Source organism: Gambusia affinis, linkage group LG17 (genome assembly GCF_019740435.1).
Source record: "Gambusia affinis linkage group LG17, SWU_Gaff_1.0, whole genome shotgun sequence".
NCBI classification, from domain to species: domain Eukaryota; kingdom Metazoa; phylum Chordata; class Actinopteri; order Cyprinodontiformes; family Poeciliidae; genus Gambusia; species Gambusia affinis.
Genome location: NC_057884.1, coordinates 4459172 through 4530525, shown reverse-complemented (window position 1 = coordinate 4530525; position 71354 = coordinate 4459172). Strand labels below are relative to the sequence as shown.

Genomic DNA, 71354 nt, shown 5'->3' with positions numbered 1-71354 from the left:
TCTGTCGATATATGGTTTTCGATTAAAATGATATTAATTGTGGTGAAGTAATCATAGATCATGCAATTAGTTCGATTAGGGATATATATGTATATATTATTGTTTACAGTAGAGTTATTTTTCTTACCTCAAATGCTATAATCGACCGTTTCTCATATGAAAAGATCGAGATATAAAGCGGATACTCCTGGGTACAGGGTATGAATCGGCGATTTGACCCCGAGTACTGTTTTCCATTCGGCTGATTTATCGCTGCTTGTTGGCATTACCGTGATGATCACACAATGATGTCATGGCAACCCTAGCTGTCAATGCGCCACCTCCCGCCCGACTCACTATCGCCTGTCTGTACGCAGGTCTGGTTCCAGAACAGACGCGCCAAGTGGAAGAAGCGCAAGAAGACCACCAACGTGTTCCGAGCGCCGGGGACGCTGCTGCCCACGCACCACGGCTTGCCCCAGTTCCCGTCGGCGGCTGCCGCGGCGGCAGCCATGGGCGACAGCCTCTGCTCCTTCCACGCCAACGACACCCGCTGGGCCACGGCGGGGATGCCCGGCGTGTCTCAGCTGCAGCTGCCGCCCGCCCTGGGCCGCCAGCAGGCCATGGCGCAGTCCCTGTCCCAGTGCAGCCTCGGCGCGGGGCCGCCGCCCAACTCCATGGGTCTGTCCAACATGTCGTCCAACGGGTCCGGGCTGCAGTCGCACCTGTACCAGCCCACGTTCCCCGGGATGGTCCCGGCGTCTCTCTCCGGCCCCACCAACGTGACCGGCTCGCCTCAGCTGTGTAGCTCCCCGGACAGTGACGTCTGGAGAGGGACGAGCATCGCGTCGCTGCGCCGCAAAGCGCTGGAGCACACAGTCTCCATGAGTTTCACTTAGTGCCGAAGAGATTTTTCGTTCTGCATTTAGGTCTCTGGCATTCAAAACAACAAAGAAAACAACAAAAAAAGCAAAACCAGGATACGTGTGAATCTGCAGGCACCTGGCTCTTTTTTCCCCCTCCACAAACATGAGGAGAAGAGACTCTCTCCATCAGGCCTGCTGGCCTCTTATCAACCACAGGGCTGGTTCCGGTCAAAGCTATAAGTTATTATTTCGCATGTGGCCTCTCTGTCTATTTATTTGTCTATTTAAATTAACTTATTGGTTCGTTCGGTATTTACTTGGCTCGCTCGCTCCGTGACTGTTTCCGAGGACGCGCATTCTGGAGACACTTCAGGGGACAACAAGGTTGCAGATTTCACTTTTCCTCCTGCCGCCAAAAGGGCCAAAGGGTTTCACACTGGAAGTGCCAAAGCAGAATAAATAAATAAATAAAATCATAATAATAATTAAAAATAATAATAATAATGATAAAATACATAAAGATTTGCTTGGAGGTTTCAAAGACTGACAACTGAAATTCATCGCCTACCAGGAGAGAGAGAGAAAGAGATGATCTAAATCTAACAGGAATCAGGACAACCTGGATGATGACTTGACTGCATGTGCTGTCAAAAGCAAAATATACTGACGATAACAATAATGATAAGAACAGAAAAAACAACAAAAAAGAAGGGGGATACTCTAAAGTAAGACATGGAAGCTGACTTAACTATAACCTGTTCTATAGGATGTTTTTGTGTAGCGGAAAGCACTCTTGTTCCCATTTGGTCGGTTTGTGATAACCTTCTGTTCCCAGAACTCTGTCTGTGCTTATGATCAAATATGCCTTTCTTAAATGTTGGAACCATTTTTGTTTCATGGACATGTTTATATCAAATCAGTGTAAAATGAGCCAATAAAAACCATTTTCAGTAATGTCACATCATGGCTCGACCCTCGTTTCTTGAAGCTCAAAAATGGGCTTGAAATTGTTTTTTTTGTTTTTTTAAATTAAAAAAAGGGAGCATAAATTATAAAGATCATCCATATTATTTCTTCATCTTCATTGTGTTTTCTGGTGAAAAGTTCTATGTCACCAGCTCAGTGGTGGTTCTATCATGAATGTGGCCCCAGGTCAGATCCTCTTTCTGGACCCCCTGACATCCATCACTCTCCATAGATTTACAGAATGTATGCAGGAATGCTTTCTTTTTTTAATGCTCAATAGCAAATAGACACTTAAATAAATATGTCAAATTCAAACTGCTTTTTAAAATGCATTTGCTCAACTAGTTGTGGGGTTTTGTTTTGTTTTTTTCTTAATATTGCTGAAAAGCGATGAACCCAAAGGTTGGCATGTAAACATTTTTACCCGGCAACCACACAGTCAAGTTTATTGCTGATGTCTGACTCAGAATTAAAGGTTCAGCTTTCTAACAGGTTTGGCTGTTAAAAAACAAACAAACAAACGTATAAATCTGGATCAAACTTAAATTCTCATTGCAACCATAAAACTTTCTCAAGTCCAAATTCTATGTCGGTTCTATGAGTTGATGCCGTTCGTAAGATAACCCACTCGTCAGTCTACGAGTCTGTGCTGGACGTGGAACACGTCGGATGGGAATTTGTGTCTTTTAGTTAAATTTGAGTCAGAACGTTACAATTTGATCCCTATGCAGCAGATAATTTACAAACTTCAATACGTCACTAGAATTCAATGATTTCCTGTTTTACAGTGTAATGAGTCGCTGTGTTATTTTCTTAAGCTTGGACTACCGTTTGTTTGTTGACTAGATGAGAAAGTGAGCAGCAAAAATGTTGTTGTTTTTTTGTCAAGCAATTATGTGACCCGTAGGGGTGATGCCACCCAGGGTGGAGAGCCATATTGTCCATACCACACTGTCACACTGACGACCTTTTGATATTTTTGTTAGTATTTGGCAGACAGATGTTACAATCATGGAGAATTTGAAGTGCTCATTTCTTTCTGTGTTCAGTCTGAACATGTACATATACATCTTAGTAACTCTGGCAGGTTGATGATGATTATGAGTGACATCTTTTGTTGCTGGACAAAACTCTATGTCAACATGATCCCAAATGAGCAACTGTGGCAAAATCAGAGGTTTCTTTGTTAGCATTAATGCTACAAACAAAACACAGTGGGGTAAAAGGTGTCGCTTTTTATTTCATAGAACTTATTAAATGACAGCCTTTCTGATATGAGGTAATATCCACAACAGGCTCTAAATCCAAAATCAACAATTAAATCTCTGGCTCGACTTTCAAACGCAGCACAGAAAAGTCTAAGAATCGCTTTATTATGACAGTATAACCTCTGAGGTCGCGTTTATTTTGCTATTCTTCTATGATGCCTTTTTCTCCTGCTGAGTTTTTGATAATTAAAAAATTATTTAATTGTCAAGACTAAGCCAGGCTAATTAATTTACCTTGACTGCCTCTATATGCGCTGATAGTTTCTCTGTAGTTCGTTATAGACAATAGAAATATTTACTTCAAAAGTAATTTGCTGTGACACACACATATAAATAAATAAAATAAAACAAGGCTACACAACGCCACTGTTGCTTTCCTGCTAGTGTGTGTTGCACTCTAATCCTATGGAGTTTTCATGTTCACCCCATGCATGTAAGAGGTCTTTTCTGGGTAATCCCAATGACCAAAGAAATTGAACACACAAACACACAATCGTGCGTGTGCATCGTTGTTTGTCTTGCGTGTCTCTTTGTTACAAATCTGACAACAAATATGTAAAAACTGATCATATGTAAGAAATAAGAATAACCAATGGTACCATTTCTACATGGTGCCTCATTAGTAGCTGATCATTTATGGTAAACAGTAATGGACAGAAATAATTAGCAATTTGTCTGAAGAAGGAGTTGTTTGCGCATACCATGAAACACTTTTCTTTTTTAATCACAAATTTGATTTAAATTCTCTGAATTTCTGAAAAGTTGCACCTCAGTCTGAAAGTACTATGGGGAAATAACCACAGAGAGCGAAAAGTGAATGAAATAAACAATAAATGTTTCAATAAATCACATTAATGTCTATGTAAAAGTTATTAAATGAAGTAAAATAAAAGAATGTGATGATAAAACAAAGAGGCAGACACAAATCCTACAGATTAGAATATTATTCCAGGGTGTCTCTGTCGAGATTCATTGTTCTAAAACATTTTTCTTTTTTTTTTTTTTTTCGGTATTTCCCGGGTTAGGGTTACATCCGTAAAAACATGCACGTGTAAAAGACACGGCGTACGCTGTGCAAAAAAAAAAAAAAAAAAAAAATCCTACGGGACTTGAACACGTCACGGTGTGCGATCCGGACGATTCAACCGTACGATGGAAAATGTCGCAATGCAAAAGCATCAGAGTCTGACTGAGTTCACCTCGACAACGGAAAGGGGAAATAAGGTAAAAATACGAACATTCTGGCAAGATTTGATATTTGTTGCGCAGCCATTTTTGATAAATAAATCCGATTGCTCAACTAAATTTGATATCTCCCTTTATTTTTGGAAAAATCTATCATATGTTTTGATGAGTTTGGTTAAAATCACACATGAATCCATTTTCTTCACGTGATAAGCCATTAAAAAAAAAAAAAAACAAAAAAAAAAAACATGGGTCTCACCTTCCTCCGACAACTTCCTGTCGTCGTCTTCTTCGTGGTGATGATCAACATCCGGTTGTTGATCATGTGACTCCCGTGATGCAAAATAAATAAATAAATAAATAAATAAATAAATAAATAAATAAATAAATAACGTGTTTCCGTCGCAGTTTTGGGAAATAAACCAATTTCATTACATCCAAAGAAATCAGCCCAGCTTAAGAAAAATGAGAGTTTTATTTATTTATTTGTTTTATTTTTTTCAAAATTGCCACAGGCAATTGTTATGGTCAATGGAGCCAGAAAAACTCAGATTACAGTTCCTGGGATGAAAAGTGTAACTTTGTCCTGGTGTTTTGCTGCACTTCACAAAACTGATGGCATCATGAAGGAAGATCATTCTGTGGAAATACTGAAGCAGCAATTTAAAAAAGCAGCCAGAAGGTTAAGGCTTGGGGACAAATGGGTCACATGACTCTCAGCATATCATCAGAAAAGTTACAAAACAAATGGCCTAAGGTCAACAAGGTCGATGTCTTGAGGCGTCCATCAGAAAGCTTTGATCAAAACTGATAAAGGTTTTGTGTGATTATGGCACCAAATTTGGTTTGGCAGCAGAGAGAAAACTTGACGGAGCGGATGTTTCGGTACGGGATAGAGACTTCTGCAGTCGTGGCGACAGATGTGAAATAATATTTTATAAAATGTAACAATTAGCTTCACTATCAGCCAGGTTAATTGGTTTGTGGAAACGGGTAACCTGTTTTTCATTGGGTAATTTGTCACACGACGACAAGGCAGCCAATCAGTGACCCCGCCGTCGGCGGGATCATTTCTCCCACAATGCTGTGCAGCGGGTGTGTCGCAGGAAACGCGGACGTGAGCCAATGTTTACCTCCTATTTATTCCACACAAATAAACGAAATCAGTCAATAAACCATCCGAGGGTGAACGAGTCTCTCTCTCTCTTTCTCTCTATCAGGGATTATGAATGGGAATCCATTAATTTTTCCCCCGCATGTTTCCCATTATGCGTCCGTGTCAGACAAAGACGCGGGTGTGTTTGCTGTGAATACGTTCGCACCAGTAAAGGAGAACGTCGCGATAAAATCCTGTGCATTTTGCGGAAACCCATGAATACAAATCAGGACTCACGAATTTGTAACGAGAGTTGCAAATGAGCAATAATAGTTTTGACATCTTTTTTTGGTAATAAGTTGCTTTGCTTCCCTGCAGACTATTACGATTAGTAGATCTATGCAAATTTGTCCATGAGGAGCAAAGGTGAAGGAGAGATGTTGTGAGCCCACGCCTACGTCCATGTTGCGTATTTATACACATGAAAACAACCACAAACATTTCTTTTCTAAAAAAAAAACACACAACAAAAACAAAAGCACGTTGTGGATTTCCATAACGTATTGAAATAACGACGCGAAAGTGTGAGTTTTAAAAAGTTCACCCTGCAAATCAGGGCGTGTAGCTAGAAAAACAGCAACAGCAACATCAACACCTGCCTCTTTAAAGCTGCAGTATATACTTTTATGAAAATATCTATAGATTCTTTTGTACATATTTGTTAAAATGTCACAGAACAGCATGAGACAGATAATCAGTGAGGAAAATCAAGCGGTGCTGCTTTCTCCCAGCGCCAACTAAAAACAGCCAATCAGAGCCGGGAGGCGGGTCTCAGCTGCTCCTCCCCTTCTCTTTTTCTGAAAGCAGGATCTTGTCATGAATGCTAATGCTAGTTGGAATAGTCAACAATGACAAGTTTCATGTGATGGTAAGTTTTTTCTTCCCCTTTAAAACATCTAGCAGGGCATACACCAGTGCCTGATTGACAGCGCTAAGACCCGCCTCCTGGCTCTGATTGGTTGCTTTTGACCGTGTCTTCACGGGGCAATAGTAGCTCAGAGGAGGAGCTCGATTTTTTCGCAGATTATCTGTCCTGTACTGTCACAGCATACTGACAGTATCAAGAAATACAAAAAAACATGTATTTTTAAAAATAAAATTACATACTGCATCTTTAAAGCCAGTTTAGGCACCAAATAATAATAAAAATAAAAGCATAAATAAATAAATAAAAAAGCTCTTGGGAGTTTCCTCAGGCACTTGGAGGGACCGTTTGTGAATTCAAATTCATGGGAACTTAAATCTTATCTGACAGTCGGAGTCTCGGAGTGCCTCTGTGATTGTTATTCCAGATGGTGCCGAGAAGATTCCATTTGAAGCTTTTATTAATTTTTCGTTTAAAAACGCGGGGGGCCTCGCCGCCGATCCCGCCTCTGCCTCCCCCGCCGATGATGAGGCTGACTGACACCTCGCTGCTCCCTCCATTTGTCATTGTTTGAAAAGGTCTTAATTGTATTACATGCAAATGAAGAGATTTGATTTCTGCCTATTATCTATTCATAAGAGAAAATGAACAGAACATTAGTGGGTCACTAAATGACGGAGGGAGGACGTGAGGGAGACGAGACGGTGGTGATCATTTGTGGGCTCTGCTGAGGAGTGAGAGGAGAGATTTGGCAGCTTTGCGCTGTCACGGTGTGTGTGTGTGTGTGTGTGTGCGTGTGTGTGTGCCTCACCAACTTTTTGCTGTTTCGAAATAATCCCGGCAGCCTTCTGCAGGGACTGTGTCGGCACGGGCGTTTGTAATGCTGCGGGTCAGGGCTGATAATTAACCCGTGATGACTGAAACACAGCAATTACAGTCAGGCCCATGTGACAAATCAAAGTGACAGAAGCTGGGACAGGCCGCCTCTCCCCCGGTCAGTGTACGGACGCCGTTAAATGCCACATATATGCTAATCAGGTGCACTTCCTGCTTTTGTTCAACCTCGCGCCGTAAGAGGACTTTAAGCACGGAGCTAAGTCGGGGTCATAAAGTTTGTTTGTTTGTTGTTGTTTTTTTTTTCTTTAGCTTTAAATCATTTTTCAGTTTCAACTGTTTATTTATTTTTTTTCTTTTGAACAAACTTTATGGCCCCAATTTAGGTCCATATGTAAAACACAAAATCTTGCTTATTATTTTCAGTGTAGTTTCTAGACCAAAACTAAACTAAACTAAACTAAACTAAACTAAACTAAACTAAACTAAACTAAACTAAACTAAACTAAACTAAACTAAACTAAACTAAACTAACTTAAAAATATCCCATCAGTATATTTTTTGAGCTTGTTGTTAATGAATAATTGCTCAATATTAATGAAAACAAGCTCATCCATCTTGCTGTCAGGTTACCTGTAAGTGAGTTTTGTCTTATTTCAAGTTGCACTGGAAGCAAGAGTAAGGTTCCTTGGTAAGCTTGGGCGATGTAGCAGTGAATAGACTTACATTTCCTCATGTTCATCAAGTGTTAGTTGATGTCGCCGTTAGATTTAGATCAGGAATTTAACTAGACTGTTTGAAAACCAACGTAGTTGATCTAAACCGTTTCATTTAACCTCCGGCCGATTTCATCTAAGTGCCCTGCAGGCTCCACAATGAACCGTGGACCAAAACTCGAAAGACAAAATCATTTACTTACTGAAACAAAACACGTGGATCTGTTTAGAGTCTGAAAACAATGCAGTAGAGTAGTTTGTTACAGTGTCCGAGGCGAGACCACAGGCTAATTTTTAGCATGTTTAGTTTAGCCTAGCTTAATTGTTTACAACTCTTTTTTTATGCTCACGCTATTAAACTTATCAACTTAAAGTGGAAATTGTTGAACCTTTATGGACTACAATTTGAAAACAATTGTCTTTACCCACTATTCTCCTTCATGAATAGTTTTTCTTTGCATTATTCTGAGGCTGCTTTTTCTTATTATTATTATTAAACATCATCAACCAGCCAATGCGCTGTAGGAAGGCAAATTAGCCACTTCGCTATAATCTCATGTAGCTAGGGCTGGACAATATGACTGACAAACATATCACTTTATAAGAGTTTCATATGGACCGATATCGATAATTGTCGATATTGATAATTATTGATTAGGTTTTTGTCTTACATAGGCTATCTGATGTATTGTCAAACCGGTGGTGTTATCTTTCCTGTTTCATCCACAGTTTTCACTCCATGATGTTTTATGTTTTATTGTCAAACCGTGCCTCATGAGGCATTCATGAGGCACGGTGGGGGAAACACGAAACTGCTGCTGCGGAAGTCACTCAACAGGTTGTTACTAGGTAACCAAGTCTTTGCTGTGCCTGCATCTCCCAGAATGCTGAGCAGTTCGGTGAATATTCTACATATTGAATAATATGTCGCCTGTATTATCTATTGAAATTATTCTTGTGTTTGCGGAAAGTATTTCTGTTGCAGTTTTGCGAAATTCCATTTGACAAAAAACCAACAAAACAAAACAAAACACCTCATCCCAGCAGAAATCAAGAGGGTTTTTTTGTTGTTTTTTTCGTCAAGCTAATTTATTTTCGAAATGTCAAATTTCGCATCTATATGGTGGAAACGCAGTGACTGCAGGGTTAGAGTTAATATAGGCAGTGGCACAGGCGTCATCCATTAGCAAACACAGTCATCATTGTGGAAGGACGAAACTTGGCAGGAATGGAGGAAATCACGACAAGTTTGGTGACTTCAAATAGTTTGCGCTGGTTTTTAGCCAAAATGACCACCGTATTGATTGGAATTTTACCTGTTAAAAGAAGAATGTTGAACGCGAAGAATGCCCTTTCCACTCCGCAATCGTGCACTATTTGTTGGCCAACCACATAAAAACGCCATTAAGACACTGAAGTTTTGCTGGGACTGTAGATATTGTTCCGCTCCTGTTTCTGCGTGCTGAGGTCTGAGCAGCGCCGGGAGGCCGCAGCGGGTAAAGCAGGACACAGTGAAATCCTGATGAAGACGGACAGTGAGAGGTGTTGGCCTGGAGCGAGAGCCCGTCCTGCTGCAGGACTCGGCAGAGCGGCGCGCTCGGGAGGATCCGCGTTACTGAAACGCTCCTGTTGGTTCATTGTTAAATTACAGCCTAATTCCTCTTCCATCATCACAACCATTTGTTTTCCTTCCCGGCCCCGAGGAGGATCAGATCAGGCAGTTAGAGGAAAAAGTGAGAGTTTTTTTTTCTTCTCTCTCTCTTCTTGTGGCTCCTGGTTGGTCTGTTGTGGCGCTGTGATCAAGACTTTCACTGCACAGTGGATTCTTACCAGTAGCCATATCTGACAAAACATCAACTCTGCTCATCAACCGTTTCCCTCTGCTGTTTATAAATCACCTTTTCTTCTACTTTCCGAGTCATTAATCCGCACAGCTACTAATGAAATTAAAACCACAGTTGTCTATCTTTAAAATCCAATCCTGATTGTGTAGGATTCCTGAAAGATTTCTACAAATATGAAGTAGTGATTTTATTTCCATTTTTTATTCAGAAATAGTTTTTTGTGAATTTTTAAAATTTTTAATTATTATTTTTTGCTGATTTTAGTTACATTTTGGCAAAAATTGACTAAACCAAAGATCAAATATAAAACGGAATCCAAAGCGGCTCTCAAAACAAAACATGAATGTATTTAATTGCAATTTAAAGTGAAAGACCAACAAAAGGTCATACAGTTGTGCAGTGGAGAGAAAAATATTACATGATTAATATATATATATATATATATATATATATATATATATATATATATATATATATATATATATATATATATATATATATATATATATATATATATATAAAATTCCCTTCTCACCCACCGCGGGTGGTGATTCTTCTTCCTCTTAGCTCGGGTCCTCTACCAGAGGCCTGGGAGCTTGAGGGTTCTGCGCAGTATCTTGGCTGTGCCTAGGACTGCACATTTCTGGACTGAGATGTCTGATGTTGCTCCTGGGATCTGTTGTAGCCACTGTTCCAGTTTGGGGGTGACTGCCCCGAGGGTCCCGATGACCACAGGCACCACTGTGGTCTTCACCTTCCAGGCCCTCTCCAGTTCCTCCCTTAGGCCCTGGTATTTCTCTAGTTTTTCATGCTCCTTTTTCCTGATGTTGCAGTCACTTGGTATTGCCACATCCACCACAACGGCTTTCCTCTGTTGTTTATCCACCACGACTATGTCTGGTTGGTTCGCCCTCACCATATATATATATATATATATTCGCAAATAAAAACTGAAAAGTGCGGCGTGCCAAATTATTGGTCCCTCCCAAGCCCTTTTTCCTCTGAGTGCAACCAGTTGTCTTTGGAAGATGATAAAGGGGGGGGGGGGGGGGGAAGCAGTGGAAAAGTTTAAAGCACAACAGACCTTTTTAAATAATAATAATAATAAGAATAATAATAATAATAATAATTAATAATGATAAATCTTGTAGCTCTTAAAAGATTAAGAGAAAAGCAGGCCACACTTTGCTCCTCTTGTCCACAGTTACAGTTGCTGAGATTTGTCTGTACTAGTTGCCTCACATTTAAAAGCCCATTCACTCCACGTCGACCATATCCCTCTCCCCCGAACCCTTCTCCTCTTCTCCGGCTGCCCTTGAGCTTTTTTTTTTTTTTCTATTACCGCATGGAAAACACCTCGCAGCCACCCTGACAAGCGCGGCGGATCGACACTAAATCAGAAATCAGTGCCAGCCGCGGATCTGAGCCACCATGAAGGTCACAGGGCCCCGCACTGCATGTCGTCTCAATCGGGGGAGCAGCGGCAGACACGACCGGGGGGGTGACGCCGTATGGTGTGAGTGTTGCCAGGAGACACACTGACAGGACGGGGGCTGGGAACGGAGTGGAGGAACAAGGGTCTTTGGATGCTGTTGGAGTTGCTGAGTGAGCTGAAATTTGCTGAACAAAAACACTTTTTTGTTGTGATTTGTGAGGTGACTGAGGAAACACCTGAGAGGAACTATTGGATCTTTCTTCACTCCATTGGTGCCTTCACCTGAGACGGTGGAGTTAGGACATACTGCCATCTAGTTGCAGAGAAATGAACAGAACCAGTCATACTGAATGCCTCTCCATGTTTTTGAAAACTTTGCTTATTTTTTTGCCGTTTCTTTCTGCCCCACTGATGTTTCCTCTGCGACATATTTGCCTTTCCCCAAAAAAAGAAAAAAAGAAACTCCCTCATACTCATGTCCCAATTGGTCTTAGTAGAACTTTAAGTCCTACTTAAAGCTACCAGTCAGTCATTTTTGCTGAATTAGTCAAATTATGCTTAAAAATAGTTAGGCACCGAAACAAAAAGTTCTTTGTCTGTTTTGCTATTTTGTTGTAAATCTTAAAATCTACGCTCTCAAAACTGGTCCTTTTTGGAGACGAATCGCCTGATGACATCACAAAAGGCAGCTGATGAGATTTCATTTGAGAATCTCTGTCGGTGTGTTTCATCTATCCAGGCGTTTTAAATCACCTTCCACCTTCAAAGTGGCTCCAGTTAAGGTGATGGTGAGAAAATGACATGGCTTTCAGGAAAATATGGCAAAAATTAAAAAGTTCACAAACACAGGTAGGTTGCGATCATGAATACCTTAGAATATTGAAATCTAAGGCACAGTGTTTACTAATGCCGGCTGATCAGGAAAATAAATACAAAGCAAGCAATTTTTTCCTGTTTATTTTTATTTCTTCCATTGAATGTCAAATAGCACAGTGCTTAACACAGCAAAACACAATCTTTCTTCCAATAAGATAAATGTGGAAAAGTCTTTTTAAGTACTGGATGTACAATGTATTACACATTCCTTCCCTACAAAAAGTACTATTTGTTTAATTTAAGTACTGTTTAGTTTATTGGTAAGCTGGGAGAAAAAAAAAAACAGTATATTTTCTGATTATTTTTTTTTAGCAAGTTATTTTGACATGATGATTTTGTCCCAAATGACAAAATGTTTGGACACCTGTACTACTTTTCAGACCTTAGCATTAAGGCCTGTAAAGTAAGTATGTCTGAATGCTTTTCTAATCAGCTGGGCCACATGTTGATTCAGTACCTCTGTTATAACAGCAGTTGTATATTCAACTAAATCAAAAAATAAACAAACAAACAAACAAGAAAGTCGTAGTAAATGTTGACATTTCTAACACAAGACGTGACGCCATTTAGATTCACTTCCCAAATACTAATCGTCTTCAGTCTAGTTTGTCCCTGAAAAGCTTCCGTAGTCACATGAATGGTTTGTTGTGGTTGTGCCTTTTTTTCCCATGTTACACTATGTCGTTTCAATTCTGACAGTGTAATCGTCTCTATTTTGCTGTAATATTACGATTCTTCGGATTCTGTCACTTATAAATCTCCCCATAAACAAGTGACGCGAGAACGTTTCGGATTTTTCGGTTAGTCTGGTGACTGGTGAGGCATGTATCACCCCGCAGCCTGAGCTAGACACACAGGGAGGCTGTTGTTAGTTAGATTTTCTTGTTTTTACTTTGAGGGAGTCAGTTTACGGTTGCTGTTTCTGGAGCCGCGGGTTCGTCATGCTGCGGTGGATTCTCGGAGGTCGGGAGGGGCAGAGCTCAGTGGAGGTAAGCTAGCTGCAGCAGGTGTTGTGTCGAGTGTGGTCCCCCCCACAATGTGATTCCACCTGGGTTTTGCTATGTTGTCAGACCTTTGAGCTACTAAATTCAAACAGCGGTAATGGTTGCGAGTTTACAGTCATTACAGTGTCTACTTTTAAATACAATAAAAATGAATCCAGCTTTTCTTGTCGAATTTCGCCATTGTTTTTTTTTTTCAATGCTTTATAAACAACACCTTTGACCTTTTCAAGTGTCAATGTTTGTATATTGGCTATGTGACCAAAACACCTGCCTGTTATTATTCAGAAACATTCAGAACTATTTTCACAAGCAGCCAATAAAGCGCTATTCCACTGCAGCTTCTTTGAATAATTATATTTTTTAAAATTAATAACGATGTCAAACTGACTGAATTAAATCACATCTATTGTGCTCCAGCTCAACGTAACCCAGGAACAGTAGCTAGATGCTCACATTTATCTGAATAACCTAAACTATTACGAGTGAAAGTACCGGACCGTACTTTTACTTTTAGGCGAGTAAAAATATGTTGAAGTATTGCTACTCTTACTTGAATAAAATGTTTGGCTCCTCTACCCACCTCTGCTAAAAAGTCCTGGACTACTTGCTGATACTGTTCTGCAACAAAGCTGCTATTTATAAACTCTCCTCCAAGAATATGTAAGATGTTGAGATAAAAAAAACCTGTTATATATATATATATATTTTTTTTATTTATTTATTTATTTATTTTTCTCCCCTCAACAAATAGTAGTTTTGAGAGTTCACCACATCATTCCCTCTCTCCCTCCCTGCCTCTGCCTCTCCTGTGTGTGCAGAAAAGCTCCGTGTTGTGCATCGGAGAGGAACAGCCCAAAAACTGCTTCACTGAGCTGCAGGTGCTGAAAGGACATTTTGACATCGTTCGATTTCTGGTGCAGATTGATGACTTCAGGTAAGCCGACCACAACCCCCCCACCTCCTTCACCCTCCTTCCACTACCACCTTTTTCTCTAACCTCTCCACCCTTGGCTGGCCTCCATCCCTCTGTGATTGACAGGAGATCCTCACCGACTGCAAACTTCCAGAGCATGACAAGAGGCCCATCATCACCAGATAGCGATTGTGCGCGCGGTAGACTTCTAGTGCCGTCCGCGCACGCAGATAGAACCTCTGCTGCCGCCGCTGGTCTCTCTTTGTGAAAATAAAAATACAACAAAAGAAAAAAGAGGCCAAGCAGCAGGCCGGCATGCTACACTGGGTCAGCATAAGTGGTCAGATGGGGAATTTATAACGGAGCTAAGCAAGTGTGTATGTGTCAGGAGGTGGGAGTTGCTTTACGCCTGGACTCCTGCGGTAATAATCTCCTCCTCGGGGTCCTGAAGGCTGGCGGTCAGAGTTGTGGGGTGGTGGGCAAAGGCCAGAAAATTCCCTCCAGATTGCTTTTGAAAGTCCCAGAAATATATCCTCGACAGTTCCTCTCTTTTCATTTAATCTCTTGTTTCATCAGCTCATCCTGTGTTGATGTTTTTTTTCTTCTCCTTCTTTGAAAGAAAGACGGTTCGGGGTCAGAGGGCGGGTTGAGTCGATAAGTCCGACGTTCTGTGGGGTTTCCCGACTGAAGGTGGTGTGGAAATGATCCCCTTGCGCGTTGCGGGGAGCCGAGGTGCACCAAGCCGTGCTGATGATCTCTTTTTTCTTTTTTTTTTATCTTCCAGGTTTGCTTCGGCAGGGGACGACGGCCTGGTGCTGGTGTGGAACGTCGAGGTAACGACACGCAGTCCGAATGAAGTATCGCCCACAGTAAATCACAGAGTCCTGCCAAACTATTCGCACCTCTAGAACCTTCAGCGCTTGGTTTGTGTAGCAGCCACATCCTGAAAAGTGTTGGAGAAACTCCTCTGCTTGTAGTCATGCTTATATGTAAGGCACATTTCAGGAAAAAGACGGTTTAAAATCCTTCACATCGTAAAACCGTAATACATCGACCAATTTTGAAACTAGCAATAAACATTTTACTTTGCTAAATGCCTTCATCAAAACCATAAAAACACATCAATTATGTTGATCAGTTTTCCGGTGAGGATCAAAGGCAGCTCTAAACAGGTGATGGTTTTAGCCTTGACTTATAGGAACTCAGTGTTTTGGCTGTGTTACAGTTTTCTGAAAGCTTGTTCTACATTTGTGATGCATAGAAGCTAAAAGCTGCTTCTCGACGTCTTAAAGTCTCTGACCTCCAGGGAGCCAGTGTGAGGACTTTAGAACTGCTGTGATGTGCTCCGTCTCCCCGGTTTTAGTCAGAAAGTGAGCAGCAGCATTTTGGATCAGCTGCATGTGTCTGATTTTTTTAATTTATTTATTTTTTCAGGCAGACTTGTGAAGACACCGTTGCAGTAAAGATAAACGCGTGGATGGGTTTCTTTAGATCTTGCGCCGGGAAATTATTTCTTTAATGTACTTCAGAAGGCCGAGTTCGGGTCAGAGTCCATCACTGCTCCCAGGTTTTGGGCCTGATCGCTGCTTTCTAGCTAGAATGACTGAAGCTGTGTGATACAGTTGATTGACATTTTCACACTACATAACACTCTTGAGATCTTCCGTCTGGATTTAAGTGCCGTCACAGTACGCAACCTGCATGTTGCGTATGATGTTTCATTTTGAGGGATTGCTCTTTCCTGGCTAATATCCTGCCAGTCAGAACATTCTCTATATTCTATGTGTGCAAAACTTTAATATTCCGCTAAAGTCTGAAAAAACACAATTTCACAATTGCAGTGTTTCCATAAAAAAAAAAAATGCAATTACAAATCACATAATAAGTTTGTTCACGTCATAAGTCATGAAAAAAACATGCCGACCCGTCGTCATCCTCCCACCACTTCCTGTCGTCTTTGTTTTTTTCGTCTGGCTGTTGATCACGTGACTCGTGTGATGTGAAAAGGTGTTTTTTTTGTCGCAGTTTTGGAGAAAATCCATTAACTTTGACGTGGCTGAAAAACCACATCATCCCAGCTACCAAGTCTAAAAACAAATAAGATTAAGATCAAGCAGATCTTTTTCCGAAATGTCAAATCGCACAATTTCAAGCTTAAGGGAAACGCAGCTTTATGTCATTCAGGTAAATTTCAACTCTTCCTCTGTTTCCCTTTATCGTGGAGTCCCACAGGGCCCAGTTCTCACCCCTCACCTTTTGTTTATTATACCTGCTTCCATGGCGCTTTAAGAAAGCACAAATATTCTTGTCATCTTTATGCTGATGACTGTTAGTTATATGTTCCTTTGAAAAAGAAAATCTAAAATATTCCACCACTACTATTCGGCCGTAGAGTTCATTTGCAGAAATGGAATAAAAACAAAGAAAAAAATACCTTCAGATACAAAATTCATCTTTTTTTTTGTTTTTTTTTTCAGCTGATGTTTTGTTAACATCCATTAAGGTTCTACCATAACCAAATGTAGAAACGGCTGAAATGGTAAGGATACTTCTCTAAGTGTGTCCTCATTGTTGTTTTGGTCTGATTTAGACGGGAGAGCGGCTGCAGGAGCTGAGAGGACACTCCCAGCAGATCACAGCCGTCAGCGCCTTCTCCTGCGGCGGCTTCACGTCGCTCATCACCGCCTCCTCAGACCGGAGCCTCAGTGTATCCTCCAGGCCCGCACAGTCACACAAAGCCTCCCTCACGTCGCCGTTGTTCGTACTCCTTGACTCCGCTGTCAGTTGTGGGATCCTGACACGGGAAACAGAGTGCAGACCATTTCAGACCTGCAGTCGCCTGTGAAGGTACCTGGAAGAGAGTCGACACAAGTGTCGAATCTCTCTGTGTTGTCAAAAATCACAACACGGAGAGCAACATATCAACTAAATGAAAACGGACGGAAAACACAATAAATGGAGGGGAAAATAGTTTCAACGAAACAAATGTCCAGTCTAATGGATTGTAAGCTTTTATAAGTTTTACTGTGGCTTCCTTGTACTAACACTGGAAGTCAAATAAAAACGCTTTTAAGGAATGAGATGAACATCTGATCAACTTCAACTTATCTGTAATCGTTAAGATTTTAGTCACCCAAGCAGCTGTAAAAATGTAACATTTGACACTAGGGGGCAGTGTTCCAAACAGCCCACCACTGGTTTAGACCGCCTGGAAATCCTAGAGCCGCTCACTTTTGATAACTTCTCAGGCTTTAAGCAAACCTCGGTTGTCGCGTTTCAAGAAGAGTTGAGAACCAAACTGAACTCGAAACTAACGGACCCTGGAACTGCTCGCTGAAATTGACTCTCTAATGAATTTTTCCCCGGCTATTATTTAAGGTTAAAACCTGTAATTGCCTTTTTTTTCCTTGATTGCAGATGAAGGTCAATTGCATCATGCGCAGGTTAATTATATTTCTCATCCCTGCAGATGTTCTCTGTGCGTCTTTGGGGTATGTTTCCTGCTCTGATCTCTCTCCCTCTGTGTGTGTGTGTGGGTGTGTGTGTCAGTGTTTGCTGGTGCTGGAGCGGCTGTCTGTGTGGCTCTCCGGCGGGGAAGAGTTGTGCGTTTGGGACAAAGACTTCCAGCTGCTGTGTCACAGGCAAAAGCACAGCGACACCGGTGAGAGCAAACGAAAGACGATGAAAAAAACATGGCTGAGGAAACGTTGTGCGAGGAAACCGGTTGCCTGTGATGTTGCTGGTTGAGAGTACGCCGGTGAATGTTTTGGTGCTATTGCAGGAGTTGCTGCTCTGGTAGAACTGCCAAAGAACTGCGTGGCAGCCGCTGTGGATAAAGAGATAGGTGACTGAAGGAGTTGGGTTACATGTTGTGACGACGCGTCAAAGCTGCCGTGAATGATCGAGTTTCTCTTCTGCGCAGTGATCTACAGATTGACTGCGTCATCGGATTCGTCTGTGTTGCTGGATGAGATCTCGCGTTGTTCTGATCACCACGACCAGATCCGAGCGCTCATCAACGTCAACGGTCAGCTTGGTCCAAAACCAAACTGTGAATATGCATGGAAGACGAGAGCGGTCGTATTCGGCTTTCTCAAGTTATGAAGTTGATTTTCTGTTTCCTGGAGGTAACGAGTTCACTTCTTGTTAACACGAGAGAATGAGTTAGCCTCCGGTTTTCTCAAGATGAGTTAATTTTCTGATGGTTTTCTCAAAATAAATTAAGTTCCTGTTATCTTGAGATAAAAAGTAAATTTTCCGTTTTCTTGAGATAAGTTAATTGGACAATTTCTTGATACAAGTTAATTTCGCAATGGTTTTCTCAAGATAACTAGACAATTTCCGGTTTTCTTGACCTGACGAGTTAACTTCTTGTTACCTCGAGATACCGAGTTAACGTCCCGTTTTCTTGAGACAATGACTTAATTTCCTGATGGTCTTCTCCAGAAGAAAGAGAGAACGTTCACCCGCTCCCGGCTTCCGTAAAAGCTGAAACGCCTCCTGTTTTCCCTTTGTCTTTTGGATTATTTTTATTTGGAGAATTTCCGGTTTCTCGTCCCCCAGACGGGATGTTTGCCAGCGGCTCCCACGCGGGCGAGTTGATCCTGTGGGACTCGGCGAACTTTTGGAACGTGGCCTACGAGCACATCCTGTGGGAGGAGTCTCACCCCAGCAGCCAGACGGAAATCAGACTGGCCGCTCCCAAGCCCAGTGAGATGTCCATCCAGCACCTGACCTCCAACGGGAGGGTGAGAGCAGCAGTTACGGCAGTGCGCCGCATTTCATGGAGGTGACGGTTTTCTTGAGAGAGAGAGAGAGAGAGAAAAAAAACCCCAAAACAAAGTGCTTTTATTTTGTAGCTGATCCTGGCGGCTGTGGGCAGTGGGCTGTACGTGTACGACGTCGTGACCAAAGCTGTGGTGGCCTACAGGAAGGCCGCACACGACTCCAACGTGCTGCACACCATGCTGCTGTCTGACGGGTACGAAGCTCCACCTCGTCTTTGTTCATTAGTTTATTCATTTATTCATGATTATTATTGATACTTGATTCAGTTACTGCTCTTCAGCCAAATGAGTAAGATGAATAAATATGAAGGCGTTCCTGAAATCTAGGCGAAGACTGAAAACCCATCAACCATTATGCTGCTGAAACCAGGAGGATTTTTGTTTGGTTTAAAGTGCAAGTATATTATTTCTAATATACTTCAAAACTAATTAACAAGTATCATTTCAGCAATATGTAAGAACTTGTTTTAGGTCAGTAGTTCTTTTATATACATTTAAATAGTTAAAATACACAGTTGTAACTCCACTCCTGAACCCCTCTAACTGGAATTCAATTGTTTTTAGTATTTGCCCTGACCTTTTATGTATATTTTTAACAAACTCTTCCCTCTTAATTCATAGTTTGTAACTTCTTTATCTTTGAACCACGTCTGTTTACACCTGGAAAAGAGTTTATTATAGGCTTTGTACATAATGTTTATTATAGGCTCCACTAAACCATAAAACGATAAAGTATTTTGTAAACATTTAAAAGAACACAATGTAATGCACTTTTTGGCCACACGAGGGAGCTGCTGCTCTAAACCTGTTCATAGATTTGTAGCATCTGTGAAAATCAAGTTCAGGTTATTGGGACATTTCTTTCATTCGTGATTAATACAGTGACAGTAAAAAAAAACAAAAAAAAAACAACAAACAGAAATGTATGTACAGAAGATCTAAAAGGTGTACACCAGTTCATTTTCTCGTGGGGTTTTCTTCACATTTGCTCATATACATCCTTTTGCTAAAACCGCAGTTTGCAGAGATTCTACAAAGGATCCAAAGGGTCTCTGTTTACAATCAGCCAGGAGAAAGAAGAAAATAAAATGTAGACAGTCATCAATGATGGGGGGGCATACGAGAACAAACTGAACTGTTCTCGATGTCTGTGTGTGTTTGATGGTGTGTGACGCTTCCTGTTTCAGTGAGGTGATGTCGTGCTCTGAAGACGGCAGCGTGAGGATGTGGGAGATTCAAGATTTACCTTTGGCTGCTGAACCAGCATCTGCAGGTTAACACACACGCGCAAACACAAAGTCGTGTTTTCATGACTTGTGGGGACTTCACATTGGTTTCCATTCAATTTCTACAGCCTAACCCTAACCCTACCCCTAACCATCACATACCTAACCCCTAACCCAAAAACAGCATTTCCCCTCGTGGGGACCAAGAAAATGTCCCCATAAGGAGCAGTGGTCCCCACAACCTCACATTGTGGTCAGAAATAGGTCTCCACAAGGATATAAAAACCTGGTTCACACACATGCACAATTAATTTTAGCTCTGGTTTAAGCGTTACACAGTCCTTAGCATTTTAGGGGGGACTAAAACACTTTTCAGATTTCACTGCTTAAAAAATGTGAAATTATGTCTTAATTTTTCTGCAACTTCCATGCAGATGCTAAACTGTCACACATTCCCAAAAAGTTGAAATGTTTGGCAGTACTATTGCAAATAATCCTTTTTGTTTTTTAAAAGGGTTCTTTGGTATGTGGACTTTTGGACGGTCGAGCAAACAGCCCGGTCCACAGTCAAAGAAGGTCCTGGAAATACCCAACCTGAGGACGCTGGAGCTGACCGGAGATCTGATTGGACACTCGGGAGCGGTCCAGGTACGAACCCGTGACATTTTAGACATGACTGACGCTGAATTGGCCGCTGGAGAACTCCGCAGCCGTCTAGATTGTGCTACTACACAATCTAGACGGCTGCGGAGTTCTTCAGCGGCCAATTGCCAGACTTCTTCTTTCAGATGTTTCTGAGCTTCAGGGAGAAGGGCTTGGTGACGTGCTCGACGGACCACCTGCTGATCCTGTGGAAGGACGGGGAGAGGCAGTCCCGGCTGCGCAGCCAGGCGCTGTTCCAGAAGCTGGAGGAGAACGGAGGACTCTGAAACCGAAGCCTTTCAGTCAGGAGAGAAGGATGACTATCATTGCCTCGCACATCATTTGACTGTAGACTGACGATTGCTGTGTACATTCATTGGTTGGCTAGTTATTTTTTATTTTTTATTGAGGAAAGTTCATTAATTAAAAAAAACCTATTGCCTTTCTTTCCACCATTGTTTGAGATCCAGAGAGCTGAATCCTGTTTGAGGTAAGAAAAAAAAAATCCCTGCTGTGATTTTGTAAGAGAAAACAAATACAAATTTTAGCATTTTTCTTTTTCAGGGTGTCCACGCATCCTTAAAACATTTTAAATTCAACTCATGCCTCAAATGTAAGGCATTAAAATGCCTTTAATTCATAAAAATATAAGTTGGTCTTAAAGATAAGAGTCACAGATCTTAAATTGTGTTGCAGCAGAGCTATTTAAACTCATGTAGGCCGAAAGTTTTGAGTCGGCTGCAAACATCTCAACTGTGTTTTTAGTCCAGGCAAAAAACATTGAAGCTAAAGCTTTTGCGTGGAGTTGAGGTTAAGAGAATTTGCAGTGAGAAGCCACAGTCGAGACCCATAAACAGAGCCCAGAAATATCACAATTTAGGCTGAACTTGATTATAATACAGGAGGATCTCCCATCCTCCTTTTAGGACTTAAATTTAATTCAAGGTGTCATTAAAAGTCTCCAGTTCAACTGCAGATAGCCTGTCCTTGAGCCCAGTGTTAAGAACAGGCTTAACAACCTTTAATTGAAGATGAAGTGAATCTTCATTTAAAAGATTCACTATTAAATGAATCTTTTTTTTCTTTACAGCTTACATTGGCGAGTTATGGAGGCAGCTGCCAAAATCCTCCTAAGTTGTTCTGTTTTTATTAATTGCACCAATCAGTGCCAAGCAAAGCTCGGATATTAAATGTCACACTCTGTAAATGTGATATTGCATGCTTATTTATTCATGAAATAAATCATATTTCTCAAACTGATGGGATATTGTTTGTTTTGTTTTTTTTTTCCATTTAGTTATGCAAAACAAAGTTTATTTTCTGTTTACATTTGATGATGCCCAGTAGATATCTTTCCCATTTTTACCTGGATCCGCTCCGGTGCTGCTTCTTTTCTTCAAAACCAGTGGTGTCAAAGCTATGGCTGGAGGGCCATTTGCAGCTCTTGGGATTATTTTGTACAGACACCAAGTAAAGAGCTTGATATCATCTGTGAAACATGGATGAAAGTGCTGTGGTTTTGGTGATACCTCCTGGCTAGCTCGCCAGAATGAGCTCTACCATGAAAAATGTGAAACCATCTGTAACAAACCGACACCTGAAGTAGGACTGGACTGACCAGAACTTTCATGTCTTTCGCTTAAAAAAATGAAGCAATTTTGAACATGGAGGTTAACTGGTTGAAACTTTACCAGAAGTAAACTGAAAGAGTAGGTTCCACATCTGCATTGGTGCCAGTGACGTAGCGACCTCATAGTTAAATAACGCTTTATTCATCTCTCACAATACTTTTTTTTGTTTGACAGAAAACATCGAAAATAAGACATAATGTGGCAAGAGAAAAATACACAAAGCTTTCAAAACAATCAGCCATGGCAGAGTTTAGGAAGGTGGAGCGTAAAACGTACAACTATTATGCAAGAGGCAGTAAAATCTTTAAAAACACACAGTACAGTTGTCACGGGCAATAATAATTTTTTCAAAAATAGATTATATATATATATACGTATCCAAAAAGGATTATTTGCTATATATATATATATATATATATATATATATATATATATATATATATATACCACTCTCTGATGACGGTTTTCATCTATAAATGGTGCAAAGCTCAGGGTTGGCACGGCCGTCACTGAAGGCGAAGCTGTCTGTGGTTCTGCCAGGCTAAAAGACACAGAATGCAGGCCGCATTCAAGTAGTGACTGCTCAGTGGAAAAGGCATGGCTGTCTGAAGTCTAAAGTCTCTCTCTCGCTCTCTCTCTAAAATTTCTAGTTACAGGATAGCAAAAATATCCCCTCATGAAACAATCCGAGCTGGAACCATGTTTCAGGTCGCTGTATTTTTGGACACGATGGGTCGAAATGTGAGTAACAGGGAAGCGCCGACTGCAGCTTTCTGGCTGATCAACGATCTTTCATAGCCTGACCTGCCGATTCCAATTTTCACCAATTCATTTTGTCTGAAAAGTCACTTCATATAGCAACAAAGTCGCCAAGTTGGCAAACCCTGACCTGATGGGCGGGTCGGGTCGTCAGCCAGGCTGCGCAAATGGGGGCGATTTTTTTAGATTTTTTCAGTTTCGCATTTAAGTGTCGCTGGCCAATTGCCGATCTCCCAAAATGGAGGAAATCGGTGCCGATTCATCGGTGCACCATTTAGTAAATAGGAAGAAACATTAAAAGCGAGGCAAGGCAAATGAAAACCAGCGTTAGCTGAGTATTTACACGAACAGCAGGCGCATCATGTAGTTTTACAGTGTGGCACAAGCAAAGCACACCCGAACAGCGACGCACGACAGGATTAAGGCGTTTTCGTAAGAAAGTGGTCATCCGTAAAGTGACAACAAATACAGTGATGTTGGACGAAGTTGTGTGTGTGTGTGTTTTTTTAAGGTGTTTGAAACCATGAGCAAAACGAACCAAAAAAAAAGCAACCTTGTAGTAGAAAACCCAGGACGTCTGTGACGGGATGACTGAAGACCGTGAAACGACGTCGCAGATGTGTTTTCTTTTATCCTAAAAATCACCAACGACACTTATGGCTTTTCTTGTGATTCGCTTTGTACAGAAAGCAGGAGCCATTACTATGAATATGTCGTAGTGGAGTGCGGAGAAAAGTGAGCTATAAGGGGATATATGAGGGAATCTCTGTGCCTTTGGTTGATTCCGCCACAATCTACTCTTGCTGGCTGCTTTCGTGGTTGCCAATACTTTTTCAACTCAAAGTGACCAGAAAATTTGCGTATCTGTTAAAAAAATAAATCTTGTACAAATAAATTTCCAATTATAGAAGTAGTGATTTCTTGCTCACATTTAACTGCTGGTTTGATGTGCAAATCTTTATGTCCACCAGGGGGCACACGTGCCATATCCGTGATTTGATCAGGTTTTCTTCTTTTTTTTTTTTAATCTTTTTATACAAAATAAAAAAAAACTCAACTGATTTTTTTATTGGTCGTGTTTACGGCTTCAGAGATCTTACTGGATAACAACTCATGGGTCAGACTGAGCCACATTTGTTAGTAAAGATGTGTGACAAATCAGAAAATAAATGCCTGAATGTTCTCAATGTGACAATTGAATTTGTTTGGGGGACCAGGGGAATCTGTGAGGTCAGTTTCTTCCCCAAACTAGTAAAATAAAAGTTTTGTCCACATGAAACCTGCCCAGATGCTCACAGTTCATTTCTACAGTTTGTGTCGCAAAGCTAAAAGTTCAACATTTACCCTGGTACGGTGCATTCTGCTCGTTAAAAGCATCTCCATCGAAAGGCTGCTTTCACACACATTAAAGACGGAAAACAAGATAAAGCTCCAGATTCCATCTTTTTCTTTCTTTTTTTTTTTTTTTTTAGGCTACATGACGTCCCCGCTGTTTCCAGAGATCTGTTCCTGGAATCTTTCCTACAACACTCTCCCTGCTCAGGGCTACTGGGGATGCTTACAGTTTGGTCCCGTAAATATGTTTTTGTTGTTTTCTTAGATATTAAGGATGAATAATTCCAGCTGAGCACCTTCACAAGTCTGTATCGGACGATTTAGAGATGCGAACTCACATCTACGAAGAAGAACCATCGCTAGAGATGCTCACCTTTTAGCCAAGCGCCTCTTGGTCTCGTCGCTCTTTTGGAACCACACCCAGATATAAAATGACAGGGTTTAAAGAAAATAATAATAATAATAATAATAATAATAATAATAAAGTAAAGAGCAAAACGGAGCTCGAAATCCAAATGTCTTGATTTGCTAAAGTGCAGTTGTCACGCTGTATGGTACAGATTGTCAGGTGAGCCGCGAGGTCCGGGCTGTTTCAAAGAGGCGCCAGAACAAAATGGCGGATGACAGTCATTCGGGCTGTCAGATGAAAACTTGTTTTTTTTTTTCTTTTCCCATGGCGGTGGAACACCATGTTCAGCTGGGACGAGAAAAGCGTCCGAGATTGAAGACGGGATCAGCGCCACAGTGCTCATCAGTCAGCGATCTCGTTCCTCTCAGGCAGGTTTTTGGCCCCGTTTTCTCGCCGTACGTGCTACTTTAGCGCTGCGGCTGAAATGACTAACTGTTTTAGCGTCCGGCCTGGGTCACGGTGCCAGAGAGGAGAGCAGGAGATCAGGAGGGCGGCGGAGGACGCGGGCTCTTGCACTTCATGTCGTCCAGGTTCTTCCAGTACTTGTAGTTCTCGGACAAATGCTCCATCAGGTTGGGGAGGCTGGCAAAGGCTGCAGCACACAAAGCAGGAGTTGATCAAATATTCACCAAAACGTATTTACACAGGTGTACCATTTGGTGCATTTAAAAGGTAGTTTAAATTTACTAAACACCAGCTAAACCAGGCTGCTAAAGATCTTTTAGTCAACACACTCTTCTGTTCTCTCAAGCTACACAATGCAGATGCTCTGTCTGCACTGACGAAGATTTTCTCTGTCCAACTGCTCGAAATATCGCCATCTGACAACCATATAATTTACTTTTTAAAGAATTTGGCTAATAACTCAACTTAACACCGACCACAGTAAGTCCACCTTACTCCAACTGCAGTCCGCTTGCCTAGAAAGTCCAGTTCGGTTGGGGAGGTTAATGCACAGTCCAACTCGACTGATGTGGGTTTGGCTGAAGTGAAATCTGGTGCAGTACCAGTGAATGCCAAGTGAACTGGAGACTGCTTTTGAGGCAGGTAGCAGACCTCGGTCCTGACCAAAAGCAACCAATCAGAGCCAGGAGGAGGGTTTAAGCGCTGTTCATCATCCTCATGTTCTCACTGCTAACTGTGCTAATGGTGGAGAAACAACTCACAGTTACAGAAGACAGTTTATCTGCTGTCATTGGTGGCTAACTTAACTAGCCTTAGCATTCACAATAGGTTACACTGATGGAGAAAAGCTGTAGCAGTAGCAGAGAGCAAAGAAAGTGGGAAAGGGGAGGTAAAAAGTGCCACAGTAGATTGTGATTGACAGCCTTAAGACCCGCCTCTTGCCTCTGATTGGCTGTTTCTGGTTAGCACTGGGAGAAGGCAAGGAGAGGAGCTGGATGTTTTCAGTTTGTCTGTCTCACACCATCTGCCATGCCGTCGTTTCAACAAACAAGAAAAAAACATAAACAAACATTGTTTATAAAAGCTACATATTGCAGTTTTGAGGGATGAGTCAGCATTTCTAGGCTTCTGGTGTCACCAGTGGGTATGTGGTTAACTAAAATGTGCTCCAGGGCTGTGACAGATTCAATGTACTATACATGCAACAGAATCTAAAAGGATTAGGTGATGACACTTAACTACAAATGCCCTTGCTGGTCTGAAAGGTCGAGCTCATGCATGGCGGCTAACATGCTGTGCGTCCCACAGTTCGGGTTCAGAGGTGTCCGTGTCTCTCCTTCCTTTCGCTCCGCTATGTGTACGTTCCCAGTGTTCTCTCGCTCGCTTGTTTACATCCTGGCTTCCGGCTCGCTGATGATCCCGCGCTGCATCTGCGACCCCTGACATGAACCGACAGCGACCCCGGTGGGTCGTATGCGCCTTGTGTTTATGTATGAGCCGGAGTCCCCTCACCCCAGATAGAACTTTCCCAACTACCTCCCCTCTCCGTCCCCCTGCTGTGACACTCTCCCAGTTTCTCCCACTAGCATTAGAAGTCTTTCCGTGACATCAGAGCCGCGCTGACGGTGAACAGCTTTCCTCTCGGGGTTCGTAGGAACAGGGAATTTTAGTAGGAATAAGGAGCTAATATAATTCCTTTTAGCGCTGATGGGTTGGTTTCATTCATTCTGTCTGAACTCTACTTGGCTCAGACGAGTTCTGTTTCCTTTAAAATATGCCACCAAAAAGCCACCCAAATTTAAATAGCACAAAATTATTTATCCCTCTGTCAGATTTACGTTTAGCATTGTTTTCACAGAGTTTGATAGGTTGTCTTGGTTACGTCACTGTTGGAAAAGAGGTTTTAATCCAGTTTAGTTAATATGTTAAACTAAATTCAACTATTGGAAAGTTGCATCAATTTAGGGAACAAAAAAAATACCATTTTCATTTTATTAAAAAATAACATGTTGGAAATGATTTCTACCTTTCTCAATAATCACTGGAAAGTCTTTTTTGCCAATAAGACAAATGCTTCTTGTTAATATGTTTGTCCAGCTTTTCCATGTTTCCGCTGGTGTTCTGTTAATTTACCCTTGGAGATTCAAAATGGCGTCATCCTAAAGGAACGTTAAAGAGCAGCTGCTGCAGAAGCCCCAGTCATCTCAGTTTTTCTTTTGCTTTTTTTTTTTTTTTTACATTTTAAACATTTCCAAACAGCAAACGTTTTAATAACAGGGAGATTTGTTTGGTGAGAACTCGCCTCGTTTAGCTAAAATGCACTGACAGCCCATAGCAACAGGTGGGGGAGGATAAGTGTTTCTCTACTAAAAAAATAATTTTTTATTGTTTTAAACCTTAAACCAGTCCATGAGCAGAATCAGTTCTTATTTCAGAGTAAACCTGCTAAACATTTAGCAGCGTGGCCATTAGAGGAGCATCAAGAAGCAAACAAGAACAAAGAACTATTTTTTATTTTTTTTTTAAATGAGAATGGAACTGATGGTCTTCGGGGGAAACAGCTGGAAGATGTGAGGAAAAGCCACAAAGCTGATTTTCTCCAGAACGGGGAGAACTTTATTTCTTGGAAAGCTGTTGCTGGCTTTCAGTTTTTAGGAAGACAGAGGCCTGTTTTAATAAATAAACTCCCTACGTATGTAAGAAAAAATCAAACATTCTAATTAAAACAATACCCACGGCGGTGTCGCTCTTACCGTCCCAGGCGTCAAACATATCTGTGATGAAATAGTCTATGAAGGAGATCTGAGATTTGGGCACGCTGCAGGTGTTCCTGTCGAACACGGGCATCACCACGGGCAGCCCTTGGCGCTTCTCCTCGTCCGTCTGCGAGCAAAGACCAAAACGAATTCAGTCGCTTCAAAGTCAAACAACGAAAGTGGTGACGAGGAACAAACTTGGCTGTCTCGCTCCCCCCCCACCTGGGCGAAGTACTCCTCTGAGATCCGGCCCGCCCACTCGATGCAGAGCTCCAGAGGCCTGCAGGGGTTCGCCACATCTGCACACTTGATTAGCATCCGCTTTATCAGCAGGCGGTTCTCTGGAGAGTTTCTGAGGTTGCTCTGGCCCTCGCAGTCGCTGTTCGTGCTCTGTTGGAAGTACCACACAGAAATGTGCGACGTCATCAACAGACGTTTTCTGTTGATGACGTCCCATCTCCCACCAGCTCCTCTTTGTGCTTTCACAATAAACTAAAGATCCCAATAATGACACTAAAGTGTAACTTGATGTAGATATTTGCCTGTGTGCATGAAGACGTTTTCTTTTTTGTTGCAAAATTTAGTACATTTTTTTCCAAATTTCATGGTTTCCATTAAAGTCTTTTAATGCGATACTTCAAAATGCGCATAAAAGAAACCTTGATGGAAACAGAGCCATATATATATATATATATATACATATATATATATATATATATATATATATATATATATATATATATATGTATATATATATATATATATGTATTTTTGTACAGCACAACTGGCGCTTATTCAATATTAACTAGACATGGAATAATTAATAGAAAACCAGTCTGTGGTGCCTCTCTGACGGATAAGTTTGTTGACTTATGGCGTCCCCAAGACCACGCTGCCCTGGGGGGTGAGCCACATAGTGACGCTAACAAAGCTTCAGCATTTCAGATTTTAAAAGCAAGAGAACAAAACCGCTTTGAAATAAATACCAGTATTATTGTCTGCAGTGCATCCAAGGTGCTTGTTATGAACTACAGCTGTTTCCCAGCCTGCTCTGGAATACTGCTTTGAGTTCTGCTACAGTACATTTAAAAAAAAAAAAAAATCACTAAATTGTTCAGTAAACATCTGGGTACCATGGAAACGTGTCTCCCAGGATCAACATGACAAATCTTCCAAATTGGACTTGACTCAGGAAAAAAAATACATGTGGTACCAGCAGCAACTCCACAACTTTTTGTTTTACATCCTGCAGGTTGCAACACATTCGCCTGTGAACCAGCACTCTCAATTTTCATGTGATGGAGACTCAGAACAACAAGCCGGGTTGCAGAGCCAACACGGCAGGGATTATTCTGTGATTCATTCTCAGTCTTTTTCTCTTCTGACTCACGTAGAAGGGATCTCTTCGGGTTTCACTTATTGCTTTTCACACTTCGCTTGTAATGAATCGGATCGGAAAATCAAACTCGTTATCGCAACACGTTTCTGATAATTAGGAGAGCTAGAATGCAGAATAAATCCTGAAAGTGCAGATTAATGAAAAAAACAAATGTTTTCACACTATAGTATTGTGATTAAGTTAGACAATAAGCCTGGCCAGATGTATATTAAATTAAGACCAAACTGGTTTAAGGCAAAGCTGCTTTACAGGACAATCTTTTTTTGTCTTTTGTGGGTTCTAGTGTCCCTTATATGAAAGTAGGCTATTTTCTAGTTCTTGGTTGCCATGCCCTTTTGTGATGCTGCCCTGGGCAAGCGCCCGACTATAGCGCTAATATGCGCTATAGTCGGGCGCTTGCCACCACTGTTTGTTAACACATCTTGTTTACATTAAAAAGCCACCATTTCTGGCCCAGAAGGTCAAAACGGCGCCTGCTGGAGCTTACATTGGTGCTGGTTTCTTCGATGGCAGCCATTGGCTTGTTGATGCTGTTGACGAACTTGCTGACATGCTCAAAGTGGCGGGTCATCTCGGTGGCGAGCACCATGTCGATGATGGCCTGGCGCAGCGTTCGGAACTGATTCCTGATGGCAGCGAGAGCGTGACGAGACAACATGAGAGGCGAGACAGTGGACAGCTAAAAACAGCAAACGGACAACGGGTCGCTAAGTCCCTTAGAGGGAGATGCTACAAAACGTTGTGTCTTTTTCTGTGTTGTCTTTAATCAATGGACTTAGAATCAAACATCTGCCTTTCTACTCACTGGAAGGTGAAAAGGCAGAGCTCTCGTTAGAATAAGTTTTTTCTTTGCTAGGCTATAGCATTGGCTTGCTAGCGTAACTACTAGCTAAAAATCTCTGACTGTCACACGTTCCTATTGTTAAACAAATGGCAGCTATTTATACAATGAAAAAAATATCTATAGCTGAAAAGAAAAAAGTGAGTAAATAGAACAATATAGATTTATTTAGACCATATTCTGTTCGACATGATTCTGTTTTTTTATAACCAACTCATTTTTTGACAAGTTGGGACATGTTTTGTGAGTTCATGACAAAAGAGATATTGCTGCTTCTATAGTGTTTTTTTTTTCATCTAAGGTATTAAAATAAAGTATTGTATATTGAAAGTTATTTTTTCAGAACTAACAATTATTTTTTCAGTAAACGTGGCGAGTAAAATAGGGTCACACTAGTCAGACAGAACACTGTTGTTCTCTTACACATTGGAATGGGATCGACTAAGCATTACAACTTTTTGAATTTGGAAGAAAGCAAACAGTGTGACAACCAACTCGTTCTTCCCCACCACGCCGCTGATGGCAAACTTGAACTTTTACACATTTTATTGTCTTTTTCTTTCTGCATGTAGGCCAGGAAGTTTCTGGCTGCTCTCGCTGAGCTGGAGGCTCTTCCAATGGTTTTCTTTCAACGACGGTTTTCTTCTTCCAGAGTTACACGCCGTTAGTCCACCGACGTCTGATGACGTCTGCGCATTTACGTCACTTAGCAAGAACCATAAAACATTACGATTCAAGTGTTTAATCATGTTAGCATGAAATGTGTTGTGAGATATATTTACAGCCACAGTTGGCAGTAGAAGAGCTGTAGCAGGTGGTACTTATGCTTTAAATAACATATTAAAGAAAATACATCTGAAGTTTAAAGGCCACAATTATCTTTTTTAAATTAAAACCCAATCAAATTTAGCTTTTGTTTGTTTTACCTGCTCAACAAAAAACAACCAATGCAATATTTTAGTGAGACAAATAGATGAGCAAAAGGGATTAGTAATTTTATTTAGATCCAAAACATAATAATTGTGACATTAAAGGAATACCGTTTACATTTGTCTTTACTATTATTGTTATTATTTGACTGATGTTTGTTTCTTTTTCTATTGCACCAGACTAGAATGAGATTGAAATAAATTCTTTCCTCACAAATCTTGCTGAATTTAGTTGATCAATTAGTTAAATACAGACTTGAGTGCCCCCAGGTCTGCTTTTGAGTAAAAATGTTGCCATATTCAATTCAATTCAGTAAAACTTTATTCATCCCCAATTTAAAACGTACAGAGAGCAGCTGTAAACACAAAAACAGCCACATTATGAACATTCCTTTCTTTTAACACATTTTATGGCTTTCCAGCCACCTTTGTCCAACCATCCTCTCACCGACCTGTCGATGTTCTTAAAGATGTTGCTCTTGCCGTCGCGCATGGTGAGCTGGAAGGCGAGCGCGGCGTGGTGGCTCTCCAGCACGGCCGTGTCGTTGTAGAGGACGGCCAGCTCGCTGCCCGCGTTGCACAGGAAGGAGTTGGTCCGGCCCGGGTGGTCCACGTCGTGGACCGTGGCGGCTATCAGCGCCGCCACCTCGTCCAGCTGGTCCAGGCTGCTCTGAAGGGGCAACAGAAACCGAACGGAGTCCTCAGCATAATTGTACGAAACTTTATAAATATGGAAATCAAATTCTGAGGTAACCCACTATCTCTTAAAATGAACAGTTGTTGAAGTTTGGTGGGTTTTGGTGTTTGGAAAGTCTGTTAGCTGTAGAGCTAATGTTAGCAAAATGCATCTTTGCCGTCTTTCTTGCAAATTTGAAAGAAAAGAAGCATGCAATAATCATACTACTTCTAATTTCTAACATGTGTCACTGACATGTATATTTTCTTATCTGGAATGTGGTTCTGTCTGATAAAACTTGGTACAAAAATATTCCTTATTATGCTATAAAGGCTAAAAATGCAGTGTTATTTTCCATGCTGTTTTTCAGCATGCACAAATGTCTTCAAACCCCTTAAATATTTTCACATTTTGTTGCATTACAAGTACAAGCTTCTGTTCTCAAAGTATGTGAATTTATATTAGGGGACAACGCATCATATGCAGTAATTGTTCAGCTTAGTCCCAGTTCTCAGAAAATGTTCCCGCCACAACAACGCAAAAGGCCAGACACGGCGCTGATCTCTGTATTTTCCAAGAAGCTCAGATTTTTCTAAGAGTCTTTTTTGTTTCCTGAGAGAATTAATTCATGAGTCCAGCCTGAGGCCAGAGGACGGTGGTGAATTATGCTGAGCTAGCGGGCGAGCACGAGAGCACAAACCTGGCAAGCAAGACGAGTCTTGAGACTGAATATGGACCCACAGAATTTTTAAGGAGAAAAATGTTCGTGTTTGTCCATAACGGAAAAAAAATATGTAAACTTTTTTTTTTTTTTAGCTTTACATCATGTTATAATGTTATTCCCTCACAAAAAACACAACTGGGGTGTTGCTTTGACTCTTGAATGCAAGTTTGAGAAATCCTTTAATCGTCATGGCGACCATTCAGCTGTGTAAAACGTCTGGGTGGACTTAGCTCCGCCTTTGAGATGCAGCTGCTCCTCAGAGCTGCAGTTTCCAAGCTTCCGCCTCACAAAGAAGCTCTTCGCTTTAACTCCGCCACTCGGCTCCTTCAGACTAGCCAGCAGCAATTAGCAAACACCTGGCGGAAGTGCTGCGCTCATTATAGGAGCTACTTGACAGGGCAATGATGGTAAAAATGTTGTTAATGGGTTAATAGAGGAGCCAAGTTGCATTTGAAGGCGGAGCCTCAAAAAGAACAGGAGTTTCTTAAAGAAACAAAGGCCCAATTTCAAGGCATTAAATCACTCAGTCAAATTTTTTTTAAGTATTATTTGATGTAAATAGCATTTTGATAGCAACTGAAGTAGCTTGATTGTGCTATAAAATGGCAATTTGTGCCTGGAAAACACAATTCTACCCCTTACAAAAAAATCAAGCTCCCCATTCTGTGGTCCGTTACCTTGACTATCTCCTTGCGCAGGAAGTAGGCCGTGGCGTGCAGGACGTCTGCAGCATGCGTGGAGTTGTGGTAGGAGTTGGAGGAGTGATAGTTGGCCTCCATGAGCTGCAGCCAAGAGCGCAGCGTCGCCTCGGAGCAGTTCAGGAAGTCGCACACTCCGAAACTGGTGAAAATCTTCAAGCCGAGGTAAGTGAGGGGTCTGCAGCGGAGCAAACAACAAAGCAGGCACAACATGAGAGAAGTGTTTTAGGTTTCTGTGTGGCGGTTTCTTTTACTCTCATTTTAAAAGTTCTGGAGGATTTCCTCACTTCAGACGTTTTTCTCATTCTGTAAGTGAAATAATTTGCCAATTAAACCAGTACTCTTTGATCAATCTTAAACAAGCTCACGTTTTTTGTTCCATCTATCAAACTATAACCACAGACATGATGGAGAATGTATAATCGGTACCTTTTATGCGTGGCTGCCTCCAGGTCCAGGATGTTGAACTCCCAGCGCTCCTCGTCGTTCAGCATCTCGGCGATGGACGAAGGAACGTCATTCAGCGTCACCGGGAGGGTCAGCTGGCTCTGGCTCATATCTAGCACACGGACACAACAACCTGAACACACCATGGACACACACACCTGTGAAGATTACACACTGTTAGACTGTAAAAGAGGGAAGCCAGGCCCTGGACGGTTGACTGATCTTAATAATGAACGACTACACCAAGCTTGCCAATAGAGCCGGAAAAATTATTTTTAAAATTTACATACACACTAGAATTGTTTTTTGGTTTTTTTTACATTAAAGTGTTTCTGTTTTTCATTTACATTTTTTTCAATGTATTTTCCTGTTAAATTTGAACGTTCCTTTAAAGAAAATACATTTCTTTCATCTTGTCTTCATTTTAAAACCAAAAAACTGAAACAAAAAGGATGGAAACACACAATGTTGATTACAGTGGACTGTAATCTACTTTCGTTGTGTATTTTCTCTTTTTCTTCTTTGTTTTTTTTTTTTGAGTAACACTTGTTAGGCCACATTTCTTAACACGTTACAATTTTAGCCCCATTTGTAATTTAATTTAAAAACCAAACAATATAGCAGAAAATGACCAAATGAATTTGATTGCATTAAACTGGATTGATTTCTGATAGTTAACAAATCTGGACTTGAATTAATTTACTTATTTAGTTTCTTCTTAACAAAACTAAATGAACAAAACAGACTACTGGAAAAAAAAAGGAGAAAAGTCATTTTGTGCACAGCACAAATGCAGTATTTGAGAAAAGTTCGCAGAAAAAAGATTTTCTTCTAATGTTAGCAAAACACTCAGAAGAACGTAAAAGATTACAGAACGTGTAACAGATTTGTTTGAATTCCTTTTTGTCCTCTTTTGGTGTTTAGCGATGTTTTGAAACTTACTTTTACTGAAAACATATTCATTCCCAGAGAGCCTCCGCAGCCCGTCCTGAAGAGGATGAGGAAGAAAAAAAACAACAAAAAACAGAAAATCTTTTGATATTAACCAGAAAACGTTTCGTTTACGTTAGTCTACATCGTTTTTAGCAACAGTTCAGCTATAAAACACACAATGCCAGCAGCCTGAATTTGCATTCTGATACAAATACAAATAAATGAATTAAATAAAAAAATATGTCTCTGCTCATTAATACAAATACTGTCATGTTTGTTAAAAGTGTTGCTTTTGAAGAACTTTATAAACTAAAAAACTTTCTCCTTGTTAAAATGACTTTCTCTTTATTTTAAGACCTTCTTGTGGTAAAATTGCGTCTTTATTCTGCTAATATTATAACTATATCCTTGTGCCTAAGCATACATGTTTTGTAGCCCGACCCTAAAAATAATAACAATAATAATAATATTCAGTTGTACAACTTACAGAAGGAATGAGTGAACTAAATGACAAAAAAAATATTTTCAAAAAGTGGTTTTTCTGTCAAAAGGAAGAAAAATAAATAAATAAATAAATAAATAAATAAATAAATAAATAAATAAATAAATAAATAAATAAAAAAACTGGAAAAAAAAAGTCAAGAGATTTTAGTTCGAGGAGGGTTTCATATGTTTGCAGGACGTTGCTGCTTCTTACAGTCATGAGCCCCCCGACCAGGTCGCTGGTGTGGGGGTCGTCGTCTTTGGACGCCAGCTGGGGGGAGTAGAGCTCGGTGGTCCGCAGGATCTCCAGCACGCGGTCCAGAGCCTCGGCGACCGTCACCGGACTGCTCTCCTGGGCCGCGTTGATGATGTTTATTACCTGCACACCAACACACCACAGGCATTAGATGCGATAACAGAGCGACTCTGTGTGCGTGCGTCACGGAGGCCTGCGTGTGACGCGCTGCCATGTCCCTACTGGGGGCAACAAAAAGAAAAAAAATAAAAGTTACTAAAATAAAGTTATTTTTGAGTCCATAAGGGCAGCAGCGGGGCAAATGAGACGATGTGAAACACGGATATTATGTTATTAGACGCGGCACGATGGGATCCAGCAAGCAGCTCTATGTGAACTGAATGTGTGTGAGGTTTGTGTCACGATAAATTTTGTCGCGTGATAAATCGTGCCGGTAATTATCACAATAAATGATAATATTGTTGTTTTGAAACCATTTTTAAGAAATATATTGATGATAGCACTGTAATACGCGTGATTTTAATTGCATTCCTTATTTAATGGGAACCTTGCAATTCAAAAATTGCATTATTTTTGACATTTTGGCCCTCCTGACCAGTGATGGAATAGTTACTTTGAAAAAGTAACTTTAATCGGACTACTGATTACTCCTTGAAAAAGTAACTTAGTTATATTATTGACTACTTGACTTGGAAAGTAACTAAGTTACACTAAAAGTAACTTTTTAGTTACTTTCAGCAGCTGCTAACAACAACGCTCCACCTCCTGTGAAAATCACATTGAGCTTTGTCAATACCTAATTGTAAGCTATTTTATAATGGTAACATTAACAATGTGTCTCCACTGATAAGGTTGAACTGAAGAGGAGATTGTAGAAAAAACAGTACAAAAACATAAAAACCTGAGTAATTTGTGTGGTCCACTGTTGTCTGGAAAACTCTAAGAGGATTTTAAAGACCCCCCTCCCACCCAGGTTCTGCGTTACGGCCCTGCGTTTGGTGTCAAAGCTCACAGAGCTCTTCCTGCAGCTCCACAGCTAAGATGGCTGCACAGATTTGTGACACTTATCTTAATATTAATAATTATAGTGGCGTTAACTTGCCATTATAATTATTGGAAACTATGGACACGTTTATTCGTGGCTATTTTCACGTTTATTATGCTGTTCATATTGGTCTCGATGTTTGCAGTTTTCTGGAGCGCAACGTGAAGCTCGACGTCATTCAGAGGTAATATATTAACTTGACATTAACAAAGACACAGCGGGACGGATCATCCGGGAAATGATGGACAGAGAGAGACGGAGTAAAACTACCTTAATGACAGACAAATTCTGGGATTTATTATGAGTCTCTGCTTATTTCCAAGCCCAAATGAGCAACTTCACGTTCAAAAACGAGCCCAAAAAGGAGCAACCCGCCACTCATTAAATCGGCAAGCGACTTTTAAAAAAAATGAAACCCAAAGCCGCTTGTAATAATCGGACTTGGCGACAGAAACTCAAAATAGTTCCAGTTTTTCCACCAACAAAATGTGTATCTCCCTCCATTGTTTACATTAGAGACGTCGGTCACTCGACAAGACGCGTCGAGGAAATACGATTAAATAACAAAAGATAGTAACACAGTAACGCAAAGTGATTTTGATAAGTAACTGTAGTCTGACTACTGGATTTGAAATAGCAACGCGTTAGATTACAGTGATCCCTCGCCACTTCGCGGTTCACTTATCGCGGATTCGCTATTTCGCGGATTTTCATAATGCATTTTTTTTTTTTTTTTTTTTTGGTGCATTGTGCTCTGCATTCTGATTCGCTAAAAACTCACTCCCGCTTCTTGTATCAAAACATGCTACGAATTACTGGAAGGACTAACGCTTGGTCGCTTAGCAACCATGGTGCGAATGGCCACTGAACTTAAGCGAGTAGCAGAGGAATGGGACCCTTTGATGAGCCGTTCATTACAGTTCTCCAACGTAATCGATGGTGGCATGTCGGTGTACAAGGATCTTTTTGCAAAGAAGAAAAAAGAGCGACAACAGCTGCTTATCACTATGTTCTTCTCCCGAACAAACACACCTGCACCGCGGGCTTCAGAAGAAGAGAACACTGCAGAGCGCAGTCAGGATGCAGCGGCCCAGTCTGAAGAGCAGTGAAACGGCCTACACGTCAGTCACTGTATTTGTATACATGTAATAGTTGCTAATTGTAAAAAAAAAAAAAAAGTTTTCTATTTCGCGGATTTCACTTATCGCGGGTCATTTTCGGAACGTAACCCCCGCGATAAACGAGGGATTACTGTACTCGTTACTGAAAAAAGTGGTCCGACGTCAGTAACGCATTACAAATTAACGCGTTACTGACATCACTGTTCCTGACAAAAGGTTTGGACACAGCTGCTTCATATATATATATATATATATATATATATATATATATATATATATATATATGTTTGGTTGCTCTCTGACTGCAAATCTGTTTTTCTTTTGTTTTTGTTTCCCAGTTGAGATGTTACCTTTACTAATGTGTGCTATTTATTTGCGTCTGACTTATTTTAAATTTTTTCAAAAATTAAAAATAAAAATTTCTTTAGAGAGCGGGAGTGATGGTCCAGCCAGGCCTGGGCAGTGGCAGTGCCAGTAGCTGCAGCTGGCTGAAAAATTATTCTGGTATCCTGGATTCTGGTGAGTAAAAGTTGGTGGGTTTTTGTGAATATTTACTAAGAAAAAAGTAATTTATGTCAAACCTAAGATTTTATTATTATTGTTGTTATTATTGTCATTATTATTATTACTATTATTATTAATTAAACAATATCTTGTGTTTGTGAAAATGCTGCCTTGACAGACATACAGTGTCCATCTGCTCCATTCAAGAATTGTGTTTGGAAGCCGAGGGAAAAAAAAATTAAAAATTCAGCGTGCCGCTGATGGGCCTCTCACCACACTTTGAACACCTCTGCTTTAAAGTCTCTGATGGAAAATAATCTGTTGCTTAAATAGATTCTAGCAAAGAAAATTTTACAGCTTGTGGAGTGTTTCACAAAACGGTCACACATATTTTGTATGTGTGACCGTTTTGTGAAACACTCCACAAGCTGTAAAATTTTCTTAATGTAAGTATAAATACTTCTTCATGATTCAAACAGACATGAAGGAGTAAATGGGGGAGGTTGTACCTTGGTGATGGGAGCCTCAATAGTCATCGAATGGATTCTTGCAACAGAAGAATATCTCCGGTTCTGTAAACTAGGAGCTGTAACGTAGAAGTCGTAACTGTTAGTGAAATTACAGTGAAAATTCAAGTCTATGAATGTTTTTGTTGGCAAGTATTTAAAGATTAAAACCAAAGATTAGAGGATTCAGAAATTGCAAACACTCAGATATACACAGACACACGTAACATGCTGTATCTTTTTTTTTTTAAAAAGGTGCCACATAATCACTAATTTTAGGCTGCAGCAATCATGACCTTCAACTGTTAGACATCCTAACGTAATTCTGCCTTAAAGAGGAATAATTTAGGATTCAAATGAAAGAAAAATAGGTAGGCAGAGAAGAGCTGCATTCAGCAGGGATCTCTCAAAATAGCAGCAGGTGCATCAAAGAGGGTTGAGGGGATGCAGATGTCATCAGCCTACAACATCTCCCTATAGGATCTCTTCAGCTTCAAGTACCAACCACAACGCTGTCTCACTCACACTCTGACTCTCCGTCTCTAATCATCCGTTCTTATTCCTGTTTCTATTTTATTCCGTTTGTGTTGAACTCTCTCTGTGCTCCTGCTGTTTTCTTCTTCACACAGCAGAGCCGGCGCGGTTCTGTTCGGTGAAACGGAAAAGCTCTGAACAGACCTACCGTCGCTGCCACGGGAACCGACCGATCTGGCATCGACCGAATCTTTCCGTCTGTCCCGGTGTCGCAGTGAATGGCACTCTGTACAGGAGGTGAAGAGGTTAAATGCAGATGGACACGTATTGTGGCTGTTTCATTAGTAGAAATGTTAGTTGAGACAGAAACAAAAAAAAAATGGAATCGATAATGTAGTTTTCTTTTAGTTCCTCTTTAGATCTGCAGTTTCAGATGTTAACTGACTTCAAATATAACTAGAAATGGATTTTTCTCCTCTATTTTTTGCAACTGTTTAACTGTCACTATTTAATTCATTTCTGGACTGGATTCACAAAGCAGATTGAACTAAGCACACACAGAAGCATCAAGTCCAGAATATTAATGTTTTTCTTTTTTATCCTACTTGAAACAGTCTACTTGATAAACACGACGGCGGATTAAGGCTTTTGTCAATGGAAAAATGAAAAAGGAGAACATTTCTGCCAAAAAACAAACATTTTTAGATTAACCTCAGAAATCACCAATGAAAAATCGAGGAAATGTCTGAGACATAAAAGTCGAAAATTTGCAAGAAACACTCAGATTCTTGAGATTACACTCAAAAGTGTTTTAGAAAAAACTTGGAAATTTTTGTTAAACAAAAGTTGAACATTTTTGACTTGTGAACATTTTCAGAAGGATTCATTCACTTGTAGCTCGACTCTTGAGTACCAAGAGTCGAAAATGTTCCACTTTTGAAAGTTTTGAAAATTTTGAATGGTCCAAAACTCCAAAATTGTCAAAAATTACATGTTTTTTGTTTGTTTTTTTTTCGTTTTTTGTTTTACATTGTAATTACGCTTAGCTAATGTTGTGTTTTTAAATTTGAAGTTGCATTTAGTGAATTGTGGATTTGCACTTCAGGCCGTCCGCACAGATCCGACTCTGTGTCTAGTTTAAGAGTAAGGAGCAGATTTAAACTCCATCCAAAAACAGCTTTATTCATCTGCCCTTTAGTGTAGCGTAGAATAAATTACGTTGGTAAAAAGCATCTGTCCATGTAAACAAGAATGAAAACACAGTAGTCAGTTACCTGATTGAGGATGGTCCCCGCTGCATCGATCTTCCTTGTTCATTTTGAGGACCTGACAGAAAGCGATAAACCAGAGCTCAACTCCTTCCCTACATCACTAGACAGATAAAGAGTGTTGTTTTCCCTCAAATGTGCTATTGGTAGGACTAAATCCAATCAACATCAGGTCAGTACCTCAGTGCTAGCACCTAAGCTAGTCCTAACTGCAGTGGTCACAATGTTATTGTGGGTGTGTCCCATAATTCCAGCTGCTCAGCGATTCTCTTGTCGTTTCGATGCCATTGAAAGAGATTAATTCAGATTACTGCTTCTATGTTCAAACTTGTAGCTCACACATGCGGCTGACGGTTTGTTCGGTACACGCCGTGTTTGTCACGCCAAGGTTATGTGGCTATGGATGTGCAGGGCCTCTAATCTGGTTATGGAAGATTTTCCTCGCCCAGTGACTCACTGTACCTCTGCACAGCACGGAGGAACAAACAAGCACAGTTATGTAATGATCAACATGTATCTATGAACATAATGTAAAGGACTTTAATTGAAATTTTCACGTGGAAAATTTAGAAAATATGTTGCTACTGCTAAAAAAAAAAAAAAAAAGAAAAAAAAGGGGGATTATTTGACTCAAATTTGAAGTTAAATATATTTTGTGAGAGACAAACAGTTCAAAGTCGGGATCAGTTGCTACCGTGTCTAAGAGTTTTTATTCCCCAAAAAGCTGGAACGGTTTGTAATGATTTGTCTTTGGCGAGCCGCTGACTCGCCTTGTGCATGAAACAGAACGATGAGCTAAAGCTGCTCTCTGTGAAAGGTATAAATAGCTTTGGCACCTGGTTTCTAGCCTTCGTGGGCCTTCGAGGGAGATGCTGGTGCTTAGCTGTAGCTTAGCATGGTATGACGGTATTGGCCTGCAGCTCAGCTGAGGGCAGCAACACGTATGCTTCATGGCAGCCGCATGGTGCTCTGCGGTCCTGGAAGCGTGTCGGGCTAACGTCTCAAAACGTCTTATGGTGAGACGAGGCTTTGACTTGTTTTTGGTCTCTTGTGTTTTTTTCCTCGGAACTCTTTTTCCTCTGGTTTCTTTCTTATTGCTGAATCGTTGACAGATAATTCAACGCCTGATCAGATGCCATTCAAATTTCCGTGTGACCCAATGGAGGAGTTTTTGATACACTCCTGGAGGTTCCCAGGACTTGATTGGGAAGGTTCAAGTCACCCCTGTCCTGTTTCCTCCCTTTGTGGATAATGGAAACCGCCACCGTGGTTCACTGGAGTCCAAAAAACATTGGAAATAACTTTGTAAACTTTTTCAGATTAATAGTTATCAATTTGCTTCTCATCTATTTTTTTAGGCTGGACCATGATGTCTTTGAGATCTTTAAGTTTAGCTGTCAGGCAACTTCTACTTGAGAGATTTCTTGACTGTACAGGTCTGGCAGTAGTCACGCCTTGTTGTGTATAAAGTTAGAAGTAACATCTTTTTGCTGGAACTCCATTTTTCTCTGCCAGCAAAAAGCATTTTTCCTGAGGTTGTGTAACCCAGTTGAGTGTTACTCATAAAGCAGCAACCAAGAATTAATAGACTTACTTTGTACATTATTGTAACTCTACCAATCTCCAAACCTAAACTGGAAAGGCTAAATAAAGTCTGTTAATCCAACTTTCTGGTGTCTGAAAGTCTGAATATCCAAGACAGCAGCTCAAAACTCTAAGATCTGTAGCCGTATGAAGGAAGTGCAGAGAACTGAGAGGAGAAAAGCGTAATCACCTGATTGTTGTTGTCGGTATGAGCTCGCTTGATGGCTACGAAATGTCGGATTTTTCTGTTGGCAGAAGGAATCCGTCAGAGATTTTCAAATTTCTTCTTAAGGTGCAGAAGCTATTCTTGGATTGCGTAGATTTAGCTCACCCTCCCTGGCCGATGACAGGCAGTATCTTCACTTGCTGCTGGATACTGTCGCCTGACTTCTTCCTGGCAAAGTAAATGCCTTGCCATTCCTTCAGACACGACAGAGGAACCGGACCGATTAAAAAACCCTCCTGGGTTTACAAGCTCAACAGCAGCGGATTGACAGATGAATCCAAAACTCACTTTGCCTTTTTTGATGCAGGTGTTGATTGTATCGAGTAGATCGGCTCTGTTCTTGTCGCTCTTGGGAAGTTCGGTCAGCTCTTTTCCGATCAACTCCCCCCTGTGGTATCCCATCATCCTCTCAAAGGCGGGGTTCACATACTGGGTCACAACCACAGAGAGATTAGAGACACGGGACGGACAAACATTTTCCTGCTAACATCTCTGTGATTATTGGATGTTAACTTACTGGTAAAGTTAAAAATGGACAAATCAACATTAAGCAACCCTCTAGTATTAATGACATCACTAAAAAGGCCTGAAATTTCTTGATACCTCTATAAATAAATGGCTAATGAAGCGTTAATCAAAACCGTAATCAAAGATGTCCCCACTTAAAAATACATTAATAGGCAGTAATAAGAACAATGGTTTATATTAGTAATTAAAACTGAAATATTTACTATTTTGCAATTAGGGTCCCCCCACACAATGATTAAGCTATCAGAACTTAATATACCTATAACATTAATCACAATTCATAGAAAATGTTTTATGTTTTACCAAGAAATAGTTTTGTTTTTATTTAATAATCACAATCAATGAATAGTTAACAAATCAATTGATAACAAGAATTAAGCCCTTAGTTAATCCATAATAATAATTACTAGAAGCTAAGTTATTATTTTATGAGCTCCTCATACATTACTAATAAACAGTTACTGAAACAGCTATTTTTAAAGCAGTAAACAACTAATAAACTATTAGTAGGTATCACTAATATGGCTGAATAATAATGGATTAATCAACTATTAATAATTGAACTAAGTGTGCTAATGGTTCTCAGTTAAGGGATGAAAGAGTGAAGAGTCAGACATTTTATTCAAGTGTTATGGAGCGTTTTTTTGCTAGCTGTCTTAGATAAACAGAAAAGCTAGGCTAACATAAACGTTAGCCGTTCGGCATTTTCATACAAACAGGAATGTAAGTAAGAGGTAGTTGAATAGACAGATAGAAAAAGAGAAAGAGAGAGATAAGAGATATAGAGACAGATAAAGATATGAACATCAATAGCTAAAGCTAAATATAATTTAGCTAAAGATAATGATAAATAACGATAGCTAAAGATAAGGACCGACAGATAGATGTAATGTAAATCCCACCTGAATGATGTGATCCTCACTGGTGATTTCCACGGCCTCCTGGCAGTACTCCAAAGCCGTAAAGACAGAGTTGCAAGCCCTATGAATGAGTGAGCTTTCTGTAACTCAAAATGGCCAATGATTCTAAACATATAGTTTAAACATGCTTCAAACCGCTTACATCTGTTTCGTGCGAACAGTGTGCCGTACCTGAGTTTGAACTGGCAGCGCACCTCTCCATGTTCGATCTGGATGAGTTCGTTGTAGCACGCTGACACGCCGCTGTTCTCCACGAACCTCTGGAGTCCGACCCAGGTCAAGTGGTGTTTGAAGGAGAGGCAGAGGGATGAGAGGGGAATGGGATGAGTCAGGATCCGCTCAGCTGCGACTTGTTTAGAAACCACCCACGTCATTTTCACACCGTTTAGCAAGACAGGTAACACAACTCGCCCTCAGAGTGACAGTCATGCTTCTATTTTTGCAGGCCCCAGTTTTCTATTAAAGTAAACCCTTGAGTAGCTAAGAGAGGAGGTAAAAATGGTTGGACATACTCTGCTAAATCCAGCGCAGAGGAGAGGGAGAACGGACGGTTCCTCTTGGTCTGGGAGTCTGTGTGGGCAGAGGACAATCATTACAGTGTGTGTTTATCAAAAACATAACAGAACCAAACCTACAGTAAACACAAAGACCAAGAAAAGCTAACAGCTTACCTTGCAACAGAGTTTATACCTTTACACATTTTAATCTCTTTAGCGTCACACTTCATTAAGTATAATAAGGGTTTTATGTAATTGACAAAAACAAAAACTAAAAACTAAACAACAAAATTCACACATGGTTTCATCCATCCATCCATTTTCTGTTCACCCTTTGTCCCTAATGGGATCAGGAGGGTTGCTGGTTCCTCTCCAGCTGCGTTCTGGGTGAGAGGCGGGGTCACCCTGGACAGGTCGCCAGTCTGTCGCAGGGCAACACAGAGACATACAGGACACACAACCATCCACACACACACACACACACACCTAGGGAGAATTTAGAGAGACCAATTAACCTGACAGTCATGTTTTTGGACTGTGGGAGGAAGCCGGAGAACCCGGAGAGAACCCACGCATGCACAGGGAGAACATGCAAACTCCATGCAGAAAGACACCGGGCCGGGAATCGAACCCAGGACCTTCTTGCTGCAAGGTAACAGCTCTACCAACTGCGCCACTGTGCAGCTACATGGTTTCAGTTATTTACAAATAAAAATCAGAAAAGTGCAGAGTACATGTTTCAATACTCTGTGGAACCACCTACTTTTGGAGTATGTCTACCGTTTATGTACAGTCAGACTATGATTTTTGTCTATTCTGGTTCAAAATAGCTCAAGTCCAATCAGTTTGGAGGGAGAACAGTTGTGGACATAATTAAAAAAAAAATTGAGTTTCAATTTAGATTTAGATCTAATTGATTAATGGCTGATGGACCACTCTAACGCTCGAATATGCTAAGTCTATACCTCTGTTTTGTAGCTTTCACTCTCAAGGCTTTTTCTCAAGCACTAGAGATTTGTCCCATTGAGCTCCATTTGTCAAGATGCATTTCATCCTGGCCAATGAGCAAAGGAGGAGTTGTGAACAGCTCATTTAGGATTGGCAAAGGCAACAGAGGAAGCGAACAAAGCCAGTCAGTCCATTGTGGCCACACTTCCAAATATTGAGCAATTAAAGTTGAAGCAAAATGAATATTTAAGGAATTTTATTGCTGGTTAGAACATTGTGGTTCAACTCCCTATGGAGTTTGGCAAAAGTTTAATTTTTCAGTTGGCTCTGCTAATGGCAAATGAGGTGGCACGCAATTTTTGGTAAGGTTCGTAGCATAAATAGCTTCCTACCCAATGGATCTGGCCAAATGTTGGACGTTATAATCAGATTCAATCGTTTAAGACTTCTGCAGATTCCAACCAATCGTTTCTCAATAGCCAAGGGTCCAGACCCCATGTATGAAGTAAGAAGTAGAAAAAGGGGTCTAGCTTTTGCCAGGGTAGAGCAAAGGAGTTGAATATGAATGTTAAAACAGTCCAAAGACAACTAAAAATCCTTTTACGTCCACTTCACAAAAATGTACATATTCCATAAAATCCCCAAAATGAACATTAAACCTTGTGGTTATATAAAAATATATAGTACTTCTCAGAGATAACCTGCACACAGGTACAAATAAAAACGGAACGCTTACTTTTGTGGTACGACAGCAAGTATAACTGTGCTTTCCGAGGGTTTTGTGGCGCGGATCATCCTGAAAATGAAGCACAATAAAAACTCAGCAGGCGAATCAACAACACATCTTTAAACTCTGACGCTGGACTTTGGAGAGGTGGCTTGGACTGAGGTGCGGGACGGACATGTGGGCAGAATGGGGGTGATGTCACTGCCGGAGAAGATGGACAGAACATTTCTGTGTTTAACACAGAAACACCAAATGCGGCTTGCGCTTCGGAGGTTTTGGCCACCGAGTCCACACAGCTGGCAGGAAGTGTGGGAAAGCGGTCTGGAGGTGGAGAAGCAACGAGTCGACAGTGATGGAGCACAAAAAGGAGCGACGGAGGGAACGGATGATGGGAGAAGACCTCGGTGGAGATGGAGATAGAAGGGGAAAAACTTACATTAAGGAAGGGAACAAGTAGGAGCAAGGACTGTGGTTATCACAGGATAGGGGAGACTAATGAATCAGTTTCTTGGGAAAATTTCCAAAGGACGTACAATAAATCACAATAAATACATGGTGGTGAATTTCTGTCAATTTTGCCTGTGTTCATGAATCTGCGCTTTGAGTTTTGCACTAAATCCAGACACGGATCTCACGTTAAAGTCAACAAGTCCAAAATACTCCTGGAAAGCCCGTCAGGAAGGGGAAAACAGTGAAAAATAGGGGACTAAAAATACCCTCAGAATAAATCCTCATGCATGCCACAAAGCAAGAGGGGACAGAAACACACACCAGCATGAACTTAACAGCTGCTACAGCACTAGACGTAGAGCAGCTCTGTTGTCAGCAAATTAACTCATAAGTTAGTGATTCTTATTTTTCCACATATTTCCATTAGCCTCTTTTGGCTCATAACACCCTTATTTATCCTTTTTAAAATGAAAAAAACAAACAAACAACAAAACTGTTAAGCATTAGGCTCAGGGCTGTTTTGCGGTTCGTTATGTTGCTGGTGGCTCCACTGAACACAAGATGGCGCCAACGAGCCCTCACAACAAAGCAGTGTTCGGAAAATCTGCTTTCAGAAAAGCGAAACTCGAGCCGCTTAACAAGATTCAGGTAAAAAAAAAAAAATGAAATCAGCCGAAGTCACAACATATTGGATAAAACTCAATGAATAAATTCTCTTTGGTGTCCTGTTTTCAGGTTTTGGAGTTGAAACATATTCAACATTTTAAAAGACAGAGAGGTACTTTTTCTATAAATATCCCGTCTTTTCCCATTTATTTGAGTCCAGACTCACCGGCAGACGGCTTCGGGCTCAAAGTAGCGCGAGTGACGTCCGTCAATGACGATTATCTCGTGGTGCTTGTCCAGGAAACACTCCACGGCAGACTCGGGCGTCCGTGCGATGTTACACCTGAAGCCGGCGCGGTCGCAGGCCCACCAGAAGGCATCGCTCTGGCTGTCCTCCTTAGCGAACACCAGCAGAACCTGACGAAGTCAAGCCAACCAGGACAATATTGTGCGACTTTCACAGAGGCACCAAAAATAGGTGCAGTTAAAAAATAAATAAATAAATAAATAAATAAATAAATAAATAAATAAATAAATAAATAAATAAATATGTTTTTACAGATTAAATTTTGGTTTCGAATGTTTAAAATAAACTTTATACCCTGTAAACATTTTAACTTGTAACGTCACAGCGAGAAACTTCATCGTCATTTTATGGGGATTTGTGTGATTAATCAATGACATTTGCGTCAATATCTTTTACACTCGTTCAAATTGGCAGGCAACTTATGTTTTAGTGCTTTGCCCATGGGCACAACGACAAGTGGCGAGAACAAAGTTGGACTCTAAAACATTTCTTTCCAATTTAATGTTTCTTCTGGCTTAGTCACAGCCGACCCAATATAACCATTTTGACTGAGCTTTAGATATTTAGCCAAGCAGAATTTCTATATTTAATAAAAACAAAGAAAAGAGAACTATGTATCATTTTTACCTCCACTTTAGTATTATGAAATTGCATAAAATCCCAAAAATATACACTGACGTGGGGCTGCTCTGCATCCTTCTACAAGGTATAGATGTATAACTGTATTCTTATTTTAGGTCTTTTTAGAAACAATCTTGCTTAAATTTTTCCAGGTGTTTTATTTTATTTATTTATTTTTTTGCTGCAACACTTCTTTCTGTTTTATTTATCCATATTTTCTGCAATTTATACTTCAGTATGAAACAAACAAAAACATTTTAAACATTCCTTTCTTAGCTTCTCCACTAGTTTTGCTTGCCATGTTTCCATCAAGGCTTTCTAATATGTGCTATTGGAAATATCACGTTAGAAAAGGTAGATAGAAATGGCAAAATTAGAAATTGCATCATCAATTTAGCAAAAATGTTTTTGCGCTTGCTTGAGGTGTTTTTTTGACTTTTCCAAAACAACAACAACAACAAAGAGTTAATATGCTAAAGGGGAGATGGAAATGCAATTGCCAAATAAATTTTGACATGACAAACTTCCCCATCCACTAATGGGTTCCAGCATGGAGGGGAGGCCTGTCCACTTGGAGGGGCTGGCGAGAGGCAATCCTGATTGGGATAGGATTGGGTGAACGCTCCCATCCGCTGGTGGGTCTGCGCCTTACCAGAAGCACAAAACCTGGACAAAAAGTCCACATCTCCAGCCTGGAGGGGCAAACTCTGTTCATTCTTCTGAGATGTGTGGTCCACGCCTGTTTGCAAACTCTACATCTTGTTCTTTACAGCCATGAGTAGAGTCAACATGTGACCAAATCACGCTTTGTGGAGCCGGGTTGATTCGCGCCAAACTAGTAGAAGGAAACGCTTCTACTCTGTCTCTTTCTTTTTTTGTTTTTTTTTTGTTTTTTGCAGCATTTTAAAAATGTGCTCAAAGTTTGCATGAGAAATTATTTCTACAGAGACATTGGACTGTGATGTCAATCTCTTGCTCTCCTGTAATCAATCCAGCTGCCATGCAGATAGTTAGAGACCTGAGCTCTCCTTAACTGCATAGATGAAGCACCTTCCTTATGAAGAAAATGAAGAAGAGTAATTACATTTCCACTTTTTCTCATAGCGTATATGTACACCTTTGGCTGAAGCTGAAAAGCCAGCAGTTCTCAAACACTGCCTATGGGACGCAGATCCCACAGAGCTTTTATGTCGCTCTTTTGATCTCAAACCGTGCTTGGACCGCTGACAACACCAGCCACCTTTAGTACATTGGTGCAAAAAAGCAACAGAGCACACAGGCACGCTCTCGTGCACCCAAAGGGCAGCTGGTCCACAGCCAGAACTAACAGCACTCGGCTCCGCTGCGCAGCAGCATCACCTCCTGACTCCCTCCGAGGAAAACAAAGGATACGGGGACAGAGCGGGAGTACGGAGGGTCAGCGTTCAGAGAGAGAGAGAGGGCAGAGTGTAAAAGAAGCAGAGGATGACTAAAGTCATGACTTTCCACAATTCCTGTGCTGTTAAAACAACGTAAAACAGGAGTATCTTGTCACATAGTGCCTTTACAGATGGAAACAGATAAAACAACACTGGATTTGATGAAAAAAACGAGTGGTGCTGGCACAAGAGGATAGAAACTGAAGCAGCGGTCGGAGGGAGAAGGTGGACTCTTACTTGTGAGTGCCTGTGAAAGGTCTACAGTCTTTGATCCCGTGCAGGCTTGTGTAACCATGATGCTAGCATGTGAAATTCCACACACAGGGGACCCCACGGACACCGGAGCGCACACCTTCCACCCGGGGATGTTACCAGTAGAAGGCTGATAGGAGGCGCCGTTGGTCTGATGCGTGCCGACGTATTTAGTCAAACGGCTTCTCTGCACCACACCATCTGCATGTAACTCTCTTTGTCTTTATCCTTCTATATCTACATCTCTCCATATGTGTATCTCTACATCTCTCTCTCTCCACACATCTCTCAATATTTAATCTACATTTTAAAAGCACTCAAAAAGCAAGGTGCACCGGCCACCCCTTACTGACCTCCCTGCTTGCACAGTTGACATTCATGCTAGCCCAGCGGCTAATCCTCGACGGCCGCTGTTGGCTGCCTCACATTCCCAGAGTTCACCGGGTCAATCTGCCGTGTTAAAAATAGATCTGAGTGAGAGAGTGTTTCTAATTATTTGCCACTCCAGCTTTTATACCGTAATAAAAATTCTGTCCACTTGAGTCACATCAGTCTTATAAACCTGATCGGAATGTGATTGGTGGTGTCTGGCTGATGTTACCGTAAAAGCTTGTGGCGCGGTTTGTTTTCCTGAGGAGAGCAGAGAGGCCTTAAAAACACAAACGACCAACATACGCAGTTGTAGCACATTTGAATTTTTCCTTCGTCTGGTACGGTAGTTTAAAAGAGGAGCCACAAGCCAATAAAGACTTGTTATTGATTATAAAATGCTATTGTAATAAATGTTATCAAGCTGGCAGACCATATTAGAATGAAAAGGGACAAAAAAATTCCACTTTTCTATTTGATAGGTAGAAATGACGAAAGCTTATCAACGACACAGCCACAAATGTTTTGTCTGCACAGTTTCACTTGAACTTCGTACATACTTGATCAACATTTTCTAGAACCTTCACTTGTAGGAGGAGCTCAACGTGTCTCGTAAAACTTCTCATCACCTTAATCTGTCTGCATTTTGTCACATTACAGCCGCGAGCTTCGGCGACATGACATGAAATTGAGAAACGGCCTTCGGGGTAAAGATTTTCCCAACAAACAGAAGCCTGAATTGCTTGCGTGTGTATTCAGCCTCCCTAAATCGAGACTTAACCCTAACCCTACACCAAAGCAACAGACTTTAGCTGAAAGGTGTCAGAGCAAAACTCCTCGTGCAGTTTAATAATAACAAAACCCCAATTAAATACATCAAAGATTGAGGCTACAACGGGACGACATATGAAAGACTTACAGGGCCGTGAATACTGCAGAAGGCACTGCATGTTCTGCAACAGCTAGCATGAGTTAATAAAAGTTTCCAGTGACAGAATGATTGAAACTCCACGTTTTACAGCATGTTGCAAATGGACGCTTCAGAAATACGATCGCACAAGAGTTGCTTTCCTTTAACTCGCCTGTGTCTGAAGTCCATTATTAGATGAAGGAAGTATACAGAGATTTTGAAACTGTCCAGGCCTGAGAGGCTGCAACAGTAAATGTCAAGGAAAAACTCTCAATATATTGCTCTCCCCTGCAGAGCTTTTCTCTCTCTTTTAAAAACAATCTTTCTTTTCATCTCTATGTTCCTGTAGAGGGGAGCGGTGAGGACAAAGAGGGGTTAGGTCATGGACACAGAAGAGAGTTTGGAGGTACAGCCTCAAATATGGAAGAGTGCACATTTTAGGGGAGCAGTATAGGGTTTTATGGACCGTTAAAAAAAGGGGCTCTAAAACCTTTTTTTTTTTTTTTACAAGCCTCCCTCCACCTGCACAAACGTGTCTTGTCCTGGCCTGTAAGATTGATGGACGGACACGAGCGACGTGCCAGGCCTGAACTCAGAAACCCCTGGAGTCGGGTCAAACGCCTCGCGCGGCTCGAAAATCCAAGCAAATCAAATCAAGGCAATAAACCAGCGCCTAATAAAGCGGCTCATTCCCGAGCTGCGGGCCGAACCGCCAGAACTGAGGAATGCTTTGTGGCGCTCACATCCCGACCATCTGGGTAGCCTCCACAAGCTTTTACTTCCCTCCTGCCCTCCTTCCCTCCCCCCCTGTTACATAAGGATAAATCTCCCCGCCATACGTCCTAATCCGTAACCAGAGGATGAGCGCAGACAATCCCCGACTCAGAACCCGGTGCCTTGCGTTGCTGATGAAGAGAGAGGAGATGGCGGCGCGGAAAAGGCCCTCCAAAGAGGCCAACTTCACCACAGTAATGAGAGTCAGCTCAGGACATGTTTCGCAAAAAAAAACTGAGAAAAACAAAAAAACAACAGCGGGTCACAAGGGACAGATCACAAATTTGGTGTTATTTATTTTTCTGCGCGAGAACTAAATCCAGCTTTTACTGGTGCGACTAATAAAAAAATGTATCTTTTAAAGAAGGACAAACTCAGGAGCAAAACATCTTTATCTTATTTTGTTTCAGCTGAAGTTTTTTCCCATCCGTTTTTCCAGTCAGATTTTAAAGGGGCAGTATAATGTCATGTCTATTTTTTTTAATTTTTTTTTAGCTTTACATCATGTTATGATGTTATTCCATGATCAAAGCAGTGTTGCTTTCATTCTTTCATGCATGTTTGAGAAATCCTTTCATCTCCCATGGCAACCATTCAGCTGTACAGAACGACTGGTTGGACCTCACTTCGCAGTTTCAAAGCGTTACAGAGCAGAACCTTCCCACACCGCTCCTTCAGACTAGCCAGCTTCAATTAGCAAACATCTAGTGGAATGGCGCATCTACTGAGCTCATTATGGGAGCTACTTCTCAGTGAAACGCTGGTAAAAACGTTGTTAAAGAGTTAATAGAGGAGCCATGTTGTGATGACTTCCTGGAGGTGGAGTTTCAGAATGAGCAGGAGTTTTTAAAGAGACGGAGGCCCGATTTCAATACAATAAATATCAAAGTAAAATTTCTTTTAAGTCATATTTGACATATACAGCGTCTTTATAACAACTGAAGGTAACATAGTTACTTGATTGTACTATAAAATTAGACTATGAGCCTGGAAAACACATAATACTGTCCCTTTAAGGCTGTAAAGCCTCCACCAGTTTTCCCAACAAACTGTGATTTGATTTGGTTGTTTTCCCCTCTGAGCTGAACTTAGTTACTATTTCCGGATGAATTAAGAGTCAAGTGTTTAAAGGCTTTTGCATAATTTTATTACCTAGTTTTTTTTTTTTTTTTCTCCCATATTACATTAACAGAAGGACCTTACCTAAACCCAACTTAATGCACAATTGGAAATGGGCCGTCTCTGTACCGACACTGAACTGAAGAGGAAACTAGATCAATACACTTAAATTTTGTAAAGAACACTTTACACTGGAACTAGAAGATATATTAAATACAAAAAAAACCCAAAGTACAGGCCTAAATAATATAGACTCCTGAGGCAAGACTTGAAAACAAAGATTCGCAGATGCTTTCCGTTCAGTCTAACGGAATTTGACCATTTTTGTAAAAAAAATAAATAAAATTTACATTTTAAAATAACTCATATATAAATATATCTAAAAATATATGCAGAAATTATGAAGACATACCAAATCAATAATTAAACATATTTATAACTTTCCTTTCAGATGATAAAACCACAAACATGTTCAAGACGTAGAAATAATCTTGCAAGATTAAATTACTCTAAAACAGACATATATATATATATATAGTCATAAACCAAATCGTCTGTAATGCGCAGATGAAATTAAAAGTGGTCTGCTTTTTTTCTGAGCCTTGAATTTGTGGACCTCAAACATGCATCCAAACTACATAAAAGTTAGTGTTTGCAGATGCTCTTACTTGAATTGGCTCCTTAGTCAGCCTCATAGGTCCCACACATTCTTCTGTGGCAGAAACCTGCAGAAGGAACAGAAATGATTATCAACAGACAACACACACACAAACAACTAAACACAGTGCGAGCATCTCTCACCATTTTACCATCGATGTCAAGAAGCATACTGACATATTGCTTTTGTCTTGCTCAACCTGTCTGTTACCACTTCTAATCTTCTTCTCTGCTTGCTTTCGGTTTTAAGTCCACGCAGCAACAGATGCTGTCAGAAAGGCGACGTGCTGAGTTAAACTCTCCCCTCCTAATATTCCGTCTGAATGTGTAGCTGCAGCTTTTGAAGTTAAACTCGCCCAGGCTGCAGTCATGGGTATTTTTCACGGAGATAGAGCGTTCGGCAGCCGTTCACTGCAAACCTCTTTTAGAGGGTATTAGCTGCCTAGCCACAGACTGAACCCGCCGGGTTTACCGGCTTAATCCCACTGCGGGATCATCTCACACACCGTGCTGCAGGTATATGTGTGTGTGTGTGTGTGTGTGTGTTTTCTCTTCACGCACTTCTAGACCACATGCGTCACTCAAGTGTGAATGCGCAACTCAGCTGCATGTGCATCTTTCCTAGTATATGCGTGCACAGACACGGTTAGTGTCACGCTCAGAGGGAATAAGAGGTGCGTTATGTCATGAAGTAGTGCAGCTGACACAGCAGGAGCGCCGTGTGTCATGTTTTGGAATTTACTTCTGTAAATCCACTTGTTTGTGAGCTGGCTCTCCCTTAAGCAGGGGTCTTAGACAGAAGATGTGCTCATACGCCACAAAGGCCAGAGGGGTGACACGTTCTATCTCTGGGGCGAAGCAAATACTCTTTAGGGATAAAGAAGGTCAGGGTGTAAGGTGGTGGAGCTTGGCTTTGTGCACAAACTATTTAACTGTCATACAAATGGTGTAAAGAAGGTAGGAGGCGGTGACTCAACCGCCCACCATGACGTCGTCAGTAATCAGGCCTAAAAGGGATGTGTTTTTGCCCACATGAAATCTCAAGTACCCACTACAAATTTCTAACAGCATCGTGAAACAACCAGCACTTTGAGAATCTCAAGTGTCTTAGTTTGATTGGAGTCATCGCTGCTTTAGATCCCAAAATTGGAAAGGGTTACTGCTGATGTAGAAATAAAATCCTCAAATATTGTACACACTGTAGAAAACAACTTTGCCATGCTTGACCACATCTCCTGATCTATAATGGCATCGATCGCAAATGACGCCACTGTTGCCTGATGTTGCCATTTAGTTTCCACTAAATGGCAACATCTGAAGAGTGTGTGATGTTGGAAGAGAAGAACGTCCTGGCAGATTTGTTGCAACACTCTTCAATACAGAAGCACAGTGTGGCGCAACAACAGTTGAAATGCAGAGGACTCAAATTGAGAGGACAGAAAGCAGCGCTGGTTGAAAGGTACATCTTTTTACTGGCTATGTTATCTGAGCATAACACAGGGTTACCACACTTGTTAAATTAAAATAACAAGTGTTATTGTGGAAATAACTGCTTAACAAATTTTTTCGAAATAAAAATATATAAAGTATCCACAATTGCAGACGTTTTCACGCCTTTAGAAGCCCATTCCTTCTCGTTGCCAATAAATTTGCGCTGTTCCAAATTTATTAGTGTGACAACATTTGTGACCTTACCACAAGGTACAACCAACGTAGGACTTTCTTTTCTTTTTTTCTTATATATGTCTGTCTTAGAGTAATCCTCAATGTCTTAATCTATGTTCACATTGGAGGGAAATGCAACTTCTATCCCACTTTTTCACGGCAGTCCTAACGGCCCAATTTTGATCTTTTCACTCTTGAAAAAGTTTGATTTGTGGTACTACGTTGTGGTATCCAATTGATATTTATTTTATTTTCAAAGGTTGCTTCTGGCTCTAGTCGCTTTTGAGAGATGTCAGACAAGAAAATGGGTTACGAGAGACGGGGAAAACATTCAGCAAAAGTCACTGGATTGGGAATCGAACCCGTGACAGCTGCATAGAGGACATGAGGCATCCGTATATGGCTCAAGTGCTTTACCCCTATCCCACTGCCGCACACTAAATATCTGATTATTTTTAAAGTGCTTGCTGTTAGAACGTTCATGTCGCATTTTGCACGACTTTTATGTTATTGATGTGAGACATGCACGATAATTCTGTGCCAGACGAAGTCTGGCATGGTAAATCCAGACGTAAACAATGGCTACAAATTAGAATTGTGAAATTATGAAAGAAGTCTGGGTCACTGAAACACATCACATCACAATCCCACCACTCTGACTACACATCCAAACAGACTTCTCTAGATTAGTTGCTCCACAAAACGCCGTTGCTACTACTGGTGCTTCATTTTTATCAGCTTCCTTCACGTTGTTATGAGCCAGAGTCACCGTCGGCAACAGGGGGGTGAAGTCTGAAAAGATGTGAGGTCTACCACGGGAATCAATCACCAACAGCGAGGTCATGTGGTACAGAATCAAGAGCGAGTAAAAATGACAGACAGCGCATAGAGGCGGAGAGGACTGAATCACAAACGAGGACAAGCACAAACTCCAAATATGTCAGGTCGGGGGTTGGCTTCACGGGAACTTGAGTAAATAATTGTGTTTTATTTAAGGAGGACATTGCCAGATGTGACACAGAACGGGAAGAAGGGCAAGCAGAAGTCAGAACAGTTCTGTAAGCAAATCATGAGAACAAATCGGAGAGAAAACGCTCAGTAAACGTAACACTTTGTGTCGGAAATGCGGAGGGAAGTCGTTGTTTGAATTTTACTGAAGTCTGGTGCAGATGCAAAAGTAGATGGAGTGACTACACTGATGTGATGCAGGAGTCTTAAGGAGACTGATGGAGTGTTTACACTTTATAAGGATTCAGACAGTGGGGAAAGAGTGAGGAGACAGGATGTTTTAAGGACAAAGCAGAGCAATAAGGCAAAAGGTTAATTTCATTTTACAAGTCTGAAAAAGGTTACAGGAGACATGCTGAAGAAATAATAATAAACGGTAACAAAGAGGGGGAAACTCTTGTTAATTGACTTTTATAGTGATACAAATCATTAGGTAGAAAAACAAAAATGATACAAAGAACTGTTTTTGGTTTTGTCGATGTTTAGCTCTACTTTAGTTCGTTTTCCTGGTAATTAAATCGACAACACTAAATAAGCATTTCTTTAAGTGGCCTCTAAAAAACAAATTTTTTGCAAACAGGACAGCATCGTTGCCATGGAAACGGGCCCTGAAAACATCGAATTACAACCAGACGCATCCTCACCTACACGCCTTCACATTGTGTTTGTGTCTTCGGGTCGCGAGTGAAATGAAGACACTGCTGCAAAACCTCAAACACTAAAGGAAGATTCGGCCATTGATATTTGTAGCACAAATCGAAACAATCTGAGTCCAGAAATGTTATCAGTTTGGACGCAGCATGCACAAGTGCCATAGTTCGATAGTTTCAAAATTTGTTTTATGTGTGTCATGTAAGTTAATCTCTCTTCATCACTTATAAATGAATAATATAATGTCATTTATTTAAGAAGAGGATCTGAAACAACAAAGTTATTTTGAAAAACAAAAAAAGTTTGAAAATGACAAAAATGTGAAGCTCAAAAAAGCACCAAGTCTATCATTTGGAAAAAAAAAAAAAAAAAAAAAAAAAGAGACAGGGAAAAAAAGCATGTGAAGTTGCAAAAAAATATGTTAAAAACTAAGAGAAGATTCGTCATTTGTTTAACTGGTAAATATTAAGTCCTTTTCTCTCAGTTACTGGATCCCACAGGGCCCGTCCAGGATGATCCTGTCACTGGTCGGACTTTTAGCAGAAGAGTTCTTTATTGTTCAGACAGGATTTGGTGTAATTTGGATCATAATCCTTGCAACGAGGCTTCATCTTATCTGCAGATCACATGGCCTTCGACAGTCTGGACAGACTTGAGGTTGGCCTCGGTCTGTAACACAGCTACACATTTCAGTCTTATCTGCAGCGATTCCATGAAACTGGCGACATGCTCTCACTTCTCATCTGATGCTCTGACACAGCTTTCCTTTGTCATGTGAGAAAACCTTAACAGCTTTCTTCAAGAGTTACGATCAGACTACGAGGAATGACCAGGAATACAGTCCTTTTGTTTAGCTGCTTTGTACTAAGTGGAGTGTGAAAACAATGAGATAGAATTTCATGGAAACATAACGAAAACTTCTCCAGAAATCAATGATGAAACAAAACCAGTTAAAGATATTTTATAAATCCTCAGTGGACCAAGTGAAGTAGCGTTGTCATCCATCACATTTATTTTTGTGGATGTCGTTTGTGCGTCAGATTTACGGGCGTACCAGAAACTCAAAGAGAAAGGTTCCGTATTTGGACTTTTGAATTTAAAACAAAACAGACAAACAAACTAAGTAATTAATTAATATGTCAAAGTCCCAACCCTAACTGTATTTTACAAAAAATGATTTTTAAAGGTGCCAACCCTTAGAAGCTCCTGGTCTATTTAATTGTGCTGTATTAGTGCATTTATCAACTAAATTTGTAATTCAGGACATTTATGTGTGTGGTAGTAAAAAAAAAAAAGAAGCATTTCAAATCCATTCAGCCTGTCTTTCTGTATCCGATCCGTATCAGACGATTTTAAACCTCAGATATTGGTATCGGAAGTGGAACAAAGTGGGTCGGTGCATCCTAGGCTTACAACAGCCCTACAGTCACTGGACGTCTTTTCCCCAACTCCAATGCATAATCCATGGATCATGTGACACAAAATACAGTGAGTTAGTAATACTAATCAACAAACAATTGTATTTATTTCTGGTTTAAGGTCATTTTCCACCATTTTGTTCGGAACTCTTAATATGTTGGTGTAACGTTTTTGATTGGCTACACTGTATTTCTGGCTAGTGATCATGATACTGCCCGTACAAACAAAATTAGATGAAAAATGATTAATAAGTAGCTAGATTTTTTTTTACAGCATAAACAAACTGTTGCACAAAGGTTTTTATCTTTAGCAAAAAGCTAATAGCAAATCAATATTCACAATGTGTGTATATAAACCAAAACTCAATACTTTCCTACATGCAAAGACTTGAGGAGCTGAGCTCAAGTCTTTGCTTGGATCTGCACATCCTCCACGTGTTTCTCATTAATCCCGTGACGGTCGCTAATTGATGCTAATCAGAATGATCTGGGGGGTTAAACAACAGTTACGGACAGATTAAAAAAAAAAGGAGAGCGGAGACAAAGGCTCCAACTCTCCAATCAGGTGCCATCGAACCAGAGCAGAAAAAAACAAAAAGCGAATGGGTGAAGCAGCATGATGTCATTCAAAAGGGCTGGAGAAAAGCCTGAGTCAGGGGGAAATAATGTGGAAATTGTGACAAAACAGTGACATGTCAGAAAAATCCAGCTGGTACATACGTGTAAGTATACATGATTATGGCCATTATGCAAAACGATTGTGGTCAGCGCCAATAATTGCGGCCGGCAATTATGTAACAACTGTGACAGGCCTGTTTACAACCAAACACTACATAACTGTGTGGAGAGACATCAGCTAAAAGTTCCCAAAAACCTTTTTTTCTTTTCTCCACGCACAAAAAAAAACAAAAAAACCCATTCTGAACAAGTCAATATGGGATCTTTTTAAAAGAAAAGAAAGAGAAGTGTTTTTAATTTAAAACAACAAAAAAAGCAGAGAATGTCATGCATATTACTTCTTAAAAAATATGCATAACCATTTTTTTTCACTGTCTGACTAAATTAGGACCAACTTTTCCTGTTTGGGTTAATTATTGCTATTTGCTAAATGCCAGAAGATATTTTTTATTAAGAGTTTTGTTTTTCATTTGTGACCGCTGAAAATGTTACTACATTTATGAAAACAAAAATATGGAGAGTGAAAGTTTTTCTACTTCAGCTGTATTTCCATTGACCATATAATTGCGCAAATCGGAATTACAAAAATAAGTCCACTTAATGGAAACTTGTTAATTTTGGGGAAAAAATGAATGTTTTTTGGTGTTCGGATGAGGTGGGTATTTTCAGTCATATTGAAATTGGTGTATTTTGCAAAAATGAAAAGAAAACGTTTTTTCCACATCAAATGTGACCAACGATCAGATGTTACTACTGGTAGAAATGACGAAGAAGACGACAGGAAGTGATAGGAGGATGCTGCCACGGCATGGTTTTTAACGGCATATCGTGTGACCAAACTCCGTCACGTGTGATTTTAATTGCGTTTCTAATTTAATGGAAACACCTCACTTACAAAATTGTCTTTTTCTGACATTTGGGAATATCGACAATGTGCACATTCTTTGTGCACATTACGAATGTGGACAAAGTCTGACCCGGTACCGTCTCATCGAGTGAGCTGAATGTATTGCTTCTGCAACCCTACCGATCTTGAACTTTTGCACAGTTATGATGGTAAGAAGTTGCCAGTAACACTCTGATCTGTGTATTGTAAGTCAACGACTCTCCACAAAGCCCCCGTGGTGTTGTCTCTAAACCAGCATCAGCTCTTCTACATGTGACCGTTCACAGCCCCGCTGTACTCACCAGAGGGGTAAACAGATCACTTGTACATGGAAACATACCCAAACACATATGTGCACGCACACACACAAATGCACAGGAGGGTGATCAACACCATGGCGGATGATCAGGATCCTGTAGGGTGAGGCAGATGGTTTTAATAATAAATGGCATCATTGATCGTCTCTTGGTGATGAAACAAACCAACACACTCCACATGCACGCACACTCACACACACACGCACACGCACACGCACGCACACACACACACACCCAGACTGGCCAATAAAAAAAAACTCTTGATCTATAAATGTATTAAAAGCCTTTAAATGCTTCTTGCACAAAAACCCTGGAGAGAGACACCAGCAAGAAGAAGCAGGTATTGCAGGATTATATGAGAAAATGATGCTATACCATAATAAATCTCTTTTTCCTCACAACCCAAACACTCACTGCGACCTTTAGCATCTTCTGTATTTAAATAAGTGCTCAGTGTGAGCATCTGTCACAGGAAGACTATACAACAGACTAGCAATCTCACTGGCATAAAGTGTGAAACCATGACAATAATTATTACATTCCAAACTGTCTTTTTCCTATTTTATCATTGTACATGTCTGTCTGCCACCAAGTCCTGACAGACAACCTCTAAAAAAATCAAACTGTTCTATCTCCTCTTAGTGCTCCTAATGCCATCTGCAGAAATTCACCACCTCTGGTCAGACACAACCAATCAGGAGCCAGAAGGAAGGTCTTAGTAACGCACTACTCTAATCCGACCCCTGTTTTCAATATCTGATCTTTTCCTATTTCCAATCCAGTAACCAGATTAAAGTCACTCACATCCAAATCACTGTCGCTACGGTTGTCATTTTACTTAGTAAACAGATATATTGTTGCTTTCCTCTTGCATCTTGAGGAATGTAATAAAACCACGCAGAGACAAAACTGTAACCAACGCAGGGAGGAGAGCGATGTGCGTTTTGTAACTGGAAATAAAGGCACTAGTTTGAGTTTGTCAGCAAAAGATGACAGTATCAAAGTGCTGGCGACAAAGTGATAAAGTCACACCGTTGAAAAGAGAGAAGACAGAATAATAAAAATAATGGTGATTTACTGTAGCATTTCTCTCATACTGCAGTTTAATGCAACGATAACAGAGAGCGAAAGCCCCCTAGTGGACGACAGACCCACTGCCAGTCGATCCCAGAATAGGTTTAGTAGTTGATTGCCGATATACAGATTGCAATAAAATGACACATACAATAATATGTGGAAAATTATAACTTTTCAACACTTTAGTGTATTTATATCATTTTTAATTTTTTTTTTTTTTTTTTTTTACTATGAGGCTTGATAATATTTTGTATAACCACTGCAGAGAATCTTCTAGTACCGCTCTGGGGGTATAATAATAATCTTCCAACATATCAAACTTCACTAAACTATATCATATTTGAAGAAACATTTAGAGTAGCAGCGTGGTGCAGTCAAACAGGGTGTACAGTACATGAACATCAGTGGATCGCTCTTTTGCTTTGCATGCCAGCTCCTCCATGAGAGTCTGCTGAAGGAGCTTTACTTCGCGGCCTCCTCCGTGTTGGAAACGTAGTGTCACTCGGCGGACATTGTAGGAACTGGCTCTTCCTCGAATGTCTGAGAGAGAACTGTGTTTATCCAAGTACATGCCGCAGGCAGCGGCTTAGAATAGCCTGAGTGGAAGTGTCCGGAGAAGAGCGAGCCGCGGCACAATGTCGTCAGTGTTCTGCGATCGCTGCTGTAAAATGTCTATTTATGGACAACAAGCACAGTGTATTTTAACCATAAGAATGAAAGTTCGGATCTCTAAGGTTTAGTTACGAACAGCAGGTCAGTTTGAGTCGACTGAACCCAGACGTTCAGAGCTAAAGGAGGGAGAGTATGGCAGGGAGAAACCAGCTTGAAAAGGAGGCCAGCAAATACAGATGCAGAGATTTCACATTACTGTTAAACTTTTGTCACTAAATATAAATGATAACTCATAGGCAGTGTATGGCTGAAACCAAATAATGTCACATTTTTGTGCTTTCTCTTTTTAAACCACAATAATGGCTGATATATGTATATATAATATTCCTACTTCCAGCAGATTTAGATTTAAAATGACTTGGATTCAACCAGAAAGTTTGTTTCTGATAGAAAAGGCAAGCCTACAGCTACTTAAGTAATCAAGTAATCAATTTTACTGGCAATGAAGCAATTGATCGGCTAAAGAATTGCCACATTCTGCAGATTTTTCATTTAAGCTTATTTTGTACAATATTAGATCAATCCCTTTTTAACATATGAGTAATCAGTTGGCAAAAGGTGCTTAATATGAGATTCTTTTGCCAATGAATTTGAACTTGACAAAACTAAAAATATACACGTTTTGGGTTGAACATAAAGTCTTGTTTTTTTGTTTTTTTTATTGGAAATGAAAAACGTATATGATTTTTTTTCAACAGTATTGGCTCAGTTTCTGCTCTGACTGATGTTTTTCAGCAAAATTGCCTTTTGAGTCGATTAATCGGTTACTAATTTAGTCGACGAATATTTTAATAATCAGTTAAAATATTAATCCGATTAATGGTTTTAACCCTACCTACATCTGCCGGCGGTATGAATACATTTGAGCTTGACTGCAGTTCCTTATACTGTGTATTTCCTTCTTTAACAGCTTTAACAATGACCACTTGAAGTTTGTTTTTGTGATAAGAGGATGAGACACTTTTATTTTAAGAGCTGCAGTGGATATGATGGACGTCATGCTGGGTATTTTTCACATCAGCCAGCCACTCGACGTCTTGTAATGTTCCCAAGAACTGCAGATGGTTCAGCCAGGTGCTGACCAGGGACGTCAAAAATACTTACAGCAGCTGGGTTTTATTATCACTATTATTATTATTTAACTTTTACTCTCCGTTTTTTTTGTGTGTGTGTTGCTTTCAGCCATTCGAGCTCGTAGCTCAAACGGCTTCTTCCTGGAAGCTGTTCCCGGTCTCAGCTGGGTCAGAATGGGTTAACGTGCTCTGGGAGTCTGATGACTCGATCATCTGCTGAGTCGCTTCTTAACAAAACACAACTACATCCTCTAGGGTTTGATCATAAATATCAAGATGTTCACATGCCTCCTCATGAGAGGGATCACTGTGAAGCACACAGACCGTATAATTTTATCACAGGATGTGATAAGGGAACCGGCCGAGTCTCAGTTGGATTTTAGGCCTTTTTACACCAGCATACAGACATTATCACATTACCTTGTGTTAGTTGTTTCTTTCTGGGTAGTTAACTTTTATATAACAGTAGCCTTTAAGCAAATTTAACTTAACCTAAGGGATTATAAAAGCTTCCTTTAAATGTAAAGGCAGGGCTTTGACTATAAAAAAAAAGAACCAAATAAGTGTTAAACGTCACCCTCTTTATTTATTTGCACCCCGTCAAAATTGAAGTAAAATAATCTAATATTGAAATTGTGCAACCTTTATTGTCTGTACATTTAATGTAGTGAAGGAAGTAATTATTTTTGTTTGGTTGTTTTTCTTCTTTATAGGATCATAACGATTCATGTACACATAAGTTTAGCTGAAAGATGTTTTGTGGTTTTCTTACTTCCAACAGATTGGAAATACTTTTTTCATCAGTATTCCTGGACTTCCTGCTTCCTGGTGGGCAAAAGTAGCTCTTTCTGTTTCAAATGTGTGCAGCATCAACGTGTGCGACATAGATCACTGATAACGACAAAAAAACGAAACACAATTTTGCAATTGTGGCGTTCCCATTAAATAAGGAATGCAATTAAAATCCCACATCAAGAAGTTTGTTTATCTGAAAACATGCCTGGCCATCGTCCTCCAACTACTTCCTGTAGTTAGAGAGTCTTTTTATCAAAATATGAGTTGTTGTTTTTTGTTGGTTTTTTTTTACCAATGGCGACTTGTGTTACAGAAGCTATAGAGAACAAAGTTTCTCTAAAGCTTATGGATGATTTACAAAAAGAACAACCTTAATGAAAAATATTTTCACAAATGATTACAGGGCAGTATTGTGTTTTTTTCATCCACATTGTATCATTTGAAAGCACAAATCAAGTAACTATATTACTTTCAGTTCTTATAAAAGTGCTTGATATATGTATCCATATATCAAATATGACTTAAATGAAATCTGACGTCATAATTTAAAGCCTTGACATTGGGCCACTGTCTCTTAAAAAAACTCCTTCTCATTCTGAAAGTCCACCTTTCAGGAAGCCGTCATAACATCTCTCCTCTTTAACCCTTTAACGACGTTTTTACCAGCCTTCCTCTGAGAAGTAGCTCGTATAATGAGCTACTTAATGAACTATTGCACAGTTCTACCAGGTGTCTGCTAATTGCCGCTGGCTAGTCTGAAGGAGCTGAGAGGGGCCGTCACCGGGCAGAGCTGCTCTGTAATGCTGCCAAGTATTGGCTCAGGGAGTACAGGTATTAATGTATGCCACAATTTTAAAATTACAGTCAGCTACTATCACAAAAACTTTGTTGTTTCAATGTCATAAAATATAAAAATAAATGAGAAAGTTATTTTCCACAAGCGATTTCACATGACTTCTTACAGCTTTCAGAAAAATCGGGTCAAATGCAGGAATGCCACATTTTAACAGAACCTTACTGTGTCACTTCCATCGCTTTTCCCAGAGAACTTTTCTTTACCGACTGAGTTCACGTCTCCACATTTAACAATTTGAGCATCAGGCCTTCGCCTTTAAACAAAGATTTCTACACAAAAAGCAAGATGCTCACACGTATGTGAACCGTAAAAGCGAAACATAGAACGATAGAAGCGCGACGCAAAAGAAAGAATGCAGCGGGTTGACTGCAATTACATTAAAAGAGAAGTCTGCAGGGCTTAAAACGTCTGTACCCAGACATTTAGCAAAGTGAAAAAAAGGAAGTAACTTGCAGCAATTAGATGCAAAGTGACTTCCAGAATAGGAGCACTTACAGTCTGATGTCAGCTGAATGATACAATGGAGAGCAGGGCATTAAATGAGTCAATTCATGAAGCTCGGGTTAGACTTTAGCATTAAGGCCTAACTGGTGCAAGCTGGGTGGGACTCTAGATTTTGGGGGCCTACATGCCCATAACAAGCTGACTTCATCAGACTTTGTACGTCTGTAAGCCGCAACTTTTATCCTGCAAAATTTATCGAACCAACTCTGACTGATACTTTGTCATTTCTGTTAATAGTTATTTTTCGCTTGCTAATTACAAGAAAAGTAGAATGAGCCCTAACACAGAATTTGAAAATTTGTCAAACAGCAGTCCAGAAGAAACATATTATAATTTTTATGTCAAGAGCAGAATTTTTGTTTGTGGAGCTATTATTGCTCCACAAGTCGCCTACTAATGTTACCTAAAAAAGTAATATTGTCACTTTTCTTATCACAATAGAACTATAAAATATCATGATAAAACTTTAAGCCCATATCACCCACCCCTGATGTGAATCCTATATTCAAGCACACAACTGTTATTTAACCACCCATTGTAACTGCCATTCATGGGAGGTAGGGCACCAAAAAAAACAGCCCACAGACCAACATTTTAGAAATCCGGCCCTGCACTAAGGGCCATTTCCACATGGTTCCGACTTTATTTGTGGCTCCTAAACCATTTTAAAGAGCTGTTTGGGTAAAATAAACCAACTTCTATGGGTTAAGCTGTCATCAGAACTTAAATCAGGGCTAGGTGTTTGTGCACGAACCACCTGATGGAGCAACGTGACAGAATGGATGTCTCAGACCTTTTAGCAAAGCAGCCACTGTCACATAACTTCAGCATCATCATTACACAGCAGCTCTCCCTGCAGACCGACGGATACAATGAATGAGCTTAAAACTGAATGAGCTCGTCAGATTCAGGAGCGACACACGCAGCATCGGGCCCTCCTGTGGAGAAACCAAAACAGAAAACACAAAGGCCTCTGCCGAGTCTCTATTATCACTCACGACACGGAGGCGGCACTGCGACGTCTACGGTACCAAAAAGAAAAAAGAAAAAGAAACCAGACCGCGGATCCGTTCGGTACACCGGTACCGGTACCTTAAGGCTGGCATGGCTGGTCTGGGTCTCGGCCTCCGTGCGGACGTGCCCCCCGCTGTTCTTCCTTCGCTCCCGGTGCGAGTTGTTGCGCGAGTGGCGGCTCTGGTAGGTGATGACGGAGGGGATGGTCTCGGCCGCGTCGGTCTTGATGAAGAGCCCGTGCAGCGTGGCGGCCGCCGTGCCCTGGGAGATGGTGGTGGTCTGGTGGGGGGAGTTGGATTCGTCCGAGTCCCGGCAGTAGATCACCCCGCTCTGAGAGACGTGGATGCTGGGAGCGCAGCCCATGCCCTCAGCCTCAGCCTCGGCGAGGTTCGCCTAGATCCGCTGTAGTGAACAGCGGCTCTCGGGAGCCGCCTTCCCTCTGGTCCGCCGCCGCCGCAGCAGCAGCTCTCCTCCGGGCATCGGCCGCGAGCCAGTACCGCTCTCTGCTCCGCTCCGTTTGGGAACATTAAGGAGTAGAAACGAGTCCAGTTTCTCCTCAGCCTGCGTTAGTGCGGGGTCTTGGATGTGGTTCTCATTTTTTTGGGGGGGGTGGTAAATGTTTTAATAATAATAATAATAATGTACCCAACGCCCCCCCCGCCGACAGCCTGAACCGGGAGCATCTAATGAAGAAAACTAAAAGCCTAAATGGGCTAAAACACCTGGCTGCTCCTCATCCTCTCATCCTCTGTGGCATGCTCCCATTTTTTTTCAGTCTGGGTAGAGAAAGAGCTCTCAATGAAATCTCTTCTCTGCCTCTTCTTTAGTTCCTGTGCTTGCATATCATTGGCCCTGGTCCATCTCCCTCTCTCCTCCCTCTGTCGGTCCATCAAACTAACATTATATCACTTCTATCTCTCCAGAATGGAGCAGAATCTCCCAGGAGGTCACGCTCCGACTCCAGGGGTCATTTAACGACTGCCACCATGATGAATTAGAGGTAATGTTGTTAGACTATTGAAGGTCTTATGAAAAAGCATTTACTTTTTAAAACCACCTTATCTTTATACTTGCTTTTTTTTTGGTAAAGATTTATGTCTTGAATCTACCATAGCTCCTATATGGGTCATAAATAGAATTAGGCCAATAGCTTAACTTTAACTAACTCGGCTGACAGTAAACAACCCGACTGCTTTCTCAAAACACACTCCTTCATTTAAAGAGGCAGTATATAATTTTTTTTTTTTTTAAGTCTTCTACAGTTTTGTTAAAACTGTCACTGTGTCCTGACTGTCAGATAATCTGTGACAATATCAATCTTTTCCACTTTTACCTTGCTCTATCAATGCCATCTGAAAAAATACAGAGCTAAAAACAACCAATCAGAGGCAGGAGGAGGGTCTTAGCGCTGTCAATCAACCTCATGTACTCTCCTAAATATGCTAATGATGGAGAAACAACTTACCGATAAAAGAAAACTGTTTACCCATTGTTGTTGGATGCTAGCTAACCTGAGCATTGACAACATAATTGATGAGCAAAACCAAACTGAGGTTGATTGGCCTCTTGGAAACCTCCCTGTTAGTCAAACCTTTTAAACAATGTTGGAGAAATGTCCAGTTTTTGTAACGTCGCTGTTGTCCTTTATTCCTTAGAGAAGCGTTTCACTGCCAGATTTTGGAAAAAACAAAAAAGAAGAAGAAGAAAATGTAGGAGTGCCGTCTTGTTGAGAAGAGAACATTTTTATTCTAACAAGATGTGAAAAATACGCTCTTCTGACAGATCACAAAGTTGTTATAAAACGTGTTTTATTGTATAGTTTGTTCGCCTCTTCCACATTGTTGTTGGATTTTGAACCTGAATTAGCAGATACGGACAACAGACATGTGGATGCTTAAAATCTGGTTGCAATCCAGCAGCAAAAGACCTTAAGATCAGTAGTGAATGTTAAAGAAGTTTTGAAATGACTGCTGTGTGGCTTCGGTCCAAAAATTTGTTCATTCACTCGTTTGCAAATGGTGCACCACACTGACAACATAGAAATGTGAACTTTCGATCAACCTCCAGGCCGCGGGAAATCGTCCATTTCTCCCAGTCTTGGCTGTTTTTCCGACCCCTAGCTTCGGTTCCTGTTTCTATAACCAAACAGCAGGAGAAAACTGAGGGCATGTGTCAAATTAAAACAAGGCGTTAAAATTCATAGTGACTAGCTGCAGATCCTCTGTGGTATTCCACCCACTCCTGTTTCAACCTCCTGCAGCTCCCTCTGAGGACAGTCAGTAAGCAATAAAAAACATAAAAGGAAGGAGAAAAAACTCAAAGTGACAATCTTTTGGGAGACACCCGTATGAGTCGCATTCCAAATCACTTGAGTGTTGTGTTGTTGTTTTTGTTTTTTTCATATTTAATCCACAAAAGGAAAACTAAATAACTGTTACATAAAGCACCAAAAGCACTATAAATGTGTAGTTAGGGTTGCAGATTAAATGTAACTTGAGGCTAACTCTGGTATAATACATTAAATGGCAGAAATGATGTATTTACTTTACATGATTTCTGTTTTATTCAGTAAAATTAATATGTTAACTACTATTGACCACTGAAAAGGTGACCAGGTGCCACATGAAGAGTTTTGGGTAAACTTTTATTCATCTTGAATGCAAAACGTATGTCGTTTTTGTTCAGTTTCGGCTTTATTATTGCTCTTTCTACGTTTTTTTTTTCATCAAAGGGTTTCTTTTGGAGTCTGTGTGCTCCAGTTAACAATTAATTCATAACTAAATTAGCTAACGATTATCTCAATAATCGGTTCATCACGATTAATCGGAGTAATCGTTTTGGACCTATCTACGCCAGTCCGAACGGTGCTAACAACCTCTCTTTTTCACCAGATGCCGTAGTACAGTGAGACCAGAACTTATCATCACTGTACATGTTCAGTATTTATTGTAAATAAATCCATTCTTTCTTGCGTCCTTGTGTATGATTCCACAACATGGGTCCGTAAAATTCCCGGAAACGTGGCAACCAAAGGGACGAAATCACTCTGGTTCACATGCAGAAAGTCGTGTGCACACAGGATAAACTGGCGCCGCACGTCGCCCCTAACACCACATCCTCAATGTGAGATATGGTGGTGGCAGCATCATGCTGTGGGGTGGTTTTATATCTCACAAAGGCCAGAGAAGCAGCTTAGTGTTGCAGCTCCGACTGGGTCACGTCAAAGTTTAAACGCAGCAAAAGATGGTTCTGTAGAAATTTACACTTAGAGGAGTCTGAATGCAAAAGCATTCCACACTTTTCAGATTTTTGTTTTTTTTAATTACGTGGGATGTTATATAATCACTCAGTGTGATCTGTCAGAAAATTAATTATATCTTTTAAATAAATAAATAAAAATCAGAAAATCAAAACTAAAACCGTAACGTTTAGTCTCTGAGTGGCTCTGGATAGTGTCAGCAAAACTCCTAATTTCTACGACTGACGACTTTCTTCAGGTTGGCTGCTTTAGCCGCAAAGTTATACAAGGATTCAGATTTGATTCAGAGGCGACGCTGTGAGGAAATATCTCAAAACCTGGACATTTGAAAGAAACAGTTTTCCATTCTATAGCAGGGTTTAATCAAAGTCATGGAAGATTTCAGGACGGTTTGTTGCTTGAACGTTAAAATTCATAGATTTTAACTATCTAAATGATAGTTAAAGTTATTTGCCGTCTTTCCATTATACACACATGTAGATGCAAGAAAAATATTTAATAAATCCAGTAATTTCCTAAACAAATGTGAACGGCTTTAAAAAAAAAAATTCGCGTGTCCCAAAATCAGTATCACAAGCTGTACCTTCAAACAATCAAAATGTTTGTTTCAACAACGTCTGCCAGTCTAACTTACCTTCTTATTTAAAACTAAACTCCCTATGTATTGGTCAATAGCGTCAGTTTATTCCGTTAAGGTCGCCCCCTGCTGGTTGGCCTGTTAAGAGCAACTAGTCTTTAAAAAACGAAGATGCAACACATTTAACCCGCAAAGTTAGCAACATTTATTAATATCACGAGTATTCGGCTGCTTTTTTTAAAAAGCAGTTGTTCTTCTACATTAATTCGTGTAAAACATATTTCAATGTTTCTCATAATAGCTACTTATTAAACCAATAGTAGAAATATTTCACTTTCTATCGTTTTTTTTTAAAGTAAATGTTGTTGAAGGTGAATGACAGATACAATCATAAGCAAAAGTAGGTAAGTTAAACACCAATGTTAGAAAAATGTGAGTTTGTGACCTCCCTCCTACCTTCAGAGGTCCATTGAGGGACAGCTCCTGTGTGGACAGTCCACTCATGTCTCTACAGCCACGCAGGTCTGACGCTCAGCTAGAAAGCAAACGAAAGCAAATAAACCCCCAGCTCTTTCTCTCATAGAAAAGCGGAGAGCTGCTGAAGTCTTTACCAAGTCCCGTAAGTCTGTCGAACTTCGCCGTCCCTCTTGGTTCGGACGGCTTCGGACTCGGTGTCCGTGCGGCCCTAGTGTCCTCAGCGCACCGCAGCGTGGTAACACTCAGCCACATACACGAGCCATGTCCTGAGCAGCTGTGACTGTAACTTTGGAGAGATGCTCAGTGACCAGTTCAGCGACTTTGTCCGAGTGGAAAATGTGCAAAGGCTGGAGGTTTCTATGGAGGAACTGATGGGATCCGTAGCTCAGGTGGGAGAGTCTAGGCCGGGGTGTCCCAAAGTCCCAGGGAACCATTTCTGACCTCTGGACTGATTTTGTTTCAGTCCTCCAACTGCAGCTAAAGAATGAGACAAATTTCCCAAGTAGCAAACGAATTTTCAAAGAATGTCGGCTGAAAGTCGAAAGCTCGGTGTGGGTTGTCTGAAAGTTCACTCTGAACATTCACTAATATCTGCGTTTCTATTACAAATGTTGCCAATGTTGTGCTAATCAGCTAATGTCTGATTAGCTAATCAGAAACGCAATTAAAATCACAGGTGAGCAAGTCTGTTCACGTTTTAAGTCATTAAAAAATAGGCTGCGCTATGATCCTCTAACTACTTCCTGTTGTTTTCTTCTTCGTGGTTTGCGCCGGCGGCATCGTTCGGTTGTTGATCATGTGACTCGTGTGACGCGACAAATTTGCAAAATAAACCAATTTTAATACAGGCCAAAAAAATAAATAAATAAATTAAAAATAAATAAATAAATCACCTCGTCAAAGTGGCAAAACTTGAGAGTTTGTTTGAAATGAAATTGGCGAGTTTCCAGTCCAGTAAGCAAATTCAATTTTTTTTAATGTAAAAAACCATGGTCAATGGAAAGACAACTGGTAAAAATTATGTTTTTGCTGTGCTTTTATTCAATTGGTTTTAATATCTTTAAAAAATTTATGGTGATTACAATTTTATTTATTTTTTTTTTTTACAAAAACCCAGGAGGAAACAGGTGTTAGACACAGACGGAGACTTTTGTTTTAAATTTTAGCAAAAATATCTTATAACTATGCGGGACACTACCTGCCCTGTGACCATGTATGGATGGATGGCTTATGAGATATTTTGTGTATTTTTTTTATTTTATTTTTTTTTTTTTTGCTTGAAAAAAACACAAAAAACTCAATTGTTTTTTAATACATATGTTGTGGAACAAATTGAGAAAATAAAGGATGTGA

At 40.6% G+C, this 71354-nt stretch overlaps 3 protein-coding genes across 6 annotated transcripts in view; 2 read left to right on the top strand and 1 right to left on the bottom strand.

Moving 5' to 3' along the window:
• The window catches only part of otpa (orthopedia homeobox a), a 5824-nt gene extending 3822 nt beyond the window's left edge, over positions 1-2002 (top strand). The window contains exon 3 of one of the 2 annotated variants that reach the window (XM_044095672.1): positions 357-2002. In XM_044095672.1, coding sequence (XP_043951607.1) covers positions 357-878 — 522 coding nt within the window. In that variant the 3' untranslated portion in view covers positions 879-2002. The remainder of the gene's footprint in view (positions 1-356) is intronic. The other variant, XM_044095673.1, reaches the window with a different exon arrangement.
• Positions 2003-12603: 10601 nt separating this feature from the next.
• On the top strand, positions 12604-23122 carry wdr41 (WD repeat domain 41). Of its 2 annotated transcripts, XR_006368565.1 has the most exons (14): positions 12604-12979; positions 13813-13928; positions 14692-14740; positions 16498-16614; positions 16692-16754; positions 17457-17568; positions 17689-17751; positions 17830-17934; positions 18471-18655; positions 18767-18888; positions 19882-19967; positions 20435-20568; positions 20709-21052; positions 21653-23122. XR_006368565.1 is itself a non-coding variant. In XM_044095671.1 (13 exons), the coding sequence occupies exons 1-13, from the start codon at positions 12932-12934 to the stop codon at positions 20847-20849; spliced, it is 1341 nt and encodes a 446-aa protein (XP_043951606.1). In that variant the 5' UTR covers positions 12604-12931; the 3' UTR covers positions 20850-23122. The 2 variants fall into 2 exon arrangements, 1 of the variants encoding a protein (XP_043951606.1); XM_044095671.1 differs by having other exon boundaries at positions 20709-23122.
• Positions 22590-70599, bottom strand: pde8b (phosphodiesterase 8B). Of its 2 annotated transcripts, XM_044095669.1 has the most exons (24): positions 70136-70597; positions 69981-70059; positions 65767-67823; positions 53086-53142; positions 46874-47064; positions 45601-45660; positions 43932-43989; positions 43591-43679; positions 43402-43480; positions 42260-42400; positions 42077-42165; positions 41936-41990; positions 40168-40219; positions 39102-39179; positions 38423-38499; positions 35202-35366; positions 34514-34559; positions 33554-33683; positions 33104-33302; positions 31479-31696; positions 29744-29882; positions 28080-28247; positions 27855-27984; positions 22590-25288 (listed from the first exon to the last, which is right to left on the bottom strand). In XM_044095669.1, exons 3-24 carry the CDS (start codon positions 66049-66051, stop codon positions 25179-25181), a joined length of 2616 nt encoding a protein of 871 aa, XP_043951604.1. In that variant the 5' UTR covers positions 66052-67823; positions 69981-70059; positions 70136-70597; the 3' UTR covers positions 22590-25178. The 2 variants fall into 2 exon arrangements, with proteins under 2 accessions (XP_043951604.1, XP_043951605.1); XM_044095670.1 differs by lacking the exons at positions 22590-25288; positions 65767-67823 and adding an exon at positions 26656-27742 and having other exon boundaries at positions 70136-70599.
• Positions 70600-71354: the final 755 nt, after the last annotated feature.

What these genes read in the sequence shown, in the direction of transcription:
- pde8b (XM_044095669.1), bottom strand. Translation starts at nt 66,051, where the DNA reads ATGGGCTGCGCTCCCAGCATCCACGTCTCTCAGAGCGGGGTGATCTAC. An exon ending in TGACTAAGGAGCCAATTCAA is followed by an intron (nt 47,065 to 53,085) that starts GTAAGAGCATCT and finishes TGACTTCGTCAG; the next exon opens with GTTCTGCTGGTGTTCGCTAA. An exon ending in CTTGCTGTCGTACCACAAAA is followed by an intron (nt 43,990 to 45,600) that starts GTAAGCGTTCCG and finishes CTGCCCACACAG; the next exon opens with ACTCCCAGACCAAGAGGAAC.
- wdr41 (XM_044095671.1), top strand. Translation starts at nt 12,932, where the DNA reads ATGCTGCGGTGGATTCTCGGAGGTCGGGAGGGGCAGAGCTCAGTGGAG. An exon ending in CGCTGTGGATAAAGAGATAG is followed by an intron (nt 17,752 to 17,829) that starts GTGACTGAAGGA and finishes TCTTCTGCGCAG; the next exon opens with TGATCTACAGATTGACTGCG. An exon ending in AGCGCTCATCAACGTCAACG is followed by an intron (nt 17,935 to 18,470) that starts GTCAGCTTGGTC and finishes CTCGTCCCCCAG; the next exon opens with ACGGGATGTTTGCCAGCGGC.